Genomic DNA, 72,089 nt, shown 5'->3' with positions numbered 1-72,089 from the left:
GGGTCTTCTTGGGTATTTTTCAGCAAAACTCCCTGTCCTTGTCATGCCTTGCCCATCAAGCCATGCAGGAATGGCTCAGTGAGGTTGTTTAAGTGTGTCCCACCATCACAATTTACAATGTGAGAGTAGTGCTTGTGTGTATAGTTGTGGAGGGATAGAATGTAAGACAATAGTGCAGAAGGCAGTCTCACACTGAGGAGTTGCAGCTGTACCAATCACCAAAGATTAGGAACAGGCCTGGCCTTAACAGGCCACAGCTGTGCCCAATAAGGAGACGAGTGGTTTAGCTGGGTGAGGAGAGAGATGGAGTTTGTTGGTTGTGCTGTGAAGACAAAGGTGTCAGTGCTGTGAGGAGCTGCCTGTGAGAAATCACCGAGGAGGTATGGTAGCTTTGCAATAAGATGATAACATATAGTAGTTACTTTACTTTTTCAAACCTGTTCATTCTGGAAATGCTCTAGCAGTGCAGTTGTAACTCTGTACTTACAGCTGAGACAACAGGACCACTGCAACAGAGTGCTAGGGCATATATGTTAATAAAGAAATGTGGTAGCTTGAATGATTTAGGATAATACATCCATTTAATTTTAGATTAGCACTTGGTTACTGAAAAAATTCAGCCTGTTCTCAGGACCATCTTTCAATTTGTAGACATTGATATTATTGAGATCAAGTTGTGCCAGCCTGAAGATAATCTATAACTTGGACTTAAGTACTTTGCTTTCCAAACACACATACCAGTAAACCATAGATGACTTCTGAAAGTGTTACTTTTTTTCCCCTACATGTAGATTAAAAAAGCAAGATTGTTTCAGTATAGTGATTTTTTTTTACCAGACTGTTTCTCCAAGGAAAATTTGGTGTTATTTCAGGGAGCATTCTTACAGGATAAAAGCTTATTGTGCTATCTGGGAAAATCTCCAAACAAAAAAAAAAAAAAAAAGCACTGAACACTAACAGATGTAAGGTAAGATGACATTAGGTACATCTAATAACACATCCTGCTACTTTATGTTATCTAAACTCTATTTAGATGCAATTAAATCTTTGGATCTATTTTCAATACATTCTTAATCACCAATGGCTTGAACAGGATTATTCCTCATCTGTCCTCAACAGATGCAGGGTGTGAGGTCACAAGTTGTCGCACATCTTGAAGAGTTGTATACTTGTGAATATGCAGCTTATTTTGAGTCCAATCAAGAAATAGGTGCTCCTGGCTAACACATTCACATAGGTTCCAGCCAGAATACCTGCTGCTAGCAAAAGTCTTCATCATCCTGAAAATGCAAGTTGCTTTCCTTTTTAAAGACTGTTAGTTTTTACTCACCATGACAAAATTGTTCTGTGATACCAAATTTGATTGAGGACTACACCACTGCTATTGGAGAGTATTTTGCATTTGCAGTAGGCTCTGGTAATCCCTGTGTTTTGTACAGCCATGATTCACTTTATCTGGGCTTACACATGGACTACTGCTTGGCACAATGTGACTGTGACCCAAAGCCAAGAGGTAGCAGGAATGTGTTTTGTCCATAGGTGCAAAATTCATGCCTTGGTTCTGGCCAGGATGGGGATAATTTTTTGCAGTAGCTAGGAGAGAGTATGGCCGGGGCCCTGATGTGTTGTGAAACCACATCACCTTGCTGCCCTGGGGGAAAGAGACTGCCTTTCCTCCCAGGAGAAGGGGATCCTCCATTTGAGTAAAGAGTGTGGCCACGGAGTGGTCTGGTGTTTGTTTATTGTTGGGAGCTTTTCACGCTCCCAATTGTTTATTTTTCCTACACCTTTTTTCATTGCTATTGTTGCTGTTTCTGTTTCCTTTCTCATCTCATTGCTGTTTCCAGTAAATTGCTGTTATCTCAGCCCATGAGGGGGATGGGAAGGGAAGCATTTAGTAAAAATGCTTAGTTGGAGAATACCATTTCTAAGCAACAATCATTTATTACAAGGGGCAGATCCTATTTTGTTATGAATCCAGCATGTGGAGCTACAACAACGATGAGCAAAAGGTAAGTTTCCCATTCTTGCCATGATTTCCCAAGAGAGCACAGCTGGACTTCAGATAATGCTCACAACCGGGCTATAAATGTCAAAACCTGGAGGCAGGACTTTATCAGATGACAACACAACAATCTACTGGAAGCAATTTGTGGAACTAGCGAAGCCAAGCAAGGGTCATGATGGACACAGGCTCTGCAGAACAACAACACAGAAAAGAGTGACTGCCTTTATACCTTCCTTTCTTTTTTTTTGTTGGTTTTTTTTTTTTTTAATAGGATTTTCCATTCAAACCCTACACTTTTAACTAAGTGGACTTTGTGCAACTAGCTCAGAAATTTAATGAGATATTTTAAGAAATTTTACAAAGTCTTTGATACTACAGTGGCTACTTTGAGAAATGTCTGGGGTGAAAAACATTCAAGCTGGAAAAATGGAAGTAGGAATATAGTCATCTGAAAAAAATCTTTTCATTGCGGAAACAGTGTGATGCAAGAAGAGCTGCAAATTCTGCTGTAAATAGGTATCCAGATTCTGGTATTGATATCCAACTCATATTGATTATGAGTTGGAAGGGGCCCACAAGGATCATCGAGTCCACTGGCCCTGCAGAGGGCATCCCCAGAAGTTACACCCTGTGCCTGAGAGCATTCACTCACCAAACACTTCTGGAACTCTGTCAGGCTTGGTGTTGTGACCACTTCCCTGGGAGCCTGTTCCAGAGCACAGCCACCCTCTGGGTGAGGAACCTTTTTCTTTATCTAAACTAATTTTCCCCTGGCTCAGCTTCAGGCCATTCCCTTGGGTCATGTCACTGGTCACCAGAGAGGAGATCAGTGCCTGCCCCTCCTCTTGCCCTTGTGAGGAAGCTGTAGATTGTAATGAGGTGTCCCCTCAGTCTCCTCTTCTCCAGGCTGAACAGACCAAGTGACCTCAGCTGCTCCTCATACAGCTTCCCCTCCAGACCCTTCATCACCCTCATGGCCACGTTTTGATGCTCTCTAATAGCTCTATCACTTTTTTACCTTGTGGTGCCCAACACTGCATGCTATGATAAAGATATATGGAAGACAGATCATGGAAATTCCTCAGCTCTGGGACACTGGCAAACTGCACAAATGGAAGCTTCTGCTCACCACCTGTCATAAGCCTGTGGCACACTGAGAATGGCAGCTATTAACATACTACAGCCTTTGCAATACTGCCTAAAAAAGTGAAGGTGGGTCTCTGGGTGGGCAATATTTTTCCAGAAGCTAAGGAGAAATTATTGGGGAAAAAAAAAAAAAGATTAGTTCCTTTGAAGAAATAATTTAAAGTAAAGGAGATATGAAACAAAATAGATGAGAAAATTAAATTACATTTTATTTTATTAAATCAGACTAAATAAAGCTGGTTTATATGGCTAATACAGTGTGATCACTGAGGTGAATCTTTGCAAAAACATACAATGCTTTTAACAGCTATTAGGGAAACCCAAGACTTGACATACAGAGTATCATTTGCAACATAGCTGAAGCAGAAGATAAGTATCACCAGTCTTGTGAGTGGTATTATTTTAGGAGATACTTTCAAGAGAATGGTTGATTTACTCCAGAAAAGGATCATTCTTAAGAATAGTCATCAATGATGCAAATCAAAGCAGCTGTTTCATCAGTCTCCAATCAAAAGAGTGAGTTGGTATTGATAATCATAACTGATAATGCCCTTCCTGAGAGCATATGATAAACCACAGGATAATGTGTCCACTTTCAAAAATAGTTGATTTCTCTGTTATTCACTAGAATTATCTCTGCACAGCAGCATTTTTTGTCATGCTAGAATGATGAATTTTGATCATATGCAAATGCTGGAATATGCAAGTCGGTGATTAGAGACAACCACAAAAAGTTTGTCTAGGAGCAACAGACCTAAGACTAAGGGTCTTCTAGTCCTATTTTCTGGTATTGTTTGAGAGGGAAAATTATTCTTCTCTGGGACATATTTAAAAAAATATAAAAATCAAAGCACTTTCATCATACTGATGATGCAATGAAGTAGTTTTGAAAACATACCATGAAATATGTATTTAAAATATTGTCAGACTTGTGCATTATGACACAGTGTAATATGCATGTATTCTTTAACCTCCATGCTATGCCAATTCTGTTAAGTGTCTGTATGTTTGATATTATCCACAAATAATTTTTGATAATCAACAGTATTTACCTTACACAATCTAGTAAGGACCTGTCATAATAGACTATGTTTCTCCCAATAATTAAACTAGGGAGGAATGCTGGTTTTACATGATGTATTCTGACACGATCCTACAAATGTAAATAAATCTATTTACCTGGCAGCTGAGTTTACACCAAGGTATATTGAAGGGCAGTTCTATCTGATTATGTAGTGAATATCCAATAACAATTAAAATAATTCGAAGCTCAGACAGATCTCTGGTTATTTCTCTTGTAAGCACAGGAGATACTTATGACTGTGATGTATTCAATTGGGTTATTAAACATTTGTTTCATAAAGTGTAGTATAGTAACCAATAACTGGAAGATGGAAGAGGAATCTTAAGAAAAATGGAGATGCAAAAGGATAAATTTAGTGAAACTTTAGAGAATGTAAAAGGAAGCAAAATACAATCTGTTACACCAAAAAGCAATCTCTAAATATCTGAGACTTTTGTTACAATTGAGAGACCTAGAGGTCAATTAATAGCAATTGTAGAAGTTCAGCAACTGACATAATATATTGCAGGCAGAGTGTTAATGTTCTGGACAGAATTACTTTGCTCTTCCTTTAGATTTGCTATGGGATACTGTTACCAAGAGTTTAAATTGTCATTCTGGAGAAAATGTTTTCCAATTATCAGACAGACCAGCCTTTTGAAGAGGCCTTTTTATCTCTTGTGCTTTGCAGATTAAAAAACTTCTTATACTCTAAGGAGGATTACTCAGGATAGGGTCTACTGAAAAGCCACTTTCAACTTTCAACAAAGGCTTGGGCAAGTATCAACTGAATCTTTTTCAAACTGGAAAAAGTACAGACCACAGTCTTTGCCTGCCCCGTTATTTTTCATTTTCACATGTCTTTGTCCTCCTGGTCTGGCTGGAACAGTAAGTGCTCACAGTAGTCAGGTAGAACAGCTGCCCTGTTAGCCTCTAACAAAATAAGACCAGACAGATAATCAAATAGTGCTCTCCCTAGAGCATCCCATAAGCCATGAAATTATTCTTATTCTTAACCATTTGAAGGGAGTTTTTGTCCTGGATAGAGACAAGAGAAATCAGCAAAAATAAAAGATTTCTTTGCTATGGGGTTTTGAAGTATGGGTGAACATACACCAAACATACACTGGCATGCTGCTTTGCCATGATTCATGCCAGGGTGCTAGTCCTCTAATAATTTACTGTGCCTTTGGCCACACTGGCAAATACTGGAGTGAAATAGAAGCAGATCTTCAGAGGCAATCCACTGTACTGAGAATCCAGCAGCCACAGTGTGGTTTGGAGGGGATTTACTTTAGACTAGTGCCAAGCTAGCTCCCTAGACAAATAATCCATTACCGTGCTGGAACACAGTACATTCCAGCAGCCCTGGTAAGCACATTCAGAAAGTGCTGCAAGCACCTTCATGTACCTCATGGCCCACTTTTAAAATGAATGCTCCTCATTTGCATTGTAGCGCCAATGTAAACTGTGCACTCCTTGTACATTTGTGCCACTGGAGTCCTCTGGTTGAACTGTGTCACTTCCTTGACAGGGAAAAGAGAGCACAGACTGGAGATGAGTTTGAATAGTGCCCACCTCCTGCACATGGCTTTGGGGCTATCCAAGCTGGATTTAACTTCCTAAATTAACTAGAGTGCACCTTGTTGTACAAGTCCCCTGTAAGACTCATTGCCTTGTCTGCATCATACATGTGCCTCACACTTGGAAGCACCCCTCTTCCCACTGGTCACCATATTCCCTATCAAAGTTGGCTGCTTTTGAGGATGTGTTTTGACAGATGGTAAATCCAGGCTCCCGAAAAATCCAGGGTCCTAGTCTCTGTTTACTGGGAAATGTCTGATAGGAGAAGGAGAAGCAAAGTTAAAAATGTGCTCTTAGGGTGAAGAAGAGTTAAGGATTGTGGACTTAGGCCTTGTAAAACAGGAAAGAACAAAAAGTATTTATTTGCTGTTTGTTGGCATGTGTTGAGAATACTTGAAGGTCTAGTGAAAGGCAATGACAAAAGTAATAGACCAGGGGAATGTTTGTGGTTTCAAGTTATCTTTCTGTACCTAGGCACTCCAGTCTAGTTACCACAGATCTGTTTACACTTCAATTTGTTTTTCATTTCATCTTAACTTAAATGGAGAGGAAGTGTAACATGCTAAATGTAAAGGAATATCATCTTATATACTGCAACACTTTCCCTTCCCCAGATGCAAAGATAGGTGCTATCTTCTTTCTTCATCAGTTTTTCTCTACTTGAGATTACTTCTCCTACTTAATTTTTAAGCGCAACTGAAGATGTGTGTGTTCATAATCATTTTAATGAGTAATGTGAGTAGTTAAATCAATGTATCAGAGATGAAATCCTAATTATAATAGTATTTAGTATTTAGAAAAGTGAGAATTTTATAATTTATTTTCTATTAAGATGTTGACTGTTTCACCGAAAGCAATTATTTTGTGGCTCAAATCACAATATGCAAGCTGCACTGAAATTACTTTCTACATCTTTCGCTTCTCCTCCTGGGGATATCCACCACCATCAAGTCTAAAGGCCCCTTTTAAAAAGGCCTATACCAAAATGTTTTCATTAGTTTTCTTTATGTTTTGAGATTTTCTTTACATTTATTGTAGCACTAGGCTATTATGCTGTTTAAGATAGCTCTTTAAGTTTATATTGGAGTAAACATTCAGGTAGGATTAACCATGATGATGCATATTTAAAACCACATTTTCTGAACATTCCTAAGAAGAATGGAACTGTCTTCATTTGGGTTGCAGGTTTTCAATACCAGGCACTTGACTCTGTTCTTATGTTTGTGCTTACTCAAATGCAAGCACACAAATGATACGTACGTACATTTTGAAATTGTCCCTGCCTATGATAGGGAGACTGAACTAGGTTACTTTTAAATGTCTCTTCCAACCTAAAGTATTCTCTGACACTATAAAACTGAGGTGTGAGGTGTGTTCCTCTGGTGTTTTTTTTTTAAGTTTTTCTAAGCCTTCTGATGTTTACCTTCCTGTAATGAAGTTTATGTAACTTTATTCACTTTATGTGAATAACTTTGTTGTTTTGCATTCTTTTGTGGAGGAAGATAAATTTGATGGCTGTTGGTTTGTCCAGTGTCATTGGAGAGGTGGCACTGTCATACTCCAATCCATGATCACTTTTGGAAATCTATAAATGTTGGAGTCAGAAATTAAACACTGTCTTTTTTACCTTGGAGAATTATGTGTCTGCATCATTTTATTTCATGTCCTACAGTGACAGAGGTGCACAAAGGAAACTGTTTTGTGAATACACAGTTAAGGTCTGCATACGCAATTTCATCAAAATATTGTTATGTAAACCTGGCCTTTTGAAGACATGACTGCAGTGGTCCTTGAGCTCCTGCTGTTCTTTATGCTTTTTTTGGTGGAGGACAGAACACCACAATAATTTGTTCTTCCGTCTCCACACGCTGGATAACTTTGCTTTCAGCAGGTAAGTGCTCCTTACACAACCACATGAGAGCCGTTAACTTCCCTCAAGCACAGTGAATGAAGATGGGCCATCCACTAAGTCTAGGTTTTCAGAGCTCTTATGCACTCAATATGGTATGCAGGCACACAAATCATGCATCAATTCTCTTATGCTCCTCTCCATATAACAGGATAGATGTTTCTCTCTATCCAAGAGAAATTCAGCAGATGTAGGATGTCAGCTCAGTAAAATTACATGTGAGTGTTTTTAAGTTCCTCTGTGGTCCTGAGCAATTGAATTGTGAAGAATCAAAATGCTCTTCAATACTAAGTGTGAAGCCTCCCAGGTGAAAAATACAGTGATAAATACAGTGATATTTGCTTTTTATATATTAATGTGGCAGATTTTTTTCCTCCTCCTTCTATTTGGACTTCAGCTTTAATAACGAAAATTCTTTCTCACGTCCTTTTAGATGAATCACAGAATGTAGGTACCTTGTGGTTGAGTAAGCTGGTGGCTTCCAGACTGGAAATCCAGAGTTTGTGCTAAGTGCCTTTGCACCTTTTATAGTGCATGAGCTTAGGTGTATTATTATGGAATCCAAATCAATAATTACACGTTTAAGAAATTAGGGAATTGGTGATCTAGCCTGGCTGTGTTTTAGAGGTCTTTTACATTGGATTATCCTATCTTGCACTCCTTAAATCTGAAGAGTAGAGAAAGTTTTCTAGTGAGTTTAGGCAGAGTTTAGTTGCTGAGCTGCTCAAATTAGAGCTCCCCCTGTTTGTATGGGTATTCCTCTACAGTCCTGGAAAAATTTCAGCTAATTATGAATATATGTCTTCTCTAGATTTTCTACTACTAGGCAGCAGCAGAGCTGACAGCTGAGATGTGGCATTTAGGTACTTACAATCTTTACCAAATTCAACCCATGAATTATTTTTGTTTTTCCATTTGCCAGCATGTTATCACTTCCCATTTTATAAATGATGTTCTACACTATGATGATTTAACAATGTATTCACTTTTTTTTCTATAGACTTCACCAATCTGAAATTTTCATCAGAGAATTTTTTCTCTTTGAAACCATTAGTTCAGTAAGTAATCAGTTGAATACAATAGTCTCAAGACCAGACTTGTAAGAACTCAACTTTTTAAAATGGGAAGTTAATTGCTGACAGTGGTCTCAAGCAGTTTCTGAAAGATGGCCTTACTTTCCTACTGACCCCAGAACTATGCATCTTCTTTAACAAATTCCTGATAGACCTAAAATGGTTTTGAAAGACATAGAATTATGAAGCTTTGTTCCTCTATTGATAGATTCATTATATATGACTGAAGAAGATAGAGATGTGGTTTTGCCTTGCAGAACATCAGAACATATTCTGGTTTGTTCCTCCTTGGTAATAGTAGTGATGTGAATCCTGCAGTTTTGCTTAACTTTGCTTAATTTGATGATTTTGAAATGATGCCTAGCAGGTCTGAAGAGACATGATTAACTTGTTTCTTCATCTTGGTTGTTTGTTTTTTTTTTTTAAAGATGGCCTTCTGACTTCCAGCATCAGAAGGTGTTTTTAACTGAGAATTTAAATACTGTTGTTGGTTTGCTGTGCTAGTAAAACCCAGGAGAAATGTCTGCAGGCCTTAGTAATTAACTCACTATCTTTTAGTGTTTTGTCCTGTATCAATATCTCCTTCTTTTGACACCCAACTAGGTGATTTCCCCAGCTTTTCTTTGATATTCTCTTTTCTATTTTGTAGTTTTAAAATTCATTTATTGCTTCTTTTATTTTCTTCAGGAATGCAGACAATCTGAGTTGATTTCTTTCCCTTCAGGTTTTCTTCTGATGGTGAAAGTTTTTTTTGTTATTTTCTGTTCCCTGATTATTTTTCAAAACTTTTATACTTATTTCTCATCTAGTATTTTACTTAATTGTGGAATAATTTCTTCTCTAGTTTTGAGGGATAGATTTCTATGAAAGTACAAGAAAAATTCAGATTTGGGACCATCTGAAACCAGCTTGTCCAGATGTCATCCTTAGTTTTGTCTCATTTGAGAAATATCATTGGCGCTGCTTTTATTTTAATTTTTTTTAACAGTACTTCTATATGCCTTAGTGTTCTCAACCCTGAAATCAAATGAAAAATTCCATTTTCTCACTATTCATGCTACATGTTATTTTATCTGTAATCTTCCACCTCTTTCACTGTTAGCAAGCTGCTGGATCATCACAGGGGTGAAATTAAGTTTTTAAGCAGATGCTCCAAACTGCTCACGTAGAAAGAAGATGTCTTGGAATCCTGTAAGTATGTTTAAACTTCTTATGTAAAATTTTTGCAGCAGTTACTTTAATTGCATATTTTTCAGTGACAGGGTGGAATTTTATAGACTAGTAAAGAGCTTTAATGATTCCAAAAACATCAGAATGCAAAGACATAAGCAATTACTGCATATTTTGCAAAATGTAGTCAATTTGACAGATAAGTTTATAATGAACCTAAGGACCATGGCCATTTTCAGGGCAGAGGGACTTCCCAGAGAGAAAGGGACTTGGGTGTGCTCATTGTCTTGCTGAGAGGGACAGCAATCCTGCTTCTTGGAGCTGGTGCCACCAGCTGCAGCAGCAGAGCTGCTTCTGCACTTACTCAGTAATAAATGCATATGCTCTGAGCTCATGCCGTTGCCATCATGCTAGGATGCTGCCTGCTGTGTTAATCCACCAGTAAAGAGACCACAGGTCATGCAATAATATGTGCCTTTACCGTCTGCCAGTACCCCCAGGACTGGCTATTAATTTTCAAGTTGTTGAATTTTCATTTAATGTACTGCAGCTCTCTGAAGCATGGTGAGTTTCTTTAGCCGTTAAAGCTGTAAGCTGTAGATATAAAATAATAAGCAGATGATGATGTGTAAAGAAGACATAACACTGCCTTTCATAGGAAGAACCACTGGATGGGGGATTATTTACATTTCTGTACAGTGACATCTTGACTCAAAGGAGGATGATGATGATGGCTGTAAAACGGTTTGCTACTTCCACCGAGAACTCGGTGCGCAGGTTACTCCGTAAGTGCCCTGTAGAGAGCTGCGAACAAGGGCATCGCCGGGGACGGGGATTTGGGTTGGTGACAGCCTGAAGCCGAGAGGAGGAATACGCGTTATCCAAGCGCTGGTCCCGCCGGGATGTGCCCACTCGCCCCTACCGCCGGTCAGAGCCTGCGGGCGCGGAACCTGCGCTCTCTGCCGCGGCGCTTTTCTGCCTGGGGTTCGGGGGCGTGTGTGCGGGTTGGGGGTGTGTGTGCGGGTTCAGGGGCGTGTGTGCGGGCTTGCTGGGGGCACGTCTGGCTGCTTTCCCGCCTACGTCTCCGGAGGGAGCAGCGGAGAGGAGACACGAAGGAATAAAGAAGAAAAGCCCCTGTACCCTCGCGGTTTGCGTGCCCTGGCGCATTTCGCAGCGCAGCGCCTCCCGCCCGTCCCCGCGGGGCGCTCCGCGGCCGCGCAGAGCCGCCCGCGGCCGCCGAGCCTGCGCGCACCTCCCGCGCTGCCCCTTCTCGCCCGGCACGCCTCCAGCGCGGCTCTCGGGACTGCGGCTGCATGGCTGCGCTCCCTCTCCGGGGGACGAACGAGGGGATGGCGGATGCCCCCTTCCCCGCTAGGGCCGGCTCCCGCAAATCTCCATCGTGCCAGACGTGGAGGCGCGCAGTCCCCGCGGGTGCCCCTGCACATCCCCCGGCGTCTCAGGTCCCGGCTGCGGGTCTCCGCTAGGCAGGGAGGACCGGACCGGCTGCCCCTCGGAGAGTCGCCCTCTGAATAGCTTCAAAAATAGAAATATTTAAATGTATATGTGTAGCTTTAAACATGTATTTAACATTTTATACATTTTGCCTATTTATATTTACATGTATATGTACATACGTAAGGTCTGTTTCATTTCCCTCTTTGGAGAAAAATACCAAATCAATGCCACCCTTTCTCGCATGCATGTTTCCCTTCTAGTAAAGGAGGCTCCGCCTCTGCTAGGGATTGATTCGTCCAGCAGTTTTTAGGATAATTTATGAAGCAACCTGATGAGCCTATTGGGCGAGTTGCTCGGTCCTTGCAGAGTGGGTTTCTACCTGTTTGGGTGTTTTATTTTATTTTTTTTCCCCCTTCCCCTCCCCTCCCTCTCCCTGCCGTGTGCCGGGGGGTGGTGGGAGCGGTAGGGTCGCAATTTCCCAGGCTCTCCGGAGAAAACTCGGGCAAGGGAGAGCTCCTTCTCGCTCATGGATGCGTGGGGGGGCCCCGCGCCCCGCTGGATCCGCCGCCGCGGGGCCCGGCTGCTGCTGCTGCTGCTGACCGTGCGCCTGGGCAGCGGGTGAGTACGGCGGGAGCCGCGCCTGCCCCCGCCCGCCGGGACCGCTACCTGCGCATCGCGCCCCACCTGAGCCGGGGGCTCCGGGCGGGGGCAGGGGCGGGAGGGGCGGCGTGTTGTGCCGCCAAAGTTCAACCAAAACCGTATCGGTGCTGCCGCTGTGGCTCCCGCGGCCGGCTGCGGCGGGAGGCGGCTCCGGCAAAGTAAAACTTTAGCCGCATCCCACTTGTTCGCTGGGCGGGTTGGTGAGTGCAGGCTCGGCTCGGTGCTGGAAGAGTCCCCCCACGCCGAGGGCGGCCCGGCGCCCCGAGCTCCTCGCGCGGTGCCGCCCGTTCCCGCCGGCGGCTGCGGGGAGAGGGCCCGGAGCGCGGCCGGTGCTGCCGCTCCTGCGGCTGCTGGTGCGGGGCGGCCGCGGGACCCGTGCGGGGCACCCAGCCCGGCAATGGGACCCGTGTGGAGCCCCCAGCCTGGCAGTGGGACCCGTGCGGGGCACCCACAGCAGCAGTGGGACCCGTGTGGGACACCCAGCCCGGCAATGGGACCCGTGTGGAGCCCCCAGCCTGGCAGTGGGACCCGTGCGGGGCACCCAGCACGGCAGTGGGACCTGTGCGGGGCAGCCACAGCAGCAGTGGGATCCGTGTGGGACACCCAGCCCGGCAATGGGACCCGTGTGGAGCCCCCAGCCTGGCAGTGGGACCCGTGCGGAGCACCCAGCCCGGCAATGGGACCCGTGCGGGGCCCCTGCACGGCACCGGCTCCCGCCGCTGGGAGCGGGATCGGGCTCACGCGTGGAATGGAGCAGGGCAGCTGCTCAAGTCCCCGAAGTTGTTAAGGTGCGTTTTGAGGGAGAGATAGAAAATTGAGCTGGAGACCTCTGAAGAAACAGCAGTTTGGCACAGCTGTGTACATGTGTTATTAGTACCCATAACAACGAAGAGCAATGTGATAATTCAACTCCATTGATGATGCAGAACTAATGTGAACCATTCCACAGGTTACACTCATAAAAATCACAAAGCAGCACGTCGGGTATAAATAAAGGGTATTTGACTGTTGCTCAGTGTGTGTTTCTTTTAAATGAAAGACGAAGCTATCATTCTAGAGGACATAAAAATATGTAGCGTAAAGGCTAGCAAAAAAGAGGAAGAAAGGGAAAAAATCTATTAAACATTTTTAAAGTCCATCTAGACCCCTTCACCACACTGAATGATGTCTGAGATATGTTGATCTCATCTCATCTCTCATCTTCAGAAGGCTGCTGTGTTATCCTAGTAGAAAAACCCCTGATTATACTTTTCTTAACCTGTGTCTTTTAAAACCTTGATAAATTATGGAAATGTTTTTCAAAGGCATTGATGAAAATGATACCAGTGCAGCTGTGCATCTTCAGAATGTTTCTTAATGATCGTAGTGTACCTCAGGTGTGAAAGAAATTATCAAGTGGTTTGAGAGAAAAGAATATGCATGCTAATTTATCAGTTCAAAGACTTTGTAACAAAGGAGGAGAAATAGCCAAAAAAAAAAATTATTATTTTGCTTTGCTTGTCAGACTGTGGTTGGGATTATAAAATTGGGTGTAGATTACCATGAATGCATCTCATTAGCATTATAATCTATAAATAAGTTGGTAAGAAGTGAGAAAAGGAGGTAACTTACATGCATTGTTTTTTTCTGTGTTCCAGGACATCTCAGATAAAAGGGAACCTTTGGTATGAATATCTGTGTATCTGAATGAACTGTTTTCAGCCTTGATTTTTTTTTCAGAGTCTACATGGAAAAATGGTGTTTGAAAGATTTCCCCCCTCCCCCTTTTTTTTCCTTTTAAGTGACCTCAAATGGACATGTGTTGCAGATCATGGTTCTCTGGTATGTAGTGCATTGCAATTCATGGGTGCTTGCCTAGGACCTTTGGCACTCTTTAAAGTCTGCTACAAAGTAGGATGGAAATACTATTTTTCGGCTTCTTTGGATGCCTCTCTATAGTTTCAGCCCAAGATTTTCCTTGAAGCTCAAAGTAAAACACAGGAGTAATCTTTTTTCTCAAGAGTAAACCAGGCTGCACCAACTCTGCCAGTTTTTCTAAAACTATCTTGCAGAAGCCAGTCTGCCTTTTCAACAGATATTTTTAAAAGGATGCAAATTGCATCATTTTTAGTACGCATGTATACACAAAGTACTTTGTGCTGAGTATGAATAAAGTTGCTTCAGCTGCAACAAATGGAGCTAAAGCCTAAGCAAAGGCACTGGAAGTTGAGCCCAACCAAGAGTTTATTCTATTAAGATTCTGTCCCAAAAGCTGTTCCATGACATTACACCAAACTTCCCACACCAAAGTGTAGGAACTCTTTCCTATAAAGAAGTTGTTTACCTCCAGTTCTTCACCTTCAGCACTAACAGATCAGAATGACCAATGCACTTGATTTAATTCCAGGGGTCCATATTTTGGAGGACTACTTTTGTCAATCGGAGATGTCTCTTCTGTAGCAGAAATTGGGCTGTGAGCCTTTCTGCAAGATATATGCAGGGAAAGAGTAGTTACCCAGCAGTTACTGCAGTCCTCAATGTCTGACAAACCCATTTTTCTTGTTGAATTCAAATAAACAGATAATTGATAGGCAGAGCATAAGAACTGACAATATAATTAATGTTATTTTCTCAGTTCCACCCATACAAGTACACCGTAACTGTAACTTTTCTTCCAGTTTATACTTCTTTAAATGGTATGTGCTGGTCAGCATGCCTAAAGGTATATTTTAAGCTTAACTTAATTTTGGCCATATCTTCCCTTTCAATTTGTAATCTGATGTTTTAAAAGCAATTATAAATGCTCTATTGAAATGCAACTGTCAGCAAGTACAAATGTCAAGTGATATTTTCTTTTCAAAGTATCTGTTAGGAAAATATATAATACAGCCTACGTTTTTCTCTCATATAAATTCCTGGATCAGAGTTAAGCCTGTCATAACAATGTTGGTTTCTTAGTGCTTGATAATAGTGATTTACTGTTTCATTTGAACATCTGTGATGTTTATTCATTATTATCCTCACTCTTATGTGCTTTGTTCATGATGTGACAACAAAGAACTTGTTATTCAGCAGTCCCAGTGATTTAAAATACAGTTTATTTTATGGAAAGTTTGTTAATATTTTCTTTTGTTGGTATAAAGTTTAAAGAGACCTAAATATTGAGCAATACTTATAGTCTTTGCACATAATCTTCTTACAGTGATTTCAAGGAAACCTTCAAACTATGTCAAATGTTAAGTAAAGAAAAGGCTCTCATCAATTGAAACAAATTTTCATTTACTTTTAACTTTCTGTTTGTTAAATCTGCCTGATGTTAAAAAAGGCACCTTTGCTGCAAATTCAAGCCTTTTTGAGCTGGACAGAAAAGTTTACAGGTGAGCACTTGTTGAGCTTGTTCTTTTTCTGAATACAGAGGTCTATCTACAGAGTAGATTACAAGGGGATCAGGAGAATAGTGAGGTGTTTTTTTTTCTTTGAAGCTTGTCGGGGGATGGGTAGATATAAGTCCAATTGTGTCAGGAACCCACGTCTTTAAAAAGGAACCCACTAGGCCGAGGCAAAATATCCAATATGGATAACATTGTAAACAGACCAGTGAAGAGATTTTTGCTTTTATTTCTAGCACATCAGTCTCATAATACCAAAAAGAAACATTACAGCTCACTGATCCACCCCAAAAAATGTCTCCTCCAGGAAAACTCATACAGCAATACATAAAATCATCTCAATCTAGAGTTCAGCCAATCACACACAGAAAACACATATTGACAAGCATTCTATCCAATCCCAGAAAGTATACGTAATCGTAGGTAAAACAAAGACTAGTTCATAAGAGACAATGAACAGAGCTCTATTCATGCTAACTTTCTAAAGATATACATTAAATAACCTTGTTGCCATCCTAAAACCAATTCTACAGAGATCTATTGTTATTTATCACGTCTACTGCTTGAGAAACTTTTCTGCTTGCATGAGAAACTTTTCTGCTTGCATTTGCAATGCTAACAAAACTTCAGTCTGAAGCCTATACTTTTTTAACCATTTCCTAAAAACCCTCTAACCTTATAGATTCCAACAAAGCTCTAGACAGATTGTATTAATCTGGTTAAAACAGAACACCTAATATGTAGGACCACTTAAATGGACCAGGTATATGCACTGTTTGAAAGTGAGTTGCTTTGGTTTGGGCTGTCATACATATATATAAACTAAAAGAGTCATATGTGTTGAATTCACAGAAAACCAAAAGTGATTGTCTCAAACCCCTTTTTTGTAGTACCATTTATGGTAGAAGAGAGTAGCACTTTTTGAATTACCTGCATAACTTTCTTGCACTGCACCCTAAATTGGTCATGAGCATGAGTAAAATAACAATATAATAACTTAGCTGGAAAAGAGCAGCAGAGACAAGTACAAATTACAAATGACTGTAACACACTGACAAGAACCTTTAAAGGCTGGTGGATGACAATGACACTAACTTTTATTTCTTAACAATTTCTCTGAATAGTAATAATTTGTACAGACTAATTCAGATGCAACTGAATTAATCTGAAGATGACACAGAAGTCCAGATTTTGAATTTTTACACATGCAAACATTACTTAAGACTGAAAATAATGTGGTGAGTTCAGTGGCCTACAGGCCTATGTAAAAAATTGATTTTATATATATATATTTTTAAAATTTATTTATTTATTTATTTATTTATTTATTTATAAAACTAAAATGGTAAATCATGGAGCAACACTGAACTAATAGAGGTAACTAGAGAGATTAGGAAGATCATTGGAATTCATCAGAACAGAACTTAGTTGAAAGAAGAGGGCAATTTCAGTGATATGTATATGATGGAATTAATAGTTTCTAAAATATGCTTTAATTGGGGATTTTCCAGTCAGTAGACTCTGTTGAGATAATCTTATATAAGAATGTATGAGGCTAAACAAAACTCGAGAATTTACCCTGGTGCCTCTATCAGGTTTGCTCCTTCAGTTTAATTAAGTCTCTGCATACAGACTTGGTGAGGAGGAATCTGATTAAATATTACACAGTATTTCTAGTCTGAGGTTTCTCTGGTTTCCAGCCAGTGGATCTCCTGTTCCTAGTGTAACCTGCTACACCTGGCTCAGCCACTGGGTTACCATGTCCATCTCTTTGTGGGGAAATCCACATCTTCTTTTATACTTCTGGTTCTGCAGGGTAGCCTCAAGGCATAGACCAATGGCTGCAGTTGCTCTTCAGGAGCAGAGTGTGGTCTGCATCCATCTGCTCTCCGACAAGATATCCAGTCATCAAAGCTCCTCCTTATTCTGATTGCCTCTGCCAAGTTTTGCCCTGAAAAGAAGTCAGAGCATCTCAAGTGAATCTCGAAAATTCCTAAAGGAATCAGTATTTTGGTCAGAAAACATCCTGGTGTCTTTCTCTTTTCAGCCTAGTCTTTCATAATATGTTGCAGAAACCTCCTCACATCAGAAGCTCCAGTGCGGTTAGATTCCAAGCAGTTGTTGCAGGATGAATGATCTAGTTCAAAATGAAACTTGTGTACAAATGTGTCACAATTGGAGACACTCTGCAGTGTGGAAATGTCCACTGAATTGAGTTTAGCCGTGCTGCAGTCATATGAATTAATTGTTGCAAATCCTTGGTAGGTGTAGTTTAAGGGATGACTTGATAGCCACTTACATTCTTCTCTCACATGAGTAAACTGAGATACCTGCATTTCTTCAGAAAATATTTAATTATTTGCTTGACCACTTTTAAGCGCTTTCCATTTTTTTGTCTGAAGAAGAGATATACACAGAATATTGCTTCACTGCTGCTTCATACTGCTCAGATCCTGTCTCACAGGATTAGCTCCAATATTGTTCAGGTGTAACTCATGTTCTTTTGCATTGGTTGTCAAATCCTTTTCTGTGTCACTGCATTCGTGTCTGGTAAGGTGTGAATGGCTAATTCTGTGTTTCTAAATTTATATGCAGCAATTTTTCTTTGTTTTAAGGAAGACAGACTTAGTGGATAGGAAAAATCTGAGGTAGAACAAAGGAGATACATCCTCTTTGGATTAAATTATTTGATGTCTCAAATAGATTGTTAGTCCTTTCCTTTAATATGGTTATCTTCTTGTTTAAGGAATGTACCATGAGGGATTAAGTGTTATTATTAGTAGTGGTAATGTGGTATTATTGTCCAATTTTTCTTTCTAAATAAAGTTTGACTGGATAGAATTTATACTAGTAAAAAAATGTAGCATTAAGTGTCCATTTAGGTGGTAAACTGTCAATGTAAGTCACGATTTTTTTTTTTTTATTTCATTGTCCAGTGTTAAATTTGCATGACAGAATAAATTATGTGCATTTTTTTATTTTTTTCTAATAAAGTGTCCTCATTGTTTTCTCTGGAGCAGAACAGTTCTTGATATCATCACCATACAGCCATTAGATATGGATTGAGTTGTGTTAGACCTGCTGCAGGTGACCTATAGACCTGTACCTTAGGTTCTTTGCCAGTGAGGGCCATCCAGCTGATGGCCTGTGGGTTGTGTCCAGCAGGGGACAACGCTGACTACCATAAATTTTAGTTACCTTCTAACAAGAGGTGTAATTCTTCTGTTTGAAAGAGATGTGTAATGTAATACACAACATCAGAGAAGACAATTTTGTGCGTAGAGACAGCAAGCTTTTGATTACATGGTTTAGGTATTTCCATTAGTCCTTACAGAGTATATTCATCTCTCTATACAATTATTCATTAACTTAACTGACCTTTGGATTAGTCCATAATTGCCTAATTTTACACTAAAATTTCAGTAGAGTCTATTAATTATATTTCTAGTGGGTACATGTTGTCATTGCCTAGTTATTGTAGTTGCATGGCTTTTTCTGTAATTTCAAGCTGAATTTACTTATATGCTGCAATTACAGTGTGCAATTCAATGCAAGTCCCTGGTTCTGTTGCTGCTTCAGTCCATGCGTATTTATTTGGCTCTTGTGGGAGGAGGATGGCACCTGCTTACATGTGTAGCACAATTTGGAACTATTTCACAGAAGTTTGGTTTTGTGAAGGGTTATAGTAGATTTCTTACCTGAAGATTTTGCAGGAAATATATGATGAATTGTGTTAGATCAAATATTCAAATGGATATGCTGAAATACCATCAGCTTAAATGACTGAAAAAACCTTATAAATGATTGCTCTTTTGATATATTTTTTGAGATGCTGGTGATATTTTAAGGTAGAAAATTGACTTTGCAATTTGGTGAATTTTATAGTTAGTGTTGGATGGCATTTAATTAGGTTAACATCTTTTTTTGAGGTTATAGTTCTCAGCATTCATTTATCAAAGGTTTGTTTTAAGTCTAGTTTAACTATGGAAAGTGTATCTTAGATCAAAGCACTTAGCCCATCAACAGTGTATTTGCTCATTTTGAATTTGATGGCAATTAACCTTTCATGAGTCAAGTGTAGATAATGTGTGAATGGTGTGCTGATGTGTGACACATGGATTTATGTGTTCCTGTCTTTGTGTGGTGATCAGTCTGAAACTTCCAGGAGATCTGGTACTGCCATGGTTAGTACGTGTTTCACATAACCAGCGAAATTATCAACACTGGGTCCTTCCTTAGCACTTTGGGGATATTTTGACCTTTATTTAATACCTGTTGTCCCTCTTCAGTTATATCTACTTGTCCTGGGTTGACTATATGATGCTTTTATCCCAAATCGTCTCATTCTGTTTATGTTGAATAATAAGTTTTGCACCTTTAAGAGTGTTCCAGAGAGTGAAGGGTGGTGAGAGAAGAAGCGCGCAGTTTGTTTTCAGACACTGTACTCCACTCCCCCACATTCCTCCTCCTGGACTCCTCCGCGGATAGACAGCGGGACAGAGCTCTTCTTTTGCTTTTTAGTTAGTGTTAGCTAGCTGAGGCAAAGAAGTTCCCTGGACTGTGTTTTTTTTTTCTTTTCTTTGGACCTCTTGAAACCTGCTCTGGACTGAACACCCGGGAGAGCACCGGAGCTCCCATCTCTGGCCCACCGGGCCAGGCCTGGCCTGCGACAACTCCAGCACCGGAGGGACTGATCAGAGACTGAGTGAGCTGCAACCCAGGGACGGGGTTTTCTCAGTTTGTCATCTCTTTTAGAGTGGCAAGGGGTCTCATTGTTTGATATTGTTTTGGTTTTATTGTTTAATAACCAGTTTTTTTCCACCTTTCTCCAAGGAGGTACTTTTTCCCTCCCGGACCAGTTGGGGGGAGGGGCCGATTGGATCTCTTTTTCCCACCGGAGCTCCTTTGGGGGATTCTTCCCCAAATTTGCTCTAAACCTGGACACTACTTAGGTTCTATAATTTGCTTTGGTTATACTCTTACTTTCTTTTCAAGACTTCATTTGTTTCCTGCTGCTTTGTCTAGATGAACAGTGCACTATGGCTGTTTACATTCTGGTTATTTGATTGTGTGCTTTGGCCAAAACCCACAAAGAAGGTAAAACTTACCGACTGAGAAAACCAGATTGCACCTCAAGTCCTGTGTTCAGTTCCGGGCCCCTCATTATGAGAAAAAACATTGAGGTGTTGGAGTGTGTCCTAAGTAGGGCAATGGAGCTGGTGAAAGATTTAGAGGTTAAGTCCTATGAGGAATAGCTGAGGGAGCTGGGGTTGTTTGGCCTGGAGAAAAGGAGTCTCAAGGGGCCCTTATCACTCATTGTCTACAACTGCCTGAAAGGAGGTTGTAAAGATGGGGGTCAGCCTCTTCTCTGGGCAACTAGAGACAGGACAAGAGGAAATGGCCTCAGATTGTGCCAGAGGAGGTTCAAGTTGGACATTGGGATGAATTTGTTCCCAGAAAGCATTGGAGGAGGTTGAGCTGGGTCATGGTAGAGTCACTATCCCTGGAGGTGTTCAAGAAACAACTCGGTGGCACTTGATGCCATGGTCTAGTTGACAAGGCGATGATCAGTCAAAGGTTGGACTTGATGATCTCAGAGGTCTTTTCCAAACTAAATGGTTCCATGATTCTGTGAAAAGACATCATACAACATGTTCTTCAAGTTTGTAATCAGAAGACAAAATAATTTCTGCAAGGAAAGAGAAGTGACAACTGTGCCCTATTTCCTCCTTTGTCTGGGGTGGAGCAAGAACTGCTCAGAACATCAGGAATAATGATTTTAGCATAATGTTTCTTAAAGACATTTTTTTCCATCTTGAAATATTACTATTTTACCAAATTTATATGTTTGCAGACAGGGCTGCTGTTCTGAGGGAGCAGGAGAGCCCGGGGTAATGTGTTGACAGGAACATTATAAAAGTCATCAAGGATGAGTGCTAAAATCTTGCACCTGACAGGAAAATCCCCCTCAGCAGGACTGGAGCTAGCTAGCTGGGGAGCAGCTCTTCCAGAAGGACCTGGAGCTGCTGTTGGAGAGCATGGCACCTTGGCACAGCAGACTCCTGGGCTGTGGGATCAGGTACACATTCAGGAAGGTGAGGAAATTGACTGTCTCCCTCTGCTCAGCCCTTGTGAAACTGCATGTAGATACTGCATCCAGTTCAGGGTTTAAACTGGAGGGAGCTCAGGAGAGGATACCAAGCTGGTCAAGCAGGAGCACGTGTCCCTAAGAGGCAAGGGCTGATCTGACTGGAGAAAAGATGACTTGGTGTGGATTCAGCATCAGTCCCCAGCATTTACTGGGAGGCAATCCAGAAGACAGAGGTAGGCACTTCCTAGTGGTGCATGGTAAGAAAATGAGAAACAATGGTGATGAATTGCAACAGGGAAATCTCAACTAGATATAAAGAAAAAATTGCTAGAAAGATAATTAAACAGCAGAACAAGATATCCAGTGAAGGTTTGGGGTGTCTTTCCATGGAATTTTATATACCAGCTGGATTAGGCAAGCACCCTGGTATAAATGCAGATTTGGCGCTTTGACTAGAAGTAAACTTCTTAAGATTCCTTCTAAATTTTGTGTGAAAACTAATAATTTCTCTGGAAAATTTCAGAAATCAGCTTGTTTTTTTTTTCTTTTGTTTTGCTCTGTGTGCAAAGTCCTTGCTCTCTATTGTATAGCACAAAAAGAGAATTGTAGAAACAGGTAGTTTTCTGCCTCAGGTCTTCCCAACTGAGTGTTTTTGTCATCACATGTGGAGATAAACACATGGTCAAAGTAAGATTGCTATATTAATCAAGCTGAATATGTTTGAGAATCCAGCAGCTCTGAAGTGGTACAGAGAATTACGTGTACTTGGCTACAGAGATGTGAGAAAAATTGTCAATTGGTTTCTGGGCTGCAGCTTGATAGGAGTAGAGGCAGCAGTTGTACTGGTCTGACCATATCAGTCTTTGGATGAACTTTCAAGGAGAGAAGATAAACTTTGTATTATGTTAGAAGACTGATGGATAAAGAATATCTGAGATGCTTTGAGTCTTCATGACAATTTAGTGAGATCTCTAAAATCCATTTGAATTAATAGCATTTGACCAGTGTTATTTCAAACAGCATGCAGCATTATGTGAAAATTGACTTGGAGAAGAGCAATTTGTGTGGATCTCAGAACAAAATTGTTCTCTCAGAAGATAGCTTTCATAGTATCTGTTGTTCCTCTGATAAAAATCCACGTTTCTATAAATATTTTTGTCAGATTGTGCTTTTATTCAGTGCTCAGAGTTAAGTCTGGTTGTATTCAGTAATTTTGAATTAGTTTTTGATATGTAAGTGTCACAAAGATGTTGAAGATTTTATGAGAAATGTGATAATGCTTTTAAGTGAAGGTATCACTGAGATTAAAATTAGTTGGACTGAAGTTATTATGTGTTGGAGAAAATGTTTAATATCTCTGAGATGTGCTTCAAAGATGTAATGACTCAAACGATCTTAATCATCCAGTACTTGTGATATGTATGAAGATATCACAAGGTTAATAGTCCGTGCACTCAGATACATAGGCAGCACTTTTTCACAGGGAGTGAACACCAGAGGTGCATGTTTTTATTCTGTTATTGCTATGATTGTTCATTCTTTTTGCAAAAAAGCTTATTTAATACCAAGTGAACTTCCCTATGTAGCTTATACTTCAAATCTAGTGTTCAAATATTTCTGTGTAGGAATTCCTAATATTTTTTTCCACACTTTTCCCTGATAATTGATGTCCAAATTAATCCCTTCACTAAACAACAAGGAAGAAGAATGGAAAGAAGAAGCAGGGCAGGAACTTATAAACAGCCAGACAAATATGAAATAAAACAAATAGCACAAAGCACTATGTGTATTCAGAAGAAGAATCAACCTAACAGTATGTGGTAGGTGTACTGGAGAAAAGATATAGGGAATAAGGAAAACATACTTCAGTGGGAGAGAGAAATACATTTGACACACAAAAGAATATGCCCAAGTCTGGCAAGGCAGAAAGGGGGGGAAATTGGTGAAAACGTTGGAGATGGAATAGATGGGGGAAAAAGAGATTTTTGTCAAGAGAATGTCTAAACCAATTTGGGAAGGATAAAGAGGAAGGACTATAGTATCAGTGGCTGTATATCCCACAGGATTACCAGGAGTAAGTAGTGCTTTTTGGACACATATTTTCATATATAATACAGCTGTATTTTTTTGCTTGTGGTTACTTTTATTTTCCCAGAAAATTTCTGTGACACATAAAGCATATCAGTGAAGATGCTGATGATGAAATGCAAGAGTTCACTTCCACAGTAACGGAACTGATGACTGAAGTCAGCCATAAAGTCTAAAAGATAAATCTTGAGAGATGAGTCTTGAGAGTGAATGCTTTAAACCGTTCACTACTGACAGCTAGCAGTGATAGTGAGCTTCCAAGTCTTTTCTAGAATGAAAATGAAATTGAGTTCTATTTTATGAGTCATGATTATGTGGCCCTAATTATTTTTTCTATTAGAGAGTAGTATTTGCATACCTGAAGGAGTGCCACTAAATTCTCAGCTTCTGAGGGTACTACGAGTCTATCTGACATCCATCCATGTTTTATCTTAAGAAGATTCAAGAACATATGCAAATATATAATTTAAATTTCTGACATGAGAGCAATTATTCATTCCATATTGAAGTTGCATTTTTCTCTGTATTTAAGGAACTTTCCTCTGCTTCAGGCATTTCTTAAACTTATCATCCTGCCAGAGTTCAGATTTTCATCTATACCTGGTCCTATGCCCTGGTCATTCACATGGCACAATTAAGTACTTGCATTTATGTCTTCTGAGCTAGAATCATCACCAGCCTCTTTACAAATGTCTGACTCTGGACATAGGTGTGTCAGTGACCATGTTTAGCTTTTCAGCAGAGCTTTAGGTCTTTTTTCATATGTGGAATTTGGCTAGTTCAGGTGAGCTCTGACCTCACATTAATGGGGCCATGAAATAAATACACTTTACCACATACAAGCATACAGTGCTTGGTGTTCTGGAGCAAGCTAGTGTCTGGTTAGATGATCTGTTGGAAAACTTCCCTGGGAACCTTACCTGTCTTGACTGACTAGTTATGAAGGCCAGTCTGGTTAAATGCACTATTTTGACAAACCTGCGAAGCAGTATTATTGTTTACAAAGTTATCTGCCATGTTAACACTTCAAGAAATATTCTTTTGTGTGTCTTTTTAATATAATACAAAGTAAAGGTTAAAATGCATTGTGTTTAGACAAAGGATGTATCCTGGGGAGCACAGCCAGTGAATAACAGCTGTCTTATGGCATATTTCATCATTTAGGTAAGTGTCACTGTGCCCTACCCCTGTGTTGGTAAAACTCTTGAAGCAACTGAAGATCCTCAGGTAAATGAAGTAACACAACTAACCTTGCTGTTGTCATTCACATATGTAAGGCAACAAGGAAAGAAGTGTATTTGTTTTAGCTCTCTAAGCATAGAAATTATCTGAAGCACTCACTTTCCTCCTTATTTATTTTTTAAATAATCATCAGAGTATTTCTTCTACAGAAGGATCACTATCTCCAAATAGACGAGGCCCCTGTGAAGGTTGTCTAAACCTCACAGGTACCAAGAGCTTGACTGAGTTGCTTCTGCACAGACTTAAAGCTTCAGCAGAGATAACTCAGGTTCCTTGACAAGTGTCTGCTTTTCCAGAGGTCTACAGGTTCCCTATAAATCAGCCCATCTTGGAAGACTGGATATCCTTCCATGTGCTGGATAGGAATAGGAGCCTGGGAATGGACAACTAAATTGATGCTTAGCTATATTTAAATTCTCTCATTTGTGCCATACATGTACTTCTGTGCGTAATACTTTGACATGCATGATGCAAGTAGCAGTCAGAACTGTTTCCCTATATTAGTTTTTCTTCCAGTTCATTGCATAACTTGACAGATGTTAATTGCAGCACAAAGGTCACCTGACTGATTTTTCTTGTATTTAAAGGAGAACAAAAACCTATGATATTAGTGTCTGAAGAGAAGCGTGTTGCCTGATGTTGAAAAGACTTTTTTAGTCTTTAGTCACTTGTGCCCAGAGATTTATTAGTCATGGTAATGTCTCCAATTAGTTGAAGGACAGAGAGCAAAATGGGGACACTTTTTGCCTAATTACTGGTAGCTGTGTACATGCAGTTTACTGTTGAGTTTATGAGCGTAGCTGAAGTGTTTTAACAACAAGCATCTTAAGAGGTGAGGTCTCTTTCTTATTTATAAAATCATTAAAATCAGAATTAGCACCTGCATTATTAGACATAAAGTAGAACTGTGCCATGGAACAGAAATGTTTCAGTGTTTGATGATGTATTTTTGTTCTCAATCATAATCTCTCCAGACATTCTGAAAAAGACAGTGAGTGAACTTAGCTGGGACAAATACATTTTACAGTAAATGGAGAGATGATCAAGTATTATGTTCTGTGTATAGTGAAATAACCTTTAGATGAACTTGGAAAGGAAAAGAATTCCTCTTTAATTAAGTTTGCCTTTCTTCTTGGGGTTGTGAAAGAGACAGGATAGTGCTACCATTAAAATGGGAGTGGAGTTAATTGGCATTAATCTTCATGGGTTTTTCAGATTTATTTTAATGGCAAAGAAGTAAAAAGGTCCTCAGCCCAAGTTAACTGTCATTAAATAATTGAATGGCATACCTGAATTTAACATTTTATTTTCTGGTTTAGAATGAAGTTTGCTGCCTTCTGTTTTTCCTTCTATCGCATTCCAAACCCTGGAGAAAATGCTGGAGATACACAAAAACTTGGTAAAAGATTAACAGTTTTGACCCATCTTGTTTTCTAAAGTGAATGTTTCTTTATAAAACATGGCTTAGCATGGTCAATTAAGTGATAACACCATCTCAACTGATCCTGCAGACTTTTTACATCTGAAGACATTTCTATCTTTAAGACAAACTAATTAAAATCTCTTTAACATGACAAATGTTTAGCATGACAAATCTGTTTAGCATATTGGTAATTCAGATTCCTGGAGGTGAATATGGACACAGTGCCTGTCCTGTTGCCTTCACATGACTAGGTGCTCTTTTGAGGGAGCTTTGTGCAACTCCCCCCAAACCGACTGGGTTGACAATTCAAGTTGGCAGGTGGTGTGCTCTGTTTCACTGAAGGGTTTACAAAAGACTCTGTATATTCTGGTCACTTCCTCCTTCCATCCAGTGTCGTTCATTCTTGCCACAGTCTTGTTGCTGCACGTCAGTGGCTGTGGTTTAGGAATCAGAACTGTAGAACTGAGTTCCATCAGCATTTCAGAGATACTACAGTCTTTACTGCACACTTGGTGATCTTGGGCACATTTTATAGACAAGTTCAAAAGATGATTGTCAGGTAGTGAGATGGGTTAATCTCAGTCAAGCACCTCTGAAAAGGCTGGTAAGATAGGAATAGAGTGAGAAAAGCTCTTTTCACCTTGAAGAACAGCAATAATTCAGGTCTTCCACATTTGGTTACATTGTTATCTGATTCATGTTGGTTTATTTGCCATTTTACCAAATGGGTTAGTGAGTCACAAGCTCTTGTTGGCCTTGTGTACTAGTGTAGAAAACAATTGTGTTTCTTTTTGTGCAGTTGGCACTTTTTTCAGTGTACAGTATTTCCAAGATAAAATCAATTAGTTCTGTGTAAATAGTAAGAAATGTGCATTTTAAACCAATACTTGTCAGACAGCAAGTAAAGAAATGTTGCCTCTAATAAAAGTGCCTTCTTATATGGATTTATTTACTGGTGCCTGGATAATTGCTCAGATGTTGGGATGGAATTTTTCCCTCTCCCCTGGAATTGCATTAATAGCTTTCTGTAAGCTGCCATTGTATACCTATTTGTAGTTCAGAGTTTTAAAATTGGAGGAGGACCAGAGATACTCCAATTAAGTAAGACAAAAAGTGAAAAAATGAAAAGTGAAAATCTGAAATCTGTTTTTATTTGCATTGTTTCTTCTTGTTAATTTCCAGTTTATTTAAATATATTAAATTATAGAAAAGAGCCAAGTGCAGATCAGGTTGCTCAGCGAGGTTGTGCAGCTTCCATTTTTAAATGTCTGCGATAGCCAACCTGATCAAGCCATGAGCAACCTGCTGTGACCTCAGAGCAAGCCCTGCTTTGAGCAGGAGGCTGGACTAGAGAGACCTCTCATGATCTCTTTCTGACGTGATTTGTCCTGTGAATCTATAAATAAAATTAAGGACTCTTTGAAATGTCAAGATATTCAAGTGACTGTGAGTTGAGGTGTTGTGGTTGTAACTGCTATTTGGTTTAGGTGGTCATGGCATGACCTCTTGTACTTTCCATTTTGGCTGTTCTTAATAGCATTGTGGAAAAAACTTTAAAGAAGAACAAAGTAGAGTCATAATCACTTCAAATTTTCTGCAAATAATTGGGCTGACCCAGAGAATCAGGTGCCCTGTCTATGTAAGGAACTCTATTAATTTCACTATACTTTCTACTGTTTATGGGATGGAAGACAAAAAAAGAAGGTCAGTTTTGTGGTGGTTATGTGTCTTTCCTTAGAGAGATAGTTATAAATTAACTTTTAACTCCTCATCATCTTAATGCCTCTGGGAAAAGTCTGGGATTGCCTCTTCACTCTGAGCAACTGTAAGCTAATTTATAAAGTAATTAGATGCCAAAAAGTGCAAGCAGATCATAAATAGATATAATAATAAAAAAGCTGTACGGCAACAATGCATGAAAGAAACAGGTAGCTCTGAGGGAGAAAGAGTGTACATTTATGAAACTTAACTTCCTAGTTTTAGTGCTCCCATTAGTGGGATCCTGCTAATGGGAAATGTTAAATATTTAATATCTGACATTTCTCTATGTAGTGCAGTAAAGATTAAGTATTTTATGGTGCATTTCAATTTAAAAGAATGAAAGCACTTTTCAGGCTGTTACAGGGAAGCTGTCAGTGAGCCTTGTATTTAGACTGTGTATTACTTTCTGCTATAATAGACTCTTTCAACTTGTTTGCAGCAAGCTAGGTATGAAAGCTCTGATATCTGAACAGTGCTTTTTGTTCATCCTCTGGAAACCTATTGAGCTGTGGCAAGGTTTCCTTTCCCAAATTAAGCAGGCATGCCAAAACCACTGAGAGTTTCCACGGCCATGACAGTTTTGATTTTCAGTGAGACTTGCTAGTGTTATCCAAGAGGTGATGCAAGGCCTTTCTATTACAGACTGGTTTGAGGCATTTCCACAAAGGACTGCAATAAAAGGCAGGCATGCCTTACCTCACTCTGTCCTTTCCTGACTTTTTCTGTCCTTTCTTCACATGGAGCATACTGGTGGTCTTCTTTCCTGCAGTAAATTTGCTGAAAATTTCCACTCTTAGTTTCGAGGGCAGCATATGTCTGTTTGATTCAGAAGCCCTTAATAAAGCAGTAACATTTTTAGTTTTGGTATACAATGTGAATTGTCACAAGGATAGTAATTTAATTCTTTTCTTTTGCTGGAATATTGTGCTTGTGTTAACATTGGATCTGATTTATAGGGGCTGCATATTTTCTATAATTGCTAGCCAGTGCCCATTTGTGAAAGTAGTTTGTGTGACTTAGTTACTGCTGTCAGTCTCAAGCAGTTTGCTTGACCTCAAGCCCATAGCATTTCCTTGAAATAAACTAGATGAGTAATATAGATAGCAGTTTTTAGCACTGGAGGAATATTGAAGTCCATACTCATTTGATTGAAATGGAAAGAAAATACTTTCAGGCATTCTTTGACCTTTTGGTGATATCTGAGTGAATTTGCAGATGCAACCAAGGTATTGCAATTTTTTTTAATGATCTAGGGATTCACTATCTATTGCTGCTTATCTAATTAAAAGATAGGTAATAAATGAATATGTAATTATTTTCCTTGTACAATTGTTTCATCTTGATGAAATAGGTAGCTAATAAATGATCTGAAAATGGAGTACCATTCCTTTCAGTTAACTATACCATGTATACATTCAGAGACGTAATTGGCATATGTCTGCAGCTTCTGCTTCTGCGAATGCTTAGTTGTAGCACATGGATGTAATGTTTGCTTGCTTAAAATGTGAATGGAGTTTAATCAGAATGCAAGTCTTTTTTTTTTACATCATGCAACAGAGTCTACTAGGAAGGAGATTCTGTTGATGCTTTTTTAAGTAGCATACAGTAGGTATGCTGTTATGAAGATTAAGCATCTCTTAGAAATATCAGCAGCATTGCTTGAGAAAGAAATGCATGTAGGGAAAACCTTTGGAATTATACTTCTGTTTTAAAACAGGAAAAGGCTGACAGTAAGCTGATGCCTGCTGCTGCCTTTGTGGGTTCGACTCATGGCTTGAACTTTTCTATATGGGTGATGTGTAAATGCCTCTATTAACAGTTATACTCTCCACCATCATAAAAAAAATGTTGGTAAATATTTATATATATATATATATTGTAAATAAGGGCCTACTTCTTTCTTTTGCCACCAGAATGCATTTGTGTTTGCACAAACTATTCTAAATGGTGTTCAGTATTTTTCTCTCTTTCTTCTCCAGCTCTTGTGTATTCAGTTTCACCATGTCTTGTGTTTTTCCCAATTTTGATTTCCTTTTTTTTTCTTTTATCACACAACATAGAGCTGATAAAGCAGATGATGAGGATGATGAAGATCTAATGGTGAATAAAACATGGGTCCTTGCACCAAAGATTCATGGTGGTGATGTAACTCACATACTGGACTCCTTACTTCAAGGATATGACAATAAGCTTCGGCCAGATATTGGGGGTAAGCTCATAAAATGATTCAGTTTACTTGAAAATGTGAACTAGAGATGGTGTGCATTTTGTCAAAGATGGCAAAACTATGCTTGTTGCAATATTTAAAACTCAATATAGCAAGCTAAATATAAGAGTAATAAAATACAGCCATTTTTCTGGAACTAGTAAAAAATTGTTCTATGCAAGATAAGACCTCATCTTCTATTTATAATATTTTTTTCTTATGGAAGGTACTGGTTTTGGGGGACAGTACCCAATCTGTAATTAATCACTGAAAGGCAATTATAATTTTCTTTGTTTAACAAAGATCTTCTGTCAGAAAGAACTGTAGATATAAACCAGCCATGGACATTTCAAGAATTGATCTTAAGTCTTTAGGACTTCATTAAAGCATTATCCCTAGAAATTTTATTCTTACTCTGTGAAATTCATTGTGTCTATTTTGAGCAAATATAGCTCAACTCAATTGTCTTCTTCCCTTAGCTAAGTTTTTGAAAAAAAACCCAGGAGTCTAAAAATATAACTTAGGACCCATTTTTAAGTGGAATATAGGAAGGAAAACTGCATTGCTATAGATCAAACTTTGCAGCTATATGAAGGCATTTTTTTCTTTCAATAGTCAAAGCATCAATTTGCATATAACTATTAAGCATAAATATTTGGAAGAATCATGTTTTGAAATCATGTTTTGAAAACATGTAGTACATGAAACCTTGCCAGGTCCTTGCATGCAGGATCAAATAAAAAAGCAATATATTTTCTCTGAGTTTGTTTCCTGAAATGTGAAGGAAGAGGTGGAGGACATAAGTATTTGTGATGTACCTGGCACTCCTTATCAAAGGAATGCCATCTAAGTCTGTAAGCTCTTTATACTTTAAACAGCACAACGATCTAGACCTGTTTCATTTATGTAGGGGAAGAAAAAGACACAATCTCAAATTATGCATCTTCCTTTGAAAGCTTCTGACAAATTGTTTTCTTTCCCAAACTTCTTAGTTCTGTTTTATTGGTGACTGTTATCTTAGAGATGTTGAAAGGCAATAATTCTCTCCCTGTCATAATATAATCACATATGAATCTCATAAAGTTTGGTTTGAGTCTTTTCCTTCATGTTAATTTAATTGAATTACTAAAAACATTTAGACAACATGAAAACTCCTCCAGCATGTTTTTCCTTAAATTCTCAATGTGTGACAAATGTATAGCTTACTGTTGGTTTTTCCCCTTTGATGCAACAGATAGAGGAGTGATTGTGAGGAAATAAACTGTCTCTTCTAGGATTCCCTCTAATGATTAGCTTGTAGGTGGGGATGAAAGAAAAGAGAATTCTCTTTCTCTTCTCTCCCCATAAAACTTACAAGTAAATGGAACAAATACAGAGGAGGAATTTATTCTGACATGTCAAATGCATTTAGATGGGCATGGAAGAATTTTGATGTTATTCTTATTTTCATGGCTATGTTCTGAGTCTTGATAGGACAAGAATTGTCTTTCTGTGAGTAACTCAATGTGCAGCTTCTTGGATTCAAAATATCAGTTCCCAAAAGAAGACGCTTAGTTCTAACTTCTCTCTCATAAATGTACCTCTTCTCAAAAGTTCTGTACCTATATGACATTGCTATCTGGGCTCTGCATCCATCCACTATACTAGAACATAAAGTTCATGAATAATCAGCCAGAGTAATGAAAAAAGGAAACATTTGGGGGTATTTGAAGAAATGTTAAGCATGATTCTGCCACAAGGAAGAAATTTTGGACAACATAAGATGGAATTTCTGACTTTAGTTGAAAGCTCTGCATTCTGTCCAGTTGTTTGGAAACTGCAGCAGATATTTGACAGACAGAAAAACAAAATCAGGCTATAGTTTATTCACCTTAATCTGCTTCAAGTATGTGGATAAAATCAGGTGTCAGATTCCTTTCTTCAGAGGGTATGTCAGTTCTTGTACAACAAGGTTATTGAACTGGAATTTTCATTATCTTTCAAAACATTAGAATCCCACTGAACATTCTTATGATTGAATTACAAAGCTCATTTACAATAGCAGCACTTTTTTGTTTTGAACTTGGATTTTTGGGTTTGAATCCCAGAGCAGAATTTAGTTTTCTTCCTGGTGTTGACACAGAATTTCAGCATCTCACAGTGAGATAAGAGTTTCATTGTTAAACATGCAGTTAGTTGAGGGACATGCTAAAGGAGAGCCAAATGAAAATTGGCATTTTGGAGGCAATACTGAAATTTAATAGGGGAAAACCACTCTGTCATTTTCTGTTTGTCTCATTCAAATATCTATGAGCTGTAGTAATTTCTTAACTTCTACCCTTTGCTATGTTTAGTAATCTTACTAGCCCTTAATTCAAGTTATGTAGTAGGCTTGAGATGTTTGGAGCATAAATGTTCTATTATTCTTCTACTCAGTATGAAGTAATAGTAGTTATCAGATAAAGTCTCCTATCTGTGGTATAAATATGCTTAATTACAGATACAACCTTGGAGTGTTGATATACTAATAAAGCAGTATTATTCTCACTGTAACATTGCCTTCTGGGTGCATGATTTTATAACCATACTGTTTCAGCTGTAGTCCTGCATCAAAGTCACCGTTATTTTTGAACTTTCCTTTTTAAAGGAAAGAATTCTGGCTTCTCATTTTTCAGCCCTCTCATCCTAGGGGCACTGATCTATTAATATTATCCTATCAATGTACAGATAATTTTTTCCAGCAGTGATGTGCATATGTGCAAAATACAACTGCACTATCTGAAAATTTAATTAAAAATTGGAAACAGTCATCACATATCTACAACTTTAGTGAGTGTTCTCATTAACAGTTTGAGACAACTCATCATTGATGGAAACCTTAAGAATTTGGGATAATTGGGTGGGAATTTAAGGATAATTGCTCATGGATGTAGAAAAATTTGATGCCCCGAGAAATGTGGATGGTTGTTATTGCCCCATAAGCAGAACATGGGTAAATAATTACATCTCTCAAGTGCACTAGTATGAATAGTCATGTTCTAAGAGATATCAAGAATACCTGGAAAATACAGGGCTTTCAAACTGAAGTGCTAATTCTCAAAAAATAAATGTATTAGAAAGTATTCTGTTGAACAGGTGCTCCTAGTCTAGCAGCGTTGAAAGTATGATATAGGCAGAAAAGAAATAAGCTCAAAATGATGCCTAAAGATTTTTAGATTTTTTATATGTTTTTCATATATTCGTAACTTTGCAGACTGTTAATGCATAGTTATAAGTTTTAGTACTTTTCCTGACTTCTCCTATCTTTTAAAAAACTCTTAGTAATACATTCTTGGAATTCTGTTTATTAGTCTACCAAGGACACTTTGTTTTGCACCATACATTGTAGATACAATAATGTAGAGGGTTAAAAGATCAAGGAGCTCCAATGGGGCAGGACCTGGGGGAAATTACCGAGCCAACTGTGCTTCTAATTGGACAATATTTCTCAGATATACTAGTTAAATAACCTTATAAAAATTGTAGAAATACTGTAGCACATGTGCATATTGCCATATTGTGCCACTGTGAATGCTTTGCATTAAGGACTTGCTTTTGCATTCTCATTTTAACACTCTTTGGAAAGTTTTTAAATTTTATTCCAGACAGCAAAAAAAGCAGGAAAATACCAAGGAAAGTTAGAGAGAGATGTATTTTAAGAATATTTTCCAAGAATTGAAGAAAATCAAAATACAAGAGCAAAATGTAGAAGCACATATTCAGGGAATGTTGAAGGTATTGGACGTGTGCACTGCATAGAAAATCATGGAAATTATAAAAATGGTGGGGTAGGAGTATCTGAAAAAGATGAATTTCTTTTAAGTAGAAGTATAAAAAGTTTAGAGAACAGAGCTCTGATTTCATCAAAATCACTTTGAAAAAATTCTTCAGAGGTTGACCTGGAAGCCTGCTGTAGACACTTGAGACTAAATTTTCAATTTAAGTAGCCATTTAAGTAATAATCTTAGATAGCTGATTCTTAGAATTGTATTATTCCATTAAAAGCTATTACAAATTGAAGGACTCTATAGGGTACCCACTGAATTTATTTGCTGAATAAATACCTTATCACTATAGGGGATGCTTCTTCAGGCAAGTATTGAGGAGTTACAGAAAACATGCTCAAAGAAAATAAGCCTGGATGAAGTTACAAAAGTGGTCTTAGTTAAAGAGCATAAGAAGTATTAATTATAAACAAAGGTGATGTGACTTAAACCTTCATTAGAAAATGAGGGAATTGTGGTAAACTATGGGGTTAGTGAATTTAGGTGGACTACCATGCTCTAGGTTAATGTATTGAATGGATCGGAGGAGTGAAAATAGCAGAATTAAGGAATAAAAAGTGCAATGTTCTAGACTTTTACAATAATGATTATTATTTGTGTCAGGAAATAGATGTTTATAGAATGAGAATAGCTGATAAGAAGAGCTCTTAAGTGTAGCAAGAAGAGCTTTATCAAATATTAAAAGCTGAAAATTGAGCCCGCAAAAGTATAGGCTAAAAACCAGGCACTTTAAATATCAGGGTCAATTACTAAAATAATTTGTCAATTACTGAGATAGATTTTTATTGCTATGATTTTTCTTATGAGGAATAAACATTTTTCAAAACTTTTTAAACCCAGAAGTTTAGTCTATTGAAAAAAAAAGTCAAAGCAGGAAATTAGAAAGTGAGTATATCTCTCTAGACTGGGCTTACCTAACAGGTTCCCTGTGTGCTGCAGCTGCATTAGAAGCTGACCTTATGGTCAGCTGTTCCTTTGTGCTCTTCTTTCTCTGTCTCCCCCTTCCTCTTGAATATGCACTCTCACATTCTTGCTTTACTCTAGCCTGCATCATACTGTCTTTCTGTTTAAATATTTAAAGTGTTCAAGCCCTTTCTCCCCTTGTTTAGAACACTGCTGCTCTGCACTTCATGCAGGATGTGTTAAATAGCTATCTTCTTACTTGTGTTTTCAGGGCTGATAGCAAGTTTTATAGTAAAATAGGAAGCAGCCAGGGTCGGAAAATCTTCTCTATTTGTTCTTCTCAAAGTATCAAGAAGTTATTTTCCTCCAGCATTTGTCATTTTTATGAACTGTTATCACTTCTAGTTCAAGAACACAAGAAGTATTAATTAATCCTTCTAATTCAGAAGTACATTTCTCTGTACCATACAGAAGCACTAAGGTAACAAAATAAGCTTCTTCCAGTCCTCTTGAATTGAGTTTCTCTTTCTGGATCATTTTTGTCAATTAAAATAATTTCAACAGAGGCATATTTTTAAACTGTTCACTAGCTGTTAATACATCTTATAATCTTACTCAGAGCAGTATGGAAAAGGCAAAATTACCTGAGTGGCTCACTACAAGAAAGCCCTTGTGGCAGGTGAAGTACTGCACGATGCAAGTTGGAATTTCTTAAAATTGACACAGCCCCCATTAAAAACTGTGTCACTGACAGAGCTTGAAATTTAGTTGTTAATAAACATCCCAGTGGCTGGGATATCTATATTGTGGTCTCATGGGAAATTTTTGATCAAGAATAATGATATTTTGAATTATTTTAGTAATTCATTTCTGTAGTAATGCTGTCAGATGACACAAACACTGTTGGAAAGGGGTTGGCTGCACCTGCAGAGTATTTAGCTCCTTCAGAATAACCGGAATTGAGAGGGGAAAAAAAGGAGGGGGAGGAGAAGGAATCCTGTGAGTTGTATTTCAATGAAGTATTCAACATTACTTGAGGAATAAAGCAAGATACACTTTCATCCACCTCCTTGTGTTCTACTCTAGCAGTGGGGCTGCTGTTATGAAAATAAATAGGGTTTCAAATTATAAAGGAAAAGGATATCCATTTGCAGAATGTGATATATGTCTAAAGGATTTCGTCACACATATGACTAAATACACACATTATGAACTTTATTCTTACTCTGATATTTCAGTCTGTGTGTATGGGTTCGTGTGTTGTCTCCCTTCCTTTCTGAGCTCTGCAGAAATTGGAAACATTTGCAGCTCAGAATCAAAGAATAACAGAATTACAGAATATTTTGAGTTGGAAGGGACCCATAAGTATCATTGCAGGAAGTACTTATTTTTTCCCCCAGGAGATAAATTGGTTTCCAGAATCTGTTTAAACTTTCTCTGAAGCATGCTGGGGATGGTATGGTGATCAAGTGACTCTGTGCTCTGTGGTCATACAGAAAATCCTTCGTGCAGCCTCACTAGTGTGTCTTTCTGTCAGGCTTATGTTCACACCATTAACCAGATTTGGAATCAGGGCAAATTTCCTCCCAAGTGAGCTTGGCAGGGAAAAAGTATCTTGGGATATTTAGGAAATGCATCTTGCCTGTCTTTGTAGTTGGCAAGGATGTCACTGTTACAGTCTTGCTTTCTGTATGTCTGGTAAAGTTTTCAGAGATTAGGTTTGTTGTTAAACCCTTGGCTTTTGCTGTATAAAAAAGTTAAATCTGATGACCGAGGCTCCCTCTCCTATGAAATCAAAATGCCTTTTTGTTTGTACCTTCCCATTTTTTTTATCTGCATCTTGAAAGAGATGCTTATTTTATTGCATACCATAAAAGAACCAGCAGACCTCTGTTATTATTATCCCTCTTCATTCCATTGGGTACAAGGACATAAATTCTCTTGTGTCCACATTCTGGTTCTGCAGCACAAACCAGAAGATGCTTGGTAAAATGATGAAATTAGAATGCATCCTCTCCTCTTTCATTTGTGCCCTTTTTTCTGTATAAACCAGTTAGGAGGAAAAAAATTAGCTATGAGAACTTCCTGTACTTCAGGTGTGCCTTTTATGGACACTCTTAGACTTTGCATCCTTCTGAAAATGCACAGAGTAGAGTGTATATTCTGTACTGGAATACATTTTAAAAAGTTTTTGGTTTTTTGTTTGCACAATGAGAGTGTTTTCCCTGTTTTTGAAGAAAAATAATTTTGGTAATTTTTACCTTTTAAATAACTTTAATTGATGAGCTTTCAATCTGGTCTTTTAACCAGTGTAATAATCAAGCTGATGAAAGAGCATTAGTAATCCCTATGTGTGCTGTAGCTTTATGACTTGAAGAAGCCTGTGGTGAAAAGTTATTTTTTATCTGTTACATATTCTCAGAAACTGATAGAAGGCACTTCACATTGATTCCTTGCAGCTGATAAATGCATTTGTCCCAGACCTCATGGTTTGTTGTATGAAAAAAAATGTTCCAAACTTGTTTTCTTTTTAGGACTGCATTTTTATGTTGGAAGAGAGTTTGGGGTTTTTTTGTTTTATTTGTTTTTACTTTCTTTGCCTTTTTTATCTGTCTTATATTGATCAAAAAGCACAGGTGGAGATTGCATTATGAACTAAAAAGTTCAAGTTTATATTTCTAAAAATTCACATGAAATAAGACAGCCAAGTCATATATGATCCTTCACAAAATGAACAAACCAGAAATTAAATTGTTCTGAATCTAATAAAAGAATACCAGATGCACTGTTTTTAGTTAAATAAATGAAATTGCACTAACAATGCACAGAGTTAATTAAATACGTAATTATTATGGTTACTATTTTGTTTAGTGAGAACTACGGTGATTGAAACAGATGTCTATGTTAACAGCATCGGTCCAGTTGACCCAATCAATATGGTAAGTTCTGATTATTAACACAAAATATCATCTGCATGTTGCTATGGGTTAATATTATGAAATAATTCTAATCTCATTGAAATTTTTCTTTATTTCTTACTATGTATTCTTATGCTTTCAGATATAATTGTAGTTATTGCAGAGATACATTAAGTCCCCCTGAAATTGTTGTAATTTTAAAAATAGTTTTTCTTTTAGAAAAGTGAGGTCACACAGAGTCCATTGTATCAGGTCCTTGTTTTAGTTTGTGTTGAATATTTCCACAATATTTGTGTATATCTGGTTTGTCTCTGGCCTGGTTTGATTTCCTGGAGCTACTCTTCAGAGCCTAAGAAAAATAACAATTGACACAGTATTTGAACAAAAATATTTTCAGTGAAGTGATTTTTTTGTTTGTTTGGTTTTTCTTCAAATTCATAGAAATCAAAATTTGAATTAACTCTTTTGTCCTTCTTTTTCCATTTAGTCTTCTGTATCCTTTTCAGTGTGTGTATGTATACATGACTGGTTTCCTAGAAGTTAAGAAATACATCTCACCTAGTTTGTGGTATACCTTTGAGATCTGACCCATCTGTTCATTACCAACACTGAAGTAACAGCACTTTTGAGGAAGTTGGGGATGTGGGATTGTGTTAGTTCTCTCAGACTGTGTGTTGCATGAAATGGGGGAGGCTTTAGAAAGGCCTTTTGGCATGACTTCTGCCTAGGACTAAGAAGGGGCCTTGCCTTCAGATGATTTTGAGTTTACCTCCTTTACTTCCTCCCTACAGAATTGCTGACAGTATTGAATTTGCATGACAGAGAAAAGTTTTGTTCAGAGGCTAGAGCATGCCAGTGCAGAGGGCTTCTGAGAATTTCCTAAGAGTGCAGTAATTCTCAATCATTTTTAAGAGTCTTGTGGTTTAGACATGTGGGGGTAGAGAACAGCAACTTCCAGTGATGGGAAGCCAAGCAAGAAAATCCAGTGATACTTTGATACTTTGGGAAAAGATGCAGGTCAGTGGCAAAGGATACTCATTCTAGCATAATGGTCTAACCAGCTTAGGGTTGGCATTGCCTGGGGCTGCGGCAGGGAAGTCCATGTCTCAGGCCAGGACTGTATGTAATGATCTGTGACAGAGCATAAGAGTGACGGAGTGGGGAACATTTTCCAGATTCCATGTCCAGTGTAAGTGATGTCTTTGTTTGGTCTGTCTCCCTTCTGCAGTCTTTCTCTTTTGCTTCTCTCTGTCTAATCCTCTTCTGAATGAACTTACTGTGGAAGGAAACTGGGAGGATGTGTAAGGAGGATCTAGCAAGTGGTAGTGACTTCTTTTTCCAGTAACCTGTGTAAACTCTTCAGCCTGTGGCCAGTAGGTATTGCACACACTGGGACTGAACATGAGCTATGCTTACAGCTTCAGTTTTCTAGTTACAGAGAGCCAGCACATGGCTGGCTTTGCAGGATAACCTTGCCCCTTCTCCCATGCCATCCTCTTGTCTCTGCAGCCACTGGGCAGCCTTGCAGCTATGGTTCAGCTGTGAACCATGACCTCTTGGGTGCCTACAGCTTCCCACTGCTTACTCAGCCTGGGGCCTGGGAGTGTCAGCCATGGAACTGTTGCATGTCAGCTGTTTAGGGGCCTTGCCACATCTGCTAGAACTCTGCTAGACCTGGGTGGTGATGTCCTTGCATGCTGCTGGTAAAATCCAGCCATGCTAGCTTATAGTGCAAGGTGAGGATTGGCATCCTACTGAAAAGGTATGTTACTTCACTAGAGAGTGGGATCCTAATAGTTAATAATGGATGTTTCTCTCCAACCTTCTGATTTCTCTTTAAAGAAAAAAAATAATGAAACACACCAGCAAAGGGTAATTAGGTAAATGTTACTAAGACATAGAACTTTAAAAGCTATTCTATGCTTTTTAAAAATGGACAGAAAGCTACTTAGCAATTTAAATTACAGTCTAAAACTGCTGTGGCACTCATAAAAGGGCAATTCCTTTCATTGGGTTTGCACTTCAAAAACATGGCTTGTATGAGCACCTAACCTCAGTACAGAGATCAAACCTTTGTAAAAATAAGGAAAACCATAAACTTGAAAATAATTTGATTGAGATTTCCCCAAAAAAAGTTTTTATTCTGGGAAACAACAGTCTCAGCAAAATAAATGACAACAAATTTTACCGTGTAAGCTCCTCTTATGTGAGCTGTTGATTTCATTAGGAAGGCACTTTCCCTGGAGTCAGTATTGTTTGAGATTTTTAACCAATAATCCAAAATTTGCTTCCATTTCAAGGGCTGTCCTTAGCCCCTAATTTGATCACTTACTAAGAGAATACATTTTCTGGGATTTCCAATCTCGATTGGATTACTCATTTGCCAGATTAATTAATTCACTCTGGCAAATGATGTCCTTTAACTATCAAGTTTGAGTACAATATGGCATGACGTAGAGGCTGTTTTTTCTGACAGTGATGCTGAAGCAGCCTATCTGGGAGTATGTTTGTCTGAAGGCTTTAGAGAACATATATGAGTACTGAACACATGAATACTATGAGAACAAACAGATTTGTTTGTTTAATTGTCTATTTTCCTGTTACTATTTGATAAACTTCTACTTTCATAATTGAGGTCTACACATGACATTCATTAAAGTTTGTTTTTAAAGGCTGTTGTATTTTGGCTTTTACTATTTAGCAAGATCTACACAACATTTTATATTCTGTAGTTACCCCACGATTAAGATACATTTTCCTAGAGCTTGTGATCTCTTCAGGCATCTGCATCCTGGGTAAACACTTTTACCAAGTTTCTGCATCACTAGAGTATTTAGGCCTATAATACTAAGTCTAAAGATTTTTGAATCTGTCTTTTAGAGCTAGTCTGTGCTATGTATTGTGCAACAGCCCTGTAAAATGCAGCTAAGTGCCATTACATGGCACATTCAGGACTACCAGGGCATCAAGCCCAGCCAACATGGACTTGTGAAAGTAAGGTCCAGGCTGACTAACCAAATCTCCTTCTATGACAAAGTGACCAGTTTAGTAAATGAGGGAAAGGCTATCTAGACTTCAGTAAAATATTTGACACCATCTCCCACACCATCTTCCTGGGAAGATTGGCAGCTTCCTGAATGAAAGGAAGATCATGAAGGATGCACTTTGGCCCATACATGAGAATTTATGAGGTTTGCTAAAGGTTGTGTGGATTCAGTGTGCAAGCAATGGAAATTTTTGGAAAGTCAAGTATATATACTTTATGCAAATTGGTTTAATTCTCTTTCAAATGGCAGGAATTCTGTGATCAGTTTGTTCATAAGACAGGACGAAAGTACCAACGGGTCTTTGAATATTACCTGTTTTTTATTGTACTGTATCTTCTTTGAGAGAAGTTAGAGTTATATTATTTTTCCCAGTGTACATTTTTATTTCAGTTAGGGAAGATGATAGATTCCAATCATTGTGGTGCCTGTCAGCACTGCAAGTGATCATGGTTAATTGGCTTACTCAGATGACTGTTTGAGATTGGTGGATGCTGTTCATGTGCAGCAGCTGAGTAAATATTTTTTTCAGTAGCCTTGAGCATTGTGGGATTTCTTTATGGAATATACTTAGAAGTCAAACCAAATATTTCTGCTAGCATTTCTTGTGTTACCATCTCTAGAAATTGAGTAATACTTCACAAGTACTATTTAATGATTGTTCTCTCTTTTTTTATTCTCCAAAAAGATTAGCTTTAATTGATTAATCTGGTTCTTGCAGTTTGATTACTGCAATTGGAAAATACCTCTAAGATTTTCTTGTTCAGGGAGAATTGGCCAAATACATGCAGTATTCTGCTCATACTGGGACAGCATAGCTGTTTCTTTTCAGCAGCTGGTCCCAATTCCTGTGATCAATTTGAAGAAAATGGTGAGGGCTGAGGGAAAATGCAGTTACTGTACAATTAATGTACTGAACAGTTACTGTACAGAAAACACAGGTACAGTACTGTACTGTACTCACAAGTGTTGCTGTGGCCTTCTGAAACCAAAGCAGACAACAGACATCTTTTCAGTCCTCACTTTAAACAGCACTCAGTGTTTTTCCTGTTTTCAGCTGCAGTTTACCCATTGTCCCTTAAAAAGCGTGAAGCCAGGAGAGGTACTGAAGGTTCCACACAAGTCACTAGGAAAATCTATGCTCTTTGCTGCAAAATATGGCCTTCTATGAGCCATGTAATAGCATTGCTATGTAAGGCTGCAGTCTTTTTGTGCTGTGGTTTGTTCTTAAATCTTAGATTAGTTCATGCTTTAGGAAATACTGGTTTTGTATTGTATCACTGCATCACTTAAGCCACAGCTGGCATGGTGGCAATAATGATAATAATCACTATAGTAGTAGTAGTACTACTACTACTACTACAACTCCTGTTTATTTTTACTTCACTCCTCTGATTTCAGTAGAGTGTGCCAGCATACTGTTTGGAAATCCTGTTTGTTTCTTCTCAGATTCATAGCATTCACAGCCAGAGCAATAACCAAACTGCCTCTGAAGTGCCTGAGCTTTCAGACATAAGTGCTCTGTAGTGCATGGGGCTAATCTGTGATTCTGTAACTTGTTAAAGAAATGGCAGGGGTGCTGAGCTGTGGACATGCATAGGGCCAGACAACAATTCTGAAAAAGCTTCCTTTTTACCTGTGGTCAGTCTGTCAGTGTGTTGTGATAAAGTCTCTTAGTTTCTTGTGTTTGTAACACTTGATCTGTTTAAGTATTGATGTGAATGTATTTCTTAAAGCTGTTCCTTTGTTGCTTCTGCATAGTATGTCTTCCACGGTCACCTTTTCTTCCCCTGTGCTGTTTCTTCTTGGAAGTTTCATGCACAAATTTAGACACCTTTCTTTGTCAATAGCCTGCTATTCTCTGTCTCCTTTTGTCCTAAGGAGTCTAAATTCTGTCCTGTGTCACTCATATGTGTTCACAGTTGTTTTGTTAGCTCAATATGACCGAATTACAGCTTTAAAGCTTACAAATTTTCACCTCTTATTCACTCTCAGTTGCTGTGAATAATGATTAATTTATGGCATTGAGGACTGGAATCTAAAAATTTTCTATGATGTGATGGGTCTTAGAACCAGGAGTAGTCTCAATTTTGTCTTGCAAATTCTGAATACAAAGGGATTTTATATTTCTTTATTTTTTAACCCATTACATAAAAACTCTTGTCCAAATCCTCATTGTTACGCTATGTATTTCTGTAACCTTTCCAGTTGCAGCTTGGCTCCACTCATTGCATCTAGAGATGTCCTACAGGTAGAATTTTCCACTTTTTCTACTGACTTATCTCTTGTTCAGGTTCTTCTTTTGTCTTCTCTTTCATTGGATTTCACACATAAACTGTTCCCTTTCACTTTCAAGGTACTTCAAAACCTGTCCTCAGCGATTTTTAGTTGTTTTTTTTTCCTCAAGAGGCCATTTCCTGCCTCAGATCTTGCTAGTTTCTGCTCCCATACTTTCAACTTTTTACTTTAGTTTCTCCCAAGCTGCCCTTTATGCTTGAAAGAAACTTCCTATAAATGTCTGCAAAGCAACTTCATTGTTTCTCATTTTGTTTCTATTTAAACTTACTTTTCCTTTTGCTCATTTCCCATTTTTCCCCCTCTGTGAAGGTTACAAAATATCACAAAGAATTAAGTTCATGTTGTGCTCAAGTTGCTATCTGCAATTATGCCCCCGTTAGCTTTCCAAATCTTGCCTTTTATGTTAAACTCAGGCCATCAGCTGCTTGCAGAGGTTATGTGTCCTGTATAAGCAATATTGAGTGCCTGCATAGTTTAGTTATGATCTGAGATGATCTAAACCAAGAGTAATGTTAGTGTAAGTATTGCATAGCGCTTCGCTGAGAAGGTAAGAGTGTTTACTAGTGTTAAAGATGACCCAAACAGCACTTTACTCTTTCTTTTCACCCCAAAACTGCACAGACTATGTCTCTGTTCTGATGTATAGTTTATCTTTACTTCGTGTGCCCTAATATCCTCTCCAAATGCTTTCTGTCTTCTTCAGCTGTGTTGTGTCCCTTGTGCCTGCAGCTAAGACAAGATCTGTTTAGTTTTTTGTCTATACCTCTTATCTCTGTGTCAGCTGTAAAATAAATATTTTGAAGAGCATCACACACCTGTTCTTTAATTCCTTTTCTGTCTGTCTGTATGGACATATGTCATGCTGCATTCCAGTTGTGTGAATAATTCTGCTGGCCTAGATTTGAGCTGGGTTTTGGAGACAAGAGGCAGAGGGTGTGCCTTGATTGTTGCAGTAGTTGTGATAGGGGTTGTACAGCAATCTTCTTGTGATAGGGGCTGACCTCAGCAGGTGCTCTTATCACAGGGGTTTCCGTGGCTGCCTCCGGGCTGTGCACCAGCGAGAGCTGCTGTAATTCACTGGCCCCTACAAGGGGCTGACACTACAGAACCTCCTTGTCTCTAAAGCCAGGCAGATACAGCTGGGTTTCTCTCCTCACGGTGTGAGCTACAGCAAGTTCACTTTGCTGGCAGGGGAATGCTCTGGAAGCTTTGTCCTGCAGCAGCACCTCCAAACTGTTTACCAAGAAAGTAACCCTACCCCTGGAGATAGCGTTCCTTGCTCCCTTGGCAGCAGGGTTGACTGCACTGACCAAGTTTTTAGGAATTGAATATGCTTTTGCTGATAGGTGAATGTAGCTTCACCGCCTGTTGACCTTGGCTTCTATTTTATTCTGGTTTTGCCCGATTTTAAATTTCACTGAGTCTTTCACATCTGGGTGCTTATTTAGACCACCATGGAGAATGCACATTTAAAACACTTTTTCTTGGGCTATATTGAAGTGTGTCCTTCACAAGCATACAGAAAATGCTGATTGAGATGTTGCCTTTTTGAATAACAGTGGTGTCTCAAGTGTAGAGTTTTATCCCCACAACAGGTTATGTTCTTAAGACCAGTAAGGCTAGTAAGGAAGTAGAGGCTCCTTTTATGAAGTTCTGCATGGCTATACATGCTCTTATATATTATTTATCTTGTATAGTGCAGCAGATGATTGGTGTTTGAAGGTGATTCCTGCCCCATCAACCAGAAAACCGAATAGGTATACTGTATTTCATGTGGGATCATGTATTTTACAGGAGTTGCAGAGTAGAAGCCAAGCCACAGATAAGTCTTTTTGCCATCAATGTTGGGATTTTTAACCATGGCAGGAAAACCATGTTCATTAAAGACCAAACAGTAAGTGTGCAGTTAGCCTTGCTTTGAAAACAGTTGCACCATACTGAATGGTGAAGTATTCCCTTCGCTTATAAAGAGAAACGACAAAACCATGTATGCCTGAGTAATGTAAGGCTTTGCTGTTAAAGTTGCCAGTGAGTCCAGTTTTGGCTAGAGTGTCTCTAATTACAGCAAGGTAAATGTAGCTGCTTACTTTAGAAGGTACAGTCAATGGAGCAGATAAATCACTATTGACAATCTCTAAGCGAAGTCCTTAATCCTTTTATTCATGTGGTTTTATATATATATGTATTTACACATTTGGTGTTGGTTTCTTTCTATTTTTGTGGGGTTTTTTTGTTTGATTGGGTTTTATGTTTCAATTTGGTTTTTTGTTTCAGTTTTTGGATGTTCTTTGGTTGTTGTGGTTTTTTGTTTTGTTTTCTTCTGAGTTTTCTAGTTTTTTCTAGAGTTTAATGTTTGTTCATGAGAGCTACTGGCTGAAATATTCAATATTCTGTTGAAAAGTAAATCAAAATTTTTTATATAATTTTTACCATGAGAATATATATAGATTGTGCATATAACTTGTCTACTTCCTCTCCTTATGCTCTCTTCAAATGACCAAATCTGATGAAATAAAAGTGTAGATTTTGCTGTAGTGCTTAAGTTTCTTTTCTAGCTAATCCTTTCACTATTGGCAAGATTTTGATGATAGTTCATAGTCTACTAAACATTGAAATAAGTCTTGCCTTTGTTGTTTACATCTGTCAATTTGCATGTTCAAAATAAGGACTAGATTAGCACAGATGCCAAATTATGATGTGAAGAGTGAGATTTTTTCCTGAATTGTGACTATGTAGGTCTTGCTGTACTCCCTCACCTTCTGTAGATATGATTTGCCATATTTCCACTTACCCTGTGCATATGTTCTCATAGCATCCTCCAGTGTGATTATCTGTACAGTTATAGCAATCTGACTGACTAAAACTCTGGAAGCAGACACAATACACTTCTGTTCACTGCATGAATTTGTTCATTGCATGGTTGCAGCATCATTAATGTAATATTACAGGTATGTGCCAGAAGCACTGTGGTTTGTTGGATCTGTTAGGTTTCTCTAAGGTCAGTAAGTTCAGATTGCTTTAGAGACCAAACAAAAATGGTTTAATAAACCAAAAAATTTTACTTTTTATTTGGTCTCAGCCATGGGGACTAAGTTCTGAAAACATTGTTGGCCCTGAAGCACCTAAACGAAACCTCTTTAAAGGGCTTTTAAAGTAACCGACCAGGCAGAGTAGCCACATTTTCAACATTTTGTTAAGAAAGGTTATACATCAAGGATAGGTTAAGTATTTTAATAAATTACTTTATAGCCCCTTATTGATGTTCAAAGAAATTTGGGTGAGGGAAAAGGTAAAGGTTACGAGTGTTTATTGGCACCACCCTGGGCGGATGAAGATAAATTGACTAATGCTTGATGCTTTATTTTGTGCTTGCCTCTTAGGAAAGCAAGTGGTTACTGGTTTTGTTTATGATGTTTTTTGTTTTTAAAATCTTTTCATCAGAGTATGAAATTGGTATTTAGCATTAAATCACATCTCTTATTGTGAAAACATATAGACTGGTAGAATGCTTTCTTTAGTTTCCCTTTTTTTTTTTTCTGAAAAATTCCCTTCCTCACTGACATTGAATTCCAGTTTAGGAAATTAGAATGCTGAATAAAATGATAAAACACCTGACTAAAGTCATATCAAGTTGTTAGTTCAACTGCTTTGAGACGCTCCATATGAAGCAGATTTCAAAATACACCATTACAGGAACACTGAGGTGCCCTTCACACAAAATTTTGGATCTGGTAGAAAAGCTGGGGTGGGTTTCTGAGCAAAGATGAAATGATAGGAATATGTTTTTATTTATTTTTCTATTAAATTCGCTGGTAATTAGCTGCATTGTAAGTCTGTAGTTTGCAAAAAATTTTTTTAGTTCTGAATTTGGTTTTGGAACTCTTCCTTGATTTTCTGTTTCTGAAAACAGAACTAGGCAACTTTCTTCTGTTCTCAGACAAAATGTGTTGCATTTAACATAATCCAGCCAACAATTTAGCTTTTTGTTACTTGCCTTCTCATTCTTTTTTTATTCTGGAATATCAAATCAGTTGTTGGACTGTCAGGAAAAATATACAAGAATTCTTTTTTTCTTTTTGCTACATTTTTCCCTATCCTTATTGATATTATATTAGAATTCGTGTGCTGCAGTTTATAAAGAGAAACAATTGTATTAGATGATATCTGCCTCTCTTTCTTTCACAGCTTTCCAGTAAATAAAAAAAGCAATCCACTGACCTTTTTCAAAGTCTGACTTCAATTGAACTGTTCATGACAATGAAACATATTGAGGATTTTATTTATCCCCCTTCAGTAGCTGTTCCTGCTTTGTTTGAAGTACTTGGTTTTTTATATTAAATGACTATCACTCAGGCCATGAATCTGTTTGTCAGCAGTCACAGTTTGTGCCCTGCCTGGCCCTTTAATGGTAATCTCTGATTAGTCACACTGTTCCCAGCCTTTGGAGTTTGCTAAGATCTTTTAGAGAGGAAAGAGATGGAGGAGGATTGAAGTTATCTGTAAATAATTAGGCAGGTGGGCACTTCATGCCAGCTGTGAATAAAAAGTAATCAGAGATTTAATCAAATGCCAAATAGGAGCCAATATGTGCCATTGTTCTTGGACCCTGTGAGGTTAAATATGAATAAGCTGTGACTAACACAGCCATAGATGGATTCCACTTTATTCTGCATGCCTATTTTGCCATTAGTTTAATTTGAAAGAGAGGGTACTAAACCAATTTTTATAGTTGCACAGTGGCATTAAATGTTGAGTTTCATCAAAGACTAGTAGAAGTGATAGGAGTGTTAATTTTAAATTTTGTAAGAAAACAAGGAAAGCAAGATAGTTGGCTAGAAATATTTGTTGCACTAAAAGAATATTGCATTAATCTTGTTGCTGTTATGCTTGCTTATGCAATCTCTGAAAAAAGATAGGGCCTTTATTCATCTTGTTTCAGAAATAAAGTACTCTCAGAAAAGACAGTATGATTATTTTTCTACCTAATTTTTAATAACTTTTAGGGACCCAGATTTCCCCTTCTTGAAAAGAAGTAGGAAATATTTTGGGGTAAGAATGTGATCACATGTAAGATGCATTTTGTGAAGAATATATGCTGCCTCAATATGTGTTATGTACCCTCAGGGAGGTCTTAGGGAGGCATAGGATAGATACGCTGAAGAAGTAGGTAGTAATGTCACCAAGGCAGATGGTAGACGTGGAATAAATGTTCTTGTGTGAAATCAGAGCACAGTCTCTGGGTCCCTGCTGAAGAGCAGGGTGAGCTGCTGCTACCACCCACCATGAGGCTGCAAGTCCATGTCTTTCAAGTGAGATGCATGGTAGGATTATGCCTGTAGTTGGCTGATTCCAGGAGAGGGAGAGGGATGTGTCTGAGTGCAGAAGTGTGAGCTTTTACAAGGAGGACAAGTCTCTTCAGGTGTGTTACAAGAGGCTAGCACTTGGATCTCCTTTGACGTTCCGCAAGATGCTTGGAAACAAGACATTACTAATTTTCTGACATTAAATTATTGTGTACTGGGTTATTTTTGAACAGTTATAAATGTATCATGAAGAATTATTCTTGTTTTTTTTTTGTTTGGGTTTTTTTTGTTTGGTTGTTTTTTTCTGTTTTTTGTTTTCCCCAAGGGTTTTTTAAACAGCTCCTCTAATACATGCTGGTTTAATCTGAGATAGAACTATTTTTCTGCTTAGTAGCTGGCAGAGTGCTGCTGTTTGGAGTTAGCAGGATACAAACCTGCACATTTAAAATGGAAAGGCAAAAGAATACAAGCATCTGAGTCTGCTGAGGCCATTCCCTTGTTCTTTGTGTTCAAAATAATCTTCCTTTTTTAGTCTAATTTATTAGGGTGGCTGGTATTCTATAACAAGCTGTGTTTTCTTGCTTGGGTGGATTTGACTATAATGACTTAGACAATTTTTTTTTTCAAACCAGGCATTGCTACTGTGAAGTGGCTGCAAAGAGTAGCACCTTCAAACTCAGATGGTCTTCACTTTTCGTACATTTCATCATGTCTGTTGATTCTGCTCACTTCTTTTTTCATTTCTTCTATTTGTATTGTAAAGGCAATGCATAAATCTTTGTTCATTCTGTCCCATTAAAGCCCATTGAAACACTTCTCTGGTGCACTGCCTTGGGCTCTCCTTTATACTACAGCAAGGCAAGTTTCATTTTCAGTTATAACTACAAATGAGCACAGAAAGTTGAATTTTAAAGTTAAACAGTTCCAGGGTTTTCACAGGTATCTGGAATTCTGTTTGCAGAAGAAGAAATAAGTCAAGGACTTGTTTTGACCTTCAGAATCTTCCTCTGCTGGCAGTGACTCTCAAGAAATATGCAAAATTTTAGAAAAAAGTCACCTTAAAACTACATTTTTATAGTATTTTTGTTCTCTGTCTCTCCACTGTTTGCCTCATGCATTACTTGTTCATAACCTTTGGAAAACACAGAATTACCAGGTGGTAATTCATCTGCCATACATCATAGAGCAAGAGGAAACCTCCCTCCAGCATATCTGTTTCCTGAATTTGTACTTCTCCCATCTGGAGAGGTGGGAAAATCAAGAGAGATTAAGATAGTCCTGGAATATCTGCCCTGGTACTTCTCAAGGATGAAGTGCCAAATTTCTCAAACTTTCCTAAGAGATGGGTGGTATCAGTTGCTGAAGCTAGTGAGGAATCTGTAACTTGTACACTTGGCCGCTGTAATTGCTTAAAAGGAAAATGAACAAAAAAATCCCCTCCAATCAATGAAGCGTTTAGCTTTCATTTAAAAACAGGATTGACTACACTATGGGTTTTTATTGACCAAGTAAACTAGTACTTACCCCTTTGGCTCAAGCAAGAGTGTGGACACCATCTCTTCCTCGCTTTCTCCTGTCCATTCAACCCATAACTGAGAGGTGAACAACCAGCACCAAGTGTTTCAGCTTGGCCTCCAGCTCTTTCCCTGCAGGGGAGGTGCCCAGTTCTCATTGAAGCCCTCATGGGGCAGCCGTGCAGGAAAGATCACATCTGCTATGGGGTACTGAGGCTGTTGCCATTAAGGTCAGAGTATGGTCTAGAGCTCTGACAACACGGAGAGCTGCTGAAGTGCAGAAACAACTGGCTGGATTCTTCAGAAAGAAGAATTCTTTTATGCATCTGTATTGATGTCCCTCTCAAGTTTTACTGTGTCAAGAATTATTTCATAAAATGGGGCTAACTTTTATCTATTTATTTTGTTTTTCACCTTTCTTTTCTGGCCATAAGTCTACAGAGGAATTTGATTTTCTATTACAGAAGGACCTTCCTTGAGGCTTTAACAAGTAAAGTGGAATTTCTTTAGGGGAAATGTCCTTCTTGATTATGATTATGTATACTTTTGTGTGTATGTTGGTAGGTGTACAAGGCAGATGGTAACAGATAGTTCTGCAAACTGGCATGTTTGATTTCCACATATTCATGAATTCTTCATAATCTGAAATTTCTTGAAAAATGTTAACTTGTGTGTTGAAAAGTTTGGGGGAAAACATAGAAAGCTTGCTTTGTTTGGTTCTTAAAAGTATAGAATATCTGTCTTAACATAGTCTAACCCTGAAGTACTAAGGTTGCCCTTAAATTTCTGTCCAGGGCCCCCAGAGGTGATTGCAGTGTGCGGGAACCTCCAAGTTACACTCCCATCACATACCTTCTTCCTGAAGTAATCAGTGTGTCTCAGGGGAGAGGAGGTAGCAACAGAAGGCTGTGTGCATCTTTTGTCTCTCATTCTGGGTTCACTGGCTGCTGTCTGCTATGCAAATGATAATACAAAAGAGAATAGAGCAAGTGGCTTCAGATTTATATATGAGTCAGAAAACAGTTGGCTTGCAGACGTTGGAAAATGTAAACATAGATATGGTTGTTTCTCTGTTTTTAGGAATACACTATAGATATAATTTTTGCCCAGACTTGGTATGACAGTCGTCTAAAATTTAACAGCTCAATGAAGGTGCTTATGCTTAATAGCAATATGGTTGGAAAAATCTGGATTCCAGACACTTTCTTCCGGAACTCAAGGAAATCTGATGCCCACTGGATTACAACTCCAAACCGTTTGCTTCGAATCTGGAGCGATGGAAGAGTATTGTACACTCTAAGGTGGGTTTTTATCATTTGGGTAGAAAAATAACCAAAACATATTCCTGTTATGACCAGGAATATGAAAATAATAAATATGAATCAAATTCCTGACATCTCTTTTGTTATGGACCATAGGAATTTGCAAGGAATTGATTAAACAAGAAAATAAAAAAGATCATTTGATCATGAAAAACTTGAATTCGTAGCATTGAAATATAATGCAGAGATAATTGACTGAGGACAACTGAAAGTAATAGCAAATTTTGATCTCATCTAGGTACAGGCAAGATTTAAAAAAGGATGTTATATAGTATATAGCATCTAGGTGGTCTGTCACTAATATATTGCAGATAAATTATTTTTGGTTGAAATACTTTAAAATCTAATTTCCACCAAATTATATTCTATAAGTAAAATATTAAATGCTTCAAATAATGTTTGATTCTAAGTTTGATTAAAGCTAAGGCCCCAGCCCTGCATGTAATTCTTAACATATTTACACTTGTAAGCTATTAAAATCAGCAGATCTGTTCATCCAGAATAGGCATAAACAAACATGTTGGTGATAATTCTACTTGGCAAATGGGAGATACTTGTGTTTCTTTTAACCTTAAGGCTATCTGTACTGCTTTTTGAGTCACTTTTCAAACAGTTCGTGAAAGGCTGTAGTCTGCAGAAAGTATTTTAGGGTCATCTCTGTCATATTTTCTAAATATGCTGAACAAATCCTGTAATAAGTCAGGGGCTGATCAAGAAGTAGTCTATGCAGAGGATGCCATAAATATGATTTTGCTTTTAAGAGTTTGTTTATTTAGTTATCTATTTAAAACAGAAAGTGGCACTTTAAATTACTTTCTTCTCAATCATTTATGCTCTGTTCATATGTAGTATATGTTGTATGAACAATGTATAAATTTCTCATGTATCAAATGTAAGAATTAGAATGCATTACAAGGATTCTCTTCACTTAATTTTTTCTTATTGTGCTTATTTGGGAACATACAGACATCCCCGAAGAGCACTTTTTAAATGGTTTATTATGCCAGTTGGTGTTTATAAAAGTCTCTAGAGAGCCTCTTCTGCTGACATGCTATTTTTTTTTTCTTTTTCTAATTAGCAATTGTAGAGTCATACTTGGACTTTACCCTTCCATTGTCCATTCATTTTCAATGAAAAAAATTCTTCTAAAGAGATTCAAAGTGAAAGAAAGAAAGAAATATGAGCAAAGAATCATGTGAGCCCTCAAAGAGCAATAGGTTAGAATTATTGTGTCAGAGCATGAGAAATAAAGTGCAATGAGCTGGTAACAGAACAGCAGAACAGGCTGTTACCCTGCACTGCAACACACAAACATCTGTATGGGTGAAGATATGGCCTGAATTTGACCTAAGGTAAAACAACATTTGAGAGGTTCATATCTGGCTTGTTGAAGGAACAATAATAGGATCTGACAGTTCTCCAGGTCCGTGGGCTGTCCTGTATCACCTCTCTTTCCTTGTTGGTAATTGAGGGGGCAGATGTGGTGAAAATATTAACCAGCCTTACTGAATCTCTTCTGAGGGTGTCCCATGGTCTGTCCATTGCACCGTCTGTGATTCCAGATCTAGTTGTGGTGCTTTGAACACAAGGCTCAGCTTGTTTTCTTTTTCTTTGAGTGTTTAACTATGCACAAATTGAAAGTGGAAAGTAAAGACAATAAATGCATAGATCATAGCTGACAAATTTGAAAAGCATCTCCATAGTGATGCAAGTATTCTGCTTGAAAGTGTGGGGAAGGGTCTTTCTTCCTCTCTCTCACAGGTTCCTTGTAAACCTTTGGTCAGGTCATAGTGGCAGTTTGTGTAGAATAAATACTTTGTTCAGAGACTTGTAAAACTATCTGGCAGCATGTCTCAGAGCCTTTTCCTATCTCTTGTCTAATATGTAAGCATTGCACACATTAAAGTATGTGAGCATTATGGCAATTTTTAAAGTTGATTTTAGAAGACATTCTGCCTTTCTATACAGTGTTGCCAACAAAGGAGGAGGTATTTTAAATGCAAAGAAGTCAGTTTGAAGTCTAGCCCCTTGCTTTGGCTTACTAGTGAAAGGTAACAGGACTGGGTTTTGCACTTATTCCTTGGAAGTCATGCGGAAATTCGTGATAGCATTTTCAAAAGCAGAAAGGGATTTAGTCCAGACAGTTATGAGTCCTAAACCAATTCTAAAATGTTTATAAGTTGTAAATTATTTGAATGCCTTAGACATTAAATAGGTAGAAACATAGTTTGCGTTTCCTATCCAAATGCTTTTTTCACCAGAGCTGCTTCCATGAGTATAGAGCAAGTCCAATGTGCCCCACGATGTTTCTCTTATGCAAAGCCACCAGATACAATGATGGCAAATGCAATGTGACTTCATAAATGTGTTCTACAAAAACTTCCTGTTTGTGCTATCATAATCTTCTCTCTTTCCCCAGTCTTCAGACCCTAATTTTTATCCCCTATTTTTTGTAGAGCTGAGAGGTGCATCAAAATCAAATGAAATTTTGGAAATGGCTTGAAATACCACTTGAAACAACACAGATTCTCAAGTTGCATGCAATAATAATTCCTGTTTTGTTCTTTGGTACTAATACTGGATGTTGTTTTTCTGATACACAGGAGACTATTCATAATATCCATTAATTGGCATAATTTATTTCAGTGTATGTTATTTACAATGTAGTATAAAGTATCTGAATTCTTGAATATAACCTATTTTCTTCTTCCCCTTCCTTTTCTAATTAGGTTGACAATTAATGCTGAATGTTATCTTCAGCTTCATAATTTTCCTATGGATGAACATTCTTGTCCTCTGGAGTTTTCAAGCTGTACGTGGTAAAATACTTTTTTCCTCTTTACATTCAGTTTTATATTTACTTAAATTTTGTCATCAGGAGTGCAAATGTTTCCTTTTTAAAGCCTTGAGGCAAAAGAAAGAACCGACCATTCATGTTTTGACTGGATTTATTGTATTATTTAATACACTAATTAATTACTTGAATCACATGTATTTTTTGCAACTTTAAAAATAGTCTTTTTGCTTAGGAGTCTAATACAGTGGAAATGGAAATGCACTGTTCTGGAAAAACTTTGTTTCCTTATGCCTGCAACTTTGAATTAGTTCCAAATGATGTACTTAAAAGGAAGAATGTCTTCTTCAACGGGCTTCTATAAATGCTGAATCAGTAGAAGTCCTTTTACTTTCAGTGGAACTTAGTTTATATGAGCAAAACCACTACCTTCAGGCTCTATTTTTGATGCAAACTATGTTAAAAAAAATCCTAGGGAATTGTTCTATTGTAATCATACAATCATTAATGTTGGAGAAAAACTCCAACATCCCGTCCAACCTATGACTGAACACCAACTTCTCAACTTAACTGTAGCATGAAGTGCCGTGTCCAGTTGTTTCTTGAGCACCTCCAGGGATGGTGACTCCACCATTTCCCTGGGCAGCCCATTCCAATGCTTCTCAACATTTCAGTGAAGAAATTATTCCAAATATCCAGCCTGAACCTCCCTGATGCAGACATGAGGCCATGTCCTCTCACCCTGTTGCATGGGAGAAGAGGCCAGCTCCTGTATTGCTACAGCCTTCTATCAGGTGGTCTTCCCTAAACAATCAAATTAGGTACTAAGAAGTGTACTTTTAAGCTCATTCTGATAATTTAATGATAATGTGATGACATTCATGTTTTAATAGTGATGATTCTGAGCCAGTTTTTATTACTGGAGTTTGAGAATACCATGTAGATATTTTCTAAACATTTGTATTTACACAGTTTTTGGTTGCTTGTACATTTACCTCGACTTAAAATTGAGATCATTTATTTTGCGGTTAAATTTTAAGTGTATCAAAAGGAATATAGATGGTCTCAAATCCACTTAATGTACAGCTCTGTTTTAATTTATAAGTAACTTCAGAGATCAGAAAATGTGCTTTCTATGTACATTCTATGGCTTAGTGTTTGATTTTTTTGTTTCATTCTAGATGGATATCCCAGGAATGAAATTGAATACAAATGGAAGAAAACCTCTGTTGAAGTGGCAGATCCAAAATACTGGAGATTGTATCAGTTTGCATTTGTAGGGCTGCGAAACACAACTGAAATTTCTCATACCTTGTCTGGTAAGGCAAAGTGTTGAGTTTTATTTTGTGCACTATCTATTTAGATCAAAACTAACATATGAGGATACAACTGAAAACCTTATTATATGTCATATAAATTTTTTTTTTCAATTTTTAGGTGATTATATTATTATGACAATATTCTTTGATCTCAGCAGACGTATGGGATATTTTACTATTCAGACATACATTCCTTGTATACTCACAGTTGTTCTTTCGTGGGTGTCATTTTGGATCAATAAGGATGCAGTTCCTGCAAGGACTTCTCTGGGTAAGAATGTCTTTTTTCAGCCTTGAAGGATCTAGTGCTCCTAAAGAAAACAAATGTGTAGCACATTTGTTTTCCCACAATTATTCCCCTTCAGATTGTGACCATTGGTCATTCTCTCTTGAACTGCAACATTGGAAGCAGGAGAATCCTGCTGTTGTTGCGTGGCAGCGTTTAAGGAAGCAAAGCTGAGCATGGAAATCATGATCCAAGTTTGTCAGTCTGTTGTTCTTCACATAAATATGTTTTTTCTTCTTTATGTTTTTTTTATAATCTCCAGGGACTGTCATGTGGCAATTATTAATCTGACACTTAGCGTCATGGAACAAATTGAAGTCATTACTACATGACCAAAAGTGGTGAAAATCTGGTTTAGTTTTTTTGTTGGTTTTTTTGTGTTGTTGGCATTGGGTTTTGGTTGGATTTTGTTTGTTTGTTTCAGGGGTTAGTTTGTTTTTGTTTGTTTGGGTTTTTTTTTTAGTAGAATGATTCAATTATTCTTTTAGACCGAGGACAGGACAGAAAACTTGCAACCAAAGTTACACTTCAAGAAGTTAAGTCTCTAATTCACAAAAACTCCTGCTTTTACTACAGTCTGAAGTGTTTGCAAGTTCTAATACAAAGAAAATTATGTGTTAGTACCATCTTGGCTGACCTGTTTAGCACAGCATCAGTCTGCTAAGTTTGACTATTTAGGATTCCTGTGCTGCCTTGGAGAAAACTTGCAGTCCCCATATAAAGCCTAATAAACGGGTACACAGAGTGCACAGGGCACAGCTTGGAGCTTAGCAGAGACAAATGCTTGTAGTAGAACTAGTGACAGTCTGACCTATTGTGGGGTCAAGAGCTGAGAGTTGTATCTTAGGAAGTTAGAGATGTGAGTTAATTTTCCTGGTCAGCTGTATTGCTGTGAACACACCACTCCCACCCTACAAGATCATTTGCTACCAGAAGCATGAGTCCACACTTTAACCCCCTGCCTTTCCCACTGAAACTGGACCACCAGCAAGCCTGCCATATTAATGAGTCAAGAGAGAAAGTAAGCAAGAACAAGCTTGGCTCAGTAGCCTAATGAAAAGGTAAGGGAAGAAAATCTCAGTCTAGGACTTTATGTTGTTTGAAAGTGCTGCAAAATTTAGTGAAGAGAGTCTAAAGTCTCACATAAATAAGTGAAAATTACTTTCGATAGTTTTAGACCTTGATGCATAAATTTCTTCAGATTTCTTTGACTTATTGAACGTCATTGTGGGTTCTGATTAGTTTCAATACAATAGTTATAACAGAAGAAAGTGTTCTATTGGTATCCTTCTAGTTCTGTATTCAGTTTGTTGTTTTTATGAAGTACTTTTTATATGCCATGAAACTAGAACTCTGATGTCACAGTTAAGATGAAGATTTCAGGCTCTCAGTTCAGCAGTACTAGCCTTCATCTACTCGAGATGGAATACAAACTTTTGTAATATCTTATTTACAGCTCCCTGCAGGTAACTCTGAACTCCTTGTAAACATGCAAAAGCCATCACTTGACAGCTTGTAGGATGACTTTTCTTACATGCAAATGTTCTGGAGAGGGAGAAAGAGAGTACCTGTCAAATAGACACAATTCTATGGAAAGAGAAATCAATACAAGAAAGCCAAACCTGAGCCAGGTTTATTATGGCAGATAGCTGTTTTGCTATGAAGGTTTTCTCCCTGTGACAGCCCTCTATGCCTTTCACATAGCTGACAAGGCTGGAAAAAATTGTCTCTTTTTGTCCTCTCTGAATGGATGTTGGTACAGGGAATGGTGGGTGCCATTTCCCACCTGTAAGGTGTGCTGGGGTCTGGTACCCTGAAAAGGCTGGACCTTTTTTTCTCGTATCTGTTGTAAGATCCTGGAAGATTGTGGTTTCCCAGAGCAAAAGATTTGGGGTGATTACAGATATTTAAATATTTAGTTATACAGAGGAAATGCCAAATCAGTTTTCAAAAGTATCTGGTGGGAGTGAAGCACTTTTGAAGAACACTGGTTATCTGTTTGCCCCTTTAGGCATATAATTTCATTGGGAAATCTCTTGGAAAAATACTATTGCCTTCCTGCTGCAGGAGCAGTCCACAGTGACCAGTGATTCCATGCTTTGATTTGTGAGCCATAGACAGTTTTAGCCTGGTGTAATGCTTTTTTTTTGTTTATTTGTTTTGTTTTGGTCGTTTTTGTTTTAGTTTTAAATAATCTTGTGCATGTAAATAACAAATTATTTGTGTGTTCAAGTATTGCTCTTCAAAGGAAAGGTCACACTTAATTTTGGACTACTGTGTAAATGGATTTGCATCTCCCTAAAGCATCAAATATAAGAAGAAAGTGTTAAAACCTTGTAAATGCTAAACTAATGAAGAGTGGTACAATTGAGCATATATTTTGAACACATAGTTATTAAGGCCAGTTTTTTCTTTTAATTAGCTTGTATGTAAGAGAATCAGGGGAAACATTTTTTATCACTTAGGACACAGTGTTGAAAGCATATCTGGTAACTTAGGCAATGAGACCAGAAAGCTGTGAATGTAATCAAATTTGATCTTCTATGTCTTCTTCAGAAGGAGACAATTGGAAACATTATTAATTTTTCTTTTGTTTACCAAAAGCTTGAAATCATTGATACATAATACATCTTTTATTTCTGAATGCATTCTTTTTAACATTTTAATAGCTTGAGGTAAGGGACTTGCTTGTGCCTAAAAAGTTTGTGTGCATATTTGTACCCATTTTTCTACTGTATTTATGTGTACATTTCATGTCAGATTTATAAAATTTCACAAACTTAATCTCATTGTTTACTGAGTGTGAGTTGAAAATAGGATGGATTTAAAGGGAAGGGGAAATGTGCTGCTTTCTCTATGATCCCAGGGAGGATGCTGCATCCATAGGGAGGGATTCTTGCCATAGCACCAATGTACATGAATGTAATCAGTGGTGAACCCACTGACCCCTCCTGTGGGTCAGTTCTTATATGACTCATCAATTAAATAAGAGCTAATATTATTACTTTTTTTGGTGACAATATGATTTGATTACCTATACATTTCCCTTTTTCTGTCTTTGTTTCTTTCTTTACAGGGATCACAACAGTGCTGACCATGACAACGCTGAGTACAATTGCTAGGAAGTCACTCCCAAAGGTTTCCTATGTGACAGCAATGGACCTTTTTGTTTCAGTTTGCTTTATTTTTGTGTTTGCTGCCTTGATGGAATACGGCACCTTACATTACTTTACCAGCAACAGAAAAGGGGTCAAAGGAAAAGAAAAGAAGGCAAAATCAAAGCCATCAGTAAGTTTAGGCAAACAGGAAAAAAACATACAGAGTGGTTTTTATTGTAGCATTTGTTTTGAATGACTGCTTCTTAAGTAGAAAAGCTAATGTTGAAAGATAATTAACACTGATATTAATTTTTTCTTTTTTTTGCAGTTAGGGGATTGTACTAATTTTATGTCAATACAACTAGTGAGCAAAGGGTTTAGGTGATTTCACATATGTGAATGAGGACACATGAGCCTAAGGTGGAGAGTGGTTTGATATAATATTCCATGTCCTTGGTGCTTCTAGAACTGCCCATGAAGTGTGTGCCCGTGGAGATGGTTCTGTAGGGGCACAGGGCTTCTGAAAACAGCACCTGGTAGTCCACAGCTAAAACTGTAGCAGTAAAGATAATGTGCATGGACTGAAGGTATGAGGATTTCTTTGGATCTACATCACCTAACTTAAGTCTTACAAAGCTTTGCACAGGAAAAAATGCTTGTTATTGGCCAGTATTCTGAATCCCACTACAGAAATTCTATCTTAACTCTTTTCTAAATTGGCTTCCATGTTTCTTTCTGGTTAAATTAACCTTCTGCTTATACAAGTTGATGTGTTTATGGTAAACCTCTGCACATCTCAGGATCAAGTATTATTCAATTTTAAGAGTCTTTCTGCTTGTGTAGTAAGAGTATTGTAATTTCCAAAGAATTTATATTTATTGTTGGAAGTCAGTACGAATACTTAAAGGTAGTCTTTAAAGCAAGAAAACATTGGAGAGAATAAAAGAAAGGAAAATGTTATAAAGCCCCTTTCCAAATCATCTCATTAAAAGATGCAGGAGCATACCTGAACCATAACACCAGTTGTCTTTTCTGGATGAAGACTGAATACCAGCTCTGTATGAGGTGAAACAAAAATTGGTAAGAAATTACAGAATTAATTGCAGGTATGGAAGTGCAGAAATCCTGTTATGAACCATCCATTCTGCAGCTCATGTCAGCAAGGACTGGTACACCCATTCTGAGCAGCACTGCTATGGGCCTCTCTTTTATGGGGACACTGAGGCTGTTGGGGCTTGATTCCAGGGAAATGAGAGCCCTTAGGCTTCATTTGGTGAGCTGTTCCAAGGGGATCAGCTGTGTGTTTCGGACAAGGCCAGTGGTGAAGTGTTAATACGTCCCTGTGCTGCCTTGGTTGGATATTACTGTGATCCTCAGGGAATCCTTCACAGTCAGGAAAACTGGAAAATGGAAACCTCAGACCTGCTTCCTGTTAGTGGTAGAAACACATGTGGGAGCAACAGAAGGAGAAGAACACAGGCTTTGGCAAAGGCACAGTTGAGTTTTGAGGGTAAAAGGTAAGAGAGCATGTGGGGGCATCCCAGTGTCAGCACAGCAGATTCAATTTCAGGTTGCTGCTGCAGGGAGGTCTCAACAACGCAGGGAGCTGAGTAGGTCTGAGTAGGCATGCACCACACAGAGAAGGCAAAGATATCAGGATGTACTGCTGTATTCAAACCAGGCAGATATTAAAGATCAGATGCTGACAAATCGAAAGACACTGAAGCAGGTTGCGAGTATGCTCTATTGAATGAAATAATGCCACTTTGCAGAATCTGTTCACACATCACCCATGTGTGCAATAATCTGCCAAGGGCCTTGAGATTTTCAGTGCATATGAAAATTTTAAATGCAAAATAATGATATAGAAACTATGAAACTTACTGAATAAATAGCTGGAATTTGCACTAATATTAAAATTAGCAATATAATACTAAAATACTGTTCAGCTGTATTTTTTTTTCTAAGTTCAAAAAAAATCTTTTTGCACAGAGTTTTTTAAACATGTTATGGCTATAAGACCATACAAAATAAAGAGATTAAACAAAGAAAGGGAGAATTAAGTTTAATGCACCTAGATGCAAGGATTCTAATTTGGTAAAAGCTTTTCTGGTGATGTTTTATAAAAAGATGTGACTTTTCTTGCTCCAAATAAGTAAAGAAGGCATCTAATTAGTTAATAAGTCATACATTACAAATCCTTTTCTTTTTATTCTTTTTATTTCCTTTTCTTTTTCCCCCTTTATTTTTGTCAAGGACTGCTATTAATTATTTTTGTCTTGTAGTCATGGATATGCAACTCAAAACAACAGTTTAATTTTTAAAGTCAGTTTAATTCCTTCTGAAAACTCACAAGTTATTTTTTCCCTGGGAACTTGCCTTGCATAGATCTTTTATTTCTACTGCAAAATGCAATAAATGGTTACTATTCCAGGAACTGATGCCAGAAAGCCACAATAAATGATCTTGTGGAAAAAATGGCAAGATTTTGCAAATGATTACAGCAGTATTATCTTACAAAATATGTGCTGGCATCATTCAAGAAAGGTAGTATGAATTGGCTTATGCAAATCCACGTTAGTAAGGATAATGAGTTTGGGCAGGAAAGATTAAACTTAATTAGTTATGGATCTTGTTCTGATCATCATTTCACCTGAAATGAATGTATCACCTGTGCCATGTTCTCCACAGACAATGGCTTTCTTTTGTACTTGTATTAGTGTTATTGCAGAATAATTGGGATTTGATCCTATCAGACTGTAGTATAAATGATCTCACAATACATGCTGTTTTATCTACAGTAGGCATATCCATAAAAAGTCAGCATGTACTTCTATATCTACATGTTGTGAGTGTTCATTTGTTTTGGTTTTTTTTCAGTGTCTTCCAATTTATATCAAGGCATTTTCTTGTTAGGTGTTGGTGTTTTTTCCTCTTTTCCCTCTCGTTGCCTCTTAGACACATTTTTTGTATTTCCTGTAGGTAATTAAACCTACAGGATGACTGTGTCTGCCTCTCTCAAGCCACCTCTTCAAATTTGTAATTCAGTAGCCACCTCCAGTCTGTGCTGGTGATGTGAACAGTGGAGAGCAGTAGTGTAATTTTTTCCTTCTCCCATCATGTTTCTGTGTTGAGGATTCCTCTTTTACCCCACTAGTAGAAATAACTCATGCCATAAATCTTACATGGGCAAAACCCACAGTGAGCAGAGCAGAGTAGGTGTGAATCAGAAATGGGCATCTTTCCCTGTTTATCTTCAGCAGAATAAAGACTTTTTCTTAATTTAAAAAAAAATTAGCCTATTTTTCTTGTTTTGTAAAAATAACCCCTCTTTGCAATGCCTCAAATTAGGATGGAGGCATGGAACTCCTGTTTCTTAGTATTGTCAGTATTTTATCATAACTGAAAAGAATAATGAGGTCCTTTAGGATGATAATTAGCTCCCTAGGTCACCATGTATAATCAGTTTTGAAACAGCAGTCTGTGTGAAACTTTCTCTGGTAGAGACACTTATTAAATAAAGCTATTTGAAAACATGGTGGATACTGCACTGCATTAACACCATCCCTTGGGATATTGGGTAAAATGCCCCTGAAGCAAAAAGAATGTCACCTCAACAATGTATAGAAGTCTGTGCACCGGCCAAAGTAATTCCCGGGAAGTGGGACAACAGGACTTTAAGCATAACAAGAAGCTAAATGATGGCTTCCCACTTTCCATATTTTTTTCATGTGTTTCAGTTGCCTATCGTGTATAATTGGTTAATAATATCCAGTTAGATTTTCTCACTGCTTCCTTTCCTGCTGTTTTATATCCTTACATAACAAAATATGAAGAATGTGGAAAAGAGAGAACACAATATAAGAGTAGTGTTAATATAACCATTCTCCTTGGTCTGAAGATTTTAGAAAAGATGCCCAATGTGGAGTGGGGTAAGTTGAAAGAATATTATGAAATAGTTTAAAACAGCTGTGAGATTTAGAAAGAAAAGATAAAGGACAGATGAAGAAAGAGAATATAGTTTGAAACAATCAGGAAAAGAAGGATGATGCATATAAAACTGTGAAGAAACAAAGAAATAAAAGGGGAAAATGTGGGTTGTGTTAGTGTGAGTTAAAAGGCAAAAGTCACAAGTAAGGGAATAGCAAACACTCTATGTACTAGGCAATTAGCCACCCAGATTTTTTCTATGAGAATTATAACATTTTACACTGAGTTTTTATCAGATACCAGAAGGTTGTTATGACCACAGAAAGTAAAAGTAAGAATTGAGAACTAAATGCACTGGTGACTTGAGTGGCGTTCTCCTAAGGAGTCATGTCTTGGATTCTGAAGGTGGGCTGTATTGTTCAGGGATTTAACATCTGAGGGTTAGAGGGCATAGCCTGGCCTTACATGTCTCAGTCTGATAAACTTCCCCAGAGATGCTGTGTAAAACCCCTTAGCTTTTTTTTTGTTTGTTTGTTTTGGTTTTTCCTTTTTTTCTTTTTTTTCTTTTGTGAAAATGTAGCTTCCGGAAACACATCTAGTCTCCTAAGGACTCCAAAAGATGGGAGGACCATCATTCCTTTGTTAGTGGTGATTATAGCCTGCTTGTGGACTTGGTTGTGACCCAGTTGTCAAGAAGTGACTGACTTCAAAATGTTTGTCTGTGTTGTGTAGATGGGATCAGCTAACCCTGTCTGTGTGACTAATTATCTACTATTCCCAAATCCCAGCACAACCCAATTTTCACTGTGGCAGGTGAAAGTAGCTCATGGTCTTTTGCCTGCATGCACTAATTACATATAGCAGTTCATAATTTTCTAAGCTCCCCAAACTGTTTTCTTTAACATGAGAATTTCTGTATTTTTTAGTGAAGGTGATTTTATCACCGGGGAAATCCTATGGAATTATTTAATGTGAGGATAAAAGCACACAAAACTATATTTCCCTTTTTTTTTTTTTTTTTCCTTAAGAAACCACCTGCAATTGCTGTTCGACCTGGATCAACACTAATTCCAATGAATAGCATTAATCATCTCCCTGAACGTGATGATGATTATGGATATGAGTGCCTAGAAGGAAAAGACTGTGCCAGTTTCTTCTGTTGTTTTGAAGACTGCCGCACAGGATCTTGGCGAGAAGGAAGAATACACATCCGGATAGCAAAAATTGACTCCTATTCTCGAATCTTCTTTCCAACTGCCTTTGCATTGTTCAACCTTGTTTACTGGATTGGATATCTTTATCTGTGAATTTCAGAGGTTTGACAAACTCAGAAAAAAAATACTAATTGAATAGTCATTAATACTTTTAACTGAGCAAAGGTTAGAGCTGGTCTGAAATGACTCAAATTGTTTGTATGCTTTAAAAATTTGAAACAATGAAAGGAAATATGATGATTTAGTCTCCCTCTTGTGATCAACTGTAGAACTGATACTGCTATTCTGAAGAGAACATTTTTAAATAAATATCCCTAAGTTTTCTCTTTCCTTAACACACATGCATACATTTTTTTCCAGCTCTAAGAAAATGCAGAATCACAGGCTATGCTATTTAACTGAACCAACCTACATAAGCTCTCAGTTTTAATCCTAGATGACAATGCAGAAGGATTTTGTAGCATCTCTTACACCTTTGCAAAGAAAGCCTTAATTAAATGGGATTAATTACTCTCATCCATTTCATCCATAAGGTGATGATTTTGTTAATCCCTGATTTTAAAAAGTTGAAATGTAACATTTCTCTTTTCAATCAGCCATTTTTTCTCTCCAGTATGTTAAAAAGTGTGATTAGATGATAATTAATCAATTCAGATTTATACAGAATGCAAATATAAGATCAGCAAGGAATGGATTTATCAAAACACCCAAGGATAATTGAGCTTGTCTTATCCTGACCATGGATAGAGACTTTTGGCTTTCAACCTTAGATTACATTTATATCTGTAATCCATTTCCTGTTACTTCATTGTCTTGAGTTCCCCAAAGTTGTCCAAGAGGTCTACAATTTTCAGAAATTCTTATCCAGCTGCCATTGCCTGCTCATTTCATGGAAAGCAGACTGGTGTTGGCCCAGATTCTGGCCATTAAGCATAATGATCTTCACATACTCAGTGTTGGAGAAAAAGTCATAACTCTACAATCGGAAGAATTTGTATCAGCAGAATTTGGAAGTGCTGTAGTCATTGTACTCAAAGTCACTGTGTTAAATCCCCAGTCCTAAGAGTGCAGTGTGTGATGTGGTCCCCTCTGCACTCAGTGTGGTTTTGTAGATCTGGTTTGTTACTGCACATGCTGCTCACTGAGCCAAAGCCAAGTGGTATGAATGTACTGAATGTGTGGAGTGGGTTGCTGGGTAATTACCTTCGGGATATTTGTTAGTTTCTAATGGAAAATATGTGTTATGGAGGGAGAGGTGGGGGTTAAAATAATCCTTATTCATTGCTGAACCTTCTCCAAGATGGGATACATCCCCCCAAAATCATAGGACCAGCTGCCCAACCTTTCCGTGGTAGAGCTTTGGTAGAAATCCTTCAGTAGTAGTCTTTCTGGACTGACCTCTTGGTGTTGACTATTGCTGCCTGGCAGCATTTGGTATCCAATTTCTATTTCTAAAACCATTGTCTTCATTATAGAAAAGTGTAGTATTTCCTCCTTTCTTAAAGACAAATTGGTCTCAAGTGAGTTTGCAAAAATCGCTGTAAAATTAAGATATGCATTAAGTAAAAGTCAGCATTACACAGAAGACCTTACAGATCTTTAAAGAGGATTAATGGGATTAGTATTTGGCTGTAGGTAAGGATGTTAAGTGCTAAAGATAAAGACATGATTAATAGCTAAGAATAGAAAATGTTACATTAAGGGTTCCCCCTCTTCCCCCCAATATTTCTGTTGAATATGCTCTCTTCTCTGAATTTCTCAGAAGGGATTACTGTATTTATAGTCTAATTGGTACCAGGCATAGTAAGATATGATATACAATACACTTTTCAGAGGAAATGTTATTCCAGTGTTCAGCCCCAAAGTTCGATAGAGAGTGCGAGATTATATGCAGTTGTTGTGGAAGGAGGTGTGACAAAAGATCCAACTTTAATGAAAACTTTATTCCAGTATTTAGCTGATGAAATATAGGAGTAGTTGAGAGAATCTGAACGCACTGATGATGAGGTTGGCTGGCATTATTTGTGGTATGACATTAGTGAGTACTGGCTCTCCTGACTGTTGGACCGAGTGTAGAAGTGCGGCATCATTAATGGCACTGATCTGCTCTAATTTATTGAGCAGGTTTTTTAGAGTCTAATTTTCATTAAATGTTCAGTCCAAAAGAAACATGTCAGTTTTTATTCCATAATGTAGGTTGATGCTTTTTGACAGCATGCTGAACACTTTCCTCTGTAGGAGGGATGAAGGTGGCTTCAGCAGTATGTTGGATGTGTGCTTGAAAAGCAGTCAGCTTGCTGTACAACGCAAGGCCCAGATTTAGTGAGTTCCTGAGGTTCATTAATTCACCTTTAAACAAAGGAAACTTAAAAGAACTTGGCACTTCACTAGAGGAAATACAAATTTCACAGCCTGCTCTCCTCTGGCTCATCTAGTTAGCTTTTTCTATTCATGTGGTTGTCAGTTGCCAATCAGCCTCCAGTGACTGAATTGGAGAACTGAAAACATTCAGAATTGGCAAGGGATGCATAAGAAGTCTTTCATCTCTAATTTCTATGGGACAATGTAGTGGAGTATTAAACCTATTGAGTGTTATGGCTGTTTGGCTTATGGCTACACTTGCTTCTGTCTGTTGACAAACTATTCTGTGTACTTCATTTGTTTCTGATGAAATAATTTTAGTTTCTCATAGTACTGTGAGTGCAAATAGGAATGAGAATGCAGTGAACTGTTACATGGCATGTAATAAATGTGTTATTTTAGTCCTATGCATTTCTTTCTAATCTGCATGTAAGCACTTGATTCCAAGAAATCTTAAGTGATACTTTAAAAAAATAGCAAGAACAGACAGTATAATTAATTGGAGTTAGGTGCTGCAATCATTTTTCAAACTTACCTGGATAAAAAATTTGTTTACTCTTAGCTGGGATCATATTTTTTGGGAGTCATATTATTCTGACCATTACTGCATAAGCACACACTTAAACATATTCCTAATTAGTACTGTTATTAGACCAGAATTCAGAAAAGGGAGTTCTTATGTACTGTCATAAAGAGTGATGCTATCACGAATTGATGCCATTAACACATGCTTAATTTGCACTAATTTCAGTAATGAGTGTTCAGTAGCTCAAATAATTGAACATTAAGGATGTGAACCACAGCCTTTTCAGTAGGAGATTTTCTCATTGAAAGAGAGGGACATAAGAGGAGAATTTGCTGTAAAGGCAGAGAGGGGAAAAAGTCTGGGAAAACTGTTTTATACTGCACCTATCTTTGGCATATCTTGAAATGTATTTCTCAAAAAAGAGACTTTTCCTTGATATTTCTGTATTAGTGTTTACCAGTTTTCTGTTTTAGTGGTGAGTACAGTTCAGTGTGTTATTTTTTAGTAAGGTTCTGTCTATGATTGTAGCTCACTGAACTTTAGTGCATGTCTTCTGTGTCTGAATAAATCTGTTTTATGTAGTGGCAGTGCAACCAAAGCATGAACTCTGGGCAACGTATTTTGTATTCACACGTTGATGTGCTTCAAAGACTTTAACCTTATCCAGTTTTCTGGCATTCAGAGATATAGGATTGTGTTAGACTTTGAAGGAGAATCACCTCCAACAGTATTTTTAAAATCTTCTTTTCTTTATTTAGTATGGTAGTAAAACATTTGTTTAAAATTGGTATATGAATTGTGCTTTGTAATTTGTGAACACCTTACAATCAAAAGAGAACAGGAGTCTGGATTTAAATATCTATCTGCCTAAAGGAAGATATGTTTCATTTAATTGTATCAGTCATAATTTCTGTCTGTTGTTTCCAAATAGTTGAGAACTAGTGCAAATACATTTTTCTGTTACTATAATTATTTTGGAAAAATTAATTGTAGTTTCTCTCAGTTATAACTTAAATATGATCTTTCATGTTTATGAAATAATTCTGTATTTTTAGTCATTATAATAGATACAGAAGATAGAAACTAATGTACAATTCCACAGCTGAAAAATCCAAAGCCAGGAATCAGAATTACTGTGCTTCTCTTCCTAAAAAAGCTCAGTGGATGTCCACATGCTTCATGAATGCACTGGATGGGGAGGCTGACTCACAGGGAGTGGTAGAATACTCTCCAGAATGTAGAAAAGGCTTTTGCATTGGTTCATGCCATTAATTTGCTACAAAAGTGGTTCAAATGAAGGAAAGGAATGGATCTGTCCTCCTTTTTTCAGTGATCTCTTATTTCTGCCTCATTTCAGTCACCAACAGCAGTTCAAATGCTCTGTTTGCTGCCAGATGAAACAAAATCAGAAAAATTATCTTTATTTTACTCTTAGTTGGTTAATATTTCACACAGATGGGTGGGATCATCTGACTGAACACACAAGATTATGACCAAGTTTTTCTCCAAGACAGGTGGTGGGAGTTTGCAGCTGGAGGCTGAAGGATGGCTTGTTGTGATGGGCATTTTTCATTCAGTTGCGAATCTGCACTGAAAACTGGTGGGAGGAGAGGAAACAATGATATGAGGGAAAGGTTGATGGTGGCAGTAATCCCAGAATCAAGTTACATGGATCTGAGTGACTTACATTTAGTTCATAGGTTTCTCACTGGTATTTGTGATAATTCCCTTGATTTCTCTGCAGCATAATGAAATATTTCTAATGTTTTAAATAAAAAGGAAAATATTGTGTATTTCCTATGCATTAACTACTGACTGAACAGGCAATAGAAAGTTATCTTAAGTTAACATTCTGGTGAAATATTGAACAGAAAACAGAGATCAGGTTAAATGAGAAAAAGCTTTTTTAATTCTCCATTTATTATTGTAGATAAAACCATGTTTAAAATTACTGAGCATTAATTAGTGCAGTAGGCACTGGGAAGGGCCTAGTACCCAGTCTAAACTGCTGCTAGTCCCCTCAAGGGCTAAAACATTTGGGAATAGAAACCTGACACAGACTGCACTCAGTTATCATCCCCTATTTCCATCAGGAAGTGAGAAAGATGAATTGTGATGATGCCAGACATGAACTAGGATGGCTGGGGTGCTCCAGGGAGGTTGGTTTCTGGTTAAAAGGAAGGGTCATTTCTGCCTGAGACTGTAATTTGAAACATTCTTCCCTCAGAAGATGCATCTGTGCTTTGACTTCCATGATGATGGAAAAGCATCCCTGCATTTAATGTTTATCTTTGCACAAGAGCAGTTTCACTGAATTGACTGTCCTGCTGTGAGGCACTGAGATATTCCCTGTGTGCTATAGAAGAGTTTTGGTGGCACTCCTGGGCAAAATGTTTAAATCTTGTCACGGAGATCAGTCACAGTTGTCTTTTAGATGTTATGATGCCTGTGAAAAGGCAGTAAATGAACTTTTGATTTTACTTACTAGTAGAACTCACTGAAAAAGCCAGAGGGGTAATGAAGGCTTTAGCAAGAATCTCAGATGGCCCTTGGAGAGAGGAGATTGGCTAAAACTGTAGCAGACAAAATGATACAGCCCTTTTTACCATAGATGGGTCCAGTTCACTAGTAATGTGTTGATTCTGAAAAAACTGTGAAAGCCTTATGGTATTTTAAGGGGAAAAAAAAAAATCTGTAAAATTCTTATTCCCCTTCTCAGTGAGTAATCTTGCTCTGCCTGCTGATTGTGCTTATGGGACATCAACCTCACTTAGGCTGTGTGAGGAGAGCCATGGGGAATGTAAGACAGAAGACCTGTAAACTGTTCTAGCTTGTGCTTTCTCAGTTCCTTTTCTTAGTCAAGAAAAGAGGTTCAGAAGGGTAGGCGTATGGCATGTGCAAATGACAATTTTTCTACTGACAACAGGGCCTGGGTCCCACTGACAGGATCAAGAGGGATGAGACTGATGAGACTGCTCACAGTAATAAAGCTTCTCTTTTGTAATTCTTTTTAGTAGCTACTTTTCCATACATCACTGCAGGCCTACCTGAGATTCAAAATATTTTTCAGGTTGGAAGTAATTCTTTTGTGTATTTCTGGCTTCATACAATGTCTTTATCATCAGGGTTTGAGCATTGCTGAATTCAAAAGGAAAGATTTCCTTCTGAAGTTTCCTTGTCCCGGCATTGCAGATCGGAAATAGCTTCCTGCCAAACACTGGAAAAGTGATTTTCAGTTGATGCTGCTAAGGAGGCAGACTGGTTCTCAGGGGTGGCATTAGGATTCCTATGTCATTTAGACATGAGAATGTTGAAGGCTGTTAAAAGCAATGACCAGTGCTGCCTCCACAGAGGATACTTTTGCCAATTTGATATTTAAAAACAAAATCTAAAACTGTTACCATGGGTGGGAAATGAGGATGAGTCATCATTTTACTACAGATATCTATTCCCTTTGAAATGTTTTTCTTCCTTAGGAAGATGGTTTATAGGAGTCTTTTGGCTTGTGAAATATTCAGAAAAAAGGTGATGGTCTCTTTAAAGTCATTTTAGTCCATCTGCCCAACGATGGCCTAAGAGCAGTGGAATTGAATAGTTCAGATTTTCCAAGAAGGATAAATATGGAAATTTGCATATTCATAGACCCAGTATTAATATATAATCTATGTTCACACTTCAGTCACTGAAAAAACTCTTAATGGTTTGTGCATATCACAGTATCTGTTTTATTTCCCACTGCTGGCCACTACAGACACTTGGACTCTTTGTCTGAACATGAAGAGTTGTGTTATGATATTTTTGATTACAGTTTAAATTGCTATAGAATATACTTAAAAATCTGGTAATCTCATAGCGATTCCTATATTTAAAAAATTGAATATTTTTACTTAATTTACTTAAGCATAATATTGCTATATTTTATATTTCCCTACATTAAAGTTTTATAAACAATTGCAATTTATGATCTGAACACTAAATTTATAGAAATATCTTTGAAAAATAACACTTGTTGATTTATGATTTGTCTCAGTATTTGTTATATTGAGGGTCCAGTATTCAAATGCACCCTTAATCCAAATCTCTGTCTGACATCTATAGTTCACATAATGTTTCAGTTACTCTGACTTTGCTTCTTACTAATACATCCTTGTTTTTAATTCAATGTTTAAAAAAATGCTAATATTTTTAACTACCTAGGTGAATATTTATACTATGCATTTAATTTGATAGAGTTTTGGCACCAATGGACAATGTTGCAATATTATTCATCAGTGTTCCTTTTAAAGTTATTTATTAATGCCCTTGTGGATAACTTAATATGGAATATAAGATAAATGTTGTAACTCTCTGCGCTGCTTCTAAGGTTTATATATAAAGTACATGATACTGAAGCAAATTTATTATTACATTTCAGTTTTCCTTCAAAAAACATCCTCAGTTGGGGTATTATTATTATTATTATTATTATTATTATTATTATTATTATCCTGATATTCACAGTTCTGCTTAGTTCTTTGGTACTTTTCTAATAGTCTTGAATGTATTAATCCATTAGTAAATTCAATTACCTGGAAACATCAAGGTATGCTCACAGTCTTTCAATGTGATTAAGCCATGACTTCTTCAGCCTCTCTTAAAATGCCATAATTTTTTGTGTGTAATACCAAAACTAAAGCATTTTCAGGTATTAAATTGAGTTTTACTTGCTTCTCAGTTTTGAAAAAGTCTGTCTGCTGGGTTATAATGAAACACTGATAACATCATTTTTATATTTGACAACATTATTATATGATCATGGCTGAACCAGAAGACTTCAGAGTTGATAAAAAGATGATGCTCTTGGCTAAATCCCATTAACAGCTACAATGATGGGTGTTATAGAAATTATAATGGCAGTGGCAACAACATATATATATATATATATATATATATATATATATATATATATATATAGACTGGAAATCAAGGTAGGAGAACTTATACATCAGTTTCTGACTGTCATTTTAACAAGATTCCTTCTGCCAATAAAATTTATATTCCAAATGTGACCAAAAAGGTCATTAAAAACCCACTTAAGATTACATTTGGAAAGTAGGAGTGGTTCAGAAGCTTAAAATAATTATAGGGTTTTGTGGATTAATTTTTACTTCTTTTTACTGAAGAAGAAAGAGAGTAGAGATAAGCAATGATATCACTGAAGCTTAATATG

General features: G+C 37.8%; 1 protein-coding gene across 1 annotated transcript; it reads left to right on the top strand.

Annotated features, from left to right (window-relative positions):
* The first annotated feature begins 11,858 nt into the window (after window positions 1-11,858).
* Window positions 11,859-71,801, top strand: GABRG1 (gamma-aminobutyric acid type A receptor subunit gamma1). Its single transcript, XM_054293206.1, has 9 exons — window positions 11,859-12,026; window positions 30,102-30,250; window positions 37,825-37,892; window positions 51,111-51,331; window positions 54,082-54,164; window positions 55,328-55,465; window positions 55,584-55,736; window positions 58,828-59,039; window positions 63,808-71,801. The coding sequence occupies exons 1-9, from the start codon at window positions 11,935-11,937 to the stop codon at window positions 64,084-64,086; spliced, it is 1,395 nt and encodes a 464-aa protein (XP_054149181.1). The 5' UTR covers window positions 11,859-11,934; the 3' UTR covers window positions 64,087-71,801.
* Window positions 71,802-72,089: the final 288 nt, after the last annotated feature.

The sequence above is a fragment of the Melozone crissalis genome, unplaced genomic scaffold (assembly GCF_028551555.1).
Source record: "Melozone crissalis strain CALT ecotype California unplaced genomic scaffold, PUWL_Pcris_2 ptg000006l_1, whole genome shotgun sequence".
NCBI classification, from domain to species: domain Eukaryota; kingdom Metazoa; phylum Chordata; class Aves; order Passeriformes; family Passerellidae; genus Melozone; species Melozone crissalis.
This window is presented reverse-complemented; position numbering and strand designations above follow the sequence as displayed.

Excerpts from the sequence above, each read along its gene's own strand:
- GABRG1 (XM_054293206.1), top strand. The coding sequence starts at position 11,935 with ATGGATGCGTGGGGGGGCCCCGCGCCCCGCTGGATCCGCCGCCGCGGG. Across the intron at positions 55,466-55,583 it reads AATTTCTCATACCTTGTCTG|GTGATTATATTATTATGACA; the intron begins GTAAGGCAAAGT and ends TTCAATTTTTAG. Across the intron at positions 55,737-58,827 it reads TCCTGCAAGGACTTCTCTGG|GGATCACAACAGTGCTGACC; the intron begins GTAAGAATGTCT and ends CTTTCTTTACAG.